This window comes from the organism of the source record quoted next, unplaced genomic scaffold (assembly GCF_019419815.1).
Source record: "Pyrus x bretschneideri cultivar Hongxiangsu unplaced genomic scaffold, Pyrus_bretschneideri_v1 Contig19, whole genome shotgun sequence".
Classification (NCBI taxonomy): Eukaryota; Viridiplantae; Streptophyta; class Magnoliopsida; order Rosales; family Rosaceae; genus Pyrus; species Pyrus x bretschneideri.
This window is the reverse complement of record NW_025999490.1, coordinates 5573622-5644118: the sequence shown is the minus strand read 5'-3', so window position 1 is coordinate 5644118 and position 70497 is coordinate 5573622. Positions and strand designations below refer to the sequence as shown.

General features: G+C 38.0%; 10 protein-coding genes and 3 pseudogenes across 10 annotated transcripts in view; 7 read left to right on the top strand and 6 right to left on the bottom strand.

The window, feature by feature from the left end:
- LOC108868334 overlaps window positions 1-1091 on the top strand; it is a 7269-nt gene extending 6178 nt beyond the window's left edge. Inside the window, exon 5 of the transcript XR_007257657.1 lies at window positions 677-1091. The gene's annotated coding sequence lies outside the window, so the exon portion shown is untranslated. The remainder of the gene's footprint in view (window positions 1-676) is intronic.
- Window positions 1092-1152: 61 nt separating this feature from the next.
- Window positions 1153-10149, bottom strand: LOC103944238. Its single transcript, XM_018650592.2, is given in 18 exon segments — window positions 1153-1666; window positions 1772-1922; window positions 2023-2260; window positions 2421-2631; window positions 2754-2950; window positions 3095-3202; window positions 3302-4477; window positions 4480-4630; window positions 4751-4879; window positions 4977-5124; window positions 6550-6842; window positions 6948-7098; window positions 7199-7436; window positions 7597-7666; window positions 7668-7808; window positions 7931-8127; window positions 8272-8379; window positions 8479-10149. Coding segments are annotated over 18 exon segments (5601 nt in total). The 5' UTR covers window positions 10070-10149; the 3' UTR covers window positions 1153-1363.
- Window positions 10150-12626: 2477 nt separating this feature from the next.
- On the bottom strand, window positions 12627-18841 carry LOC108868185 (annotated as a pseudogene).
- Window positions 18842-20074: 1233 nt separating this feature from the next.
- On the bottom strand, window positions 20075-23698 carry LOC103960240 (G-type lectin S-receptor-like serine/threonine-protein kinase At1g61550). Its single transcript, XM_009372715.3, has 7 exons — window positions 22195-23698; window positions 21981-22088; window positions 21626-21822; window positions 21303-21513; window positions 20904-21141; window positions 20654-20804; window positions 20075-20547 (listed from the first exon to the last, which is right to left on the bottom strand). Exons 1-7 carry the CDS (start codon window positions 23681-23683, stop codon window positions 20245-20247), a joined length of 2697 nt encoding a protein of 898 aa, XP_009370990.2. The 5' UTR covers window positions 23684-23698; the 3' UTR covers window positions 20075-20244.
- A 6055-nt stretch (window positions 23699-29753) lies between these two features.
- LOC125476365 lies at window positions 29754-33853 on the bottom strand (annotated as a pseudogene).
- Window positions 33854-37710: 3857 nt separating this feature from the next.
- LOC103961288 (calcium-binding protein KRP1-like) lies at window positions 37711-38265 on the top strand. The gene has a single exon (XM_009373863.2). The coding sequence runs from the start codon at window positions 37741-37743 to the stop codon at window positions 38077-38079; it is 339 nt and encodes a 112-aa protein (XP_009372138.1). The 5' UTR covers window positions 37711-37740; the 3' UTR covers window positions 38080-38265.
- A 1027-nt stretch (window positions 38266-39292) lies between these two features.
- Window positions 39293-40128, top strand: LOC125476369 (annotated as a pseudogene).
- Window positions 40129-46406: 6278 nt separating this feature from the next.
- On the top strand, window positions 46407-47115 carry LOC103961482 (calcium-binding protein PBP1-like). Its single transcript, XM_009374066.3, has one exon. The coding sequence runs from the start codon at window positions 46643-46645 to the stop codon at window positions 46979-46981; it is 339 nt and encodes a 112-aa protein (XP_009372341.2). The 5' UTR covers window positions 46407-46642; the 3' UTR covers window positions 46982-47115.
- Window positions 47116-49013: 1898 nt separating this feature from the next.
- Window positions 49014-49934, top strand: LOC103961570 (B-box domain protein 31). Its single transcript, XM_048582375.1, has one exon. It carries the CDS (start codon window positions 49328-49330, stop codon window positions 49748-49750), a length of 423 nt encoding a protein of 140 aa, XP_048438332.1. The 5' UTR covers window positions 49014-49327; the 3' UTR covers window positions 49751-49934.
- Window positions 49935-51557: 1623 nt separating this feature from the next.
- Window positions 51558-54572, bottom strand: LOC103961657 (universal stress protein PHOS32). The gene is made up of 2 exons (XM_009374268.3): window positions 53776-54572; window positions 51558-51825 (listed from the first exon to the last, which is right to left on the bottom strand). Exons 1-2 carry the CDS (start codon window positions 54461-54463, stop codon window positions 51806-51808), a joined length of 708 nt encoding a protein of 235 aa, XP_009372543.2. The 5' UTR covers window positions 54464-54572; the 3' UTR covers window positions 51558-51805.
- A 786-nt stretch (window positions 54573-55358) lies between these two features.
- Window positions 55359-58189, top strand: LOC103961749 (E3 ubiquitin-protein ligase CSU1). Its single transcript, XM_009374377.3, has 2 exons — window positions 55359-55756; window positions 57076-58189. The coding sequence occupies exons 1-2, from the start codon at window positions 55518-55520 to the stop codon at window positions 57746-57748; spliced, it is 912 nt and encodes a 303-aa protein (XP_009372652.1). The 5' UTR covers window positions 55359-55517; the 3' UTR covers window positions 57749-58189.
- A 3271-nt stretch (window positions 58190-61460) lies between these two features.
- On the top strand, window positions 61461-63866 carry LOC103961830 (protein PLANT CADMIUM RESISTANCE 12). Its single transcript, XM_048582373.1, has 5 exons — window positions 61461-61954; window positions 62265-62328; window positions 62511-62675; window positions 63063-63128; window positions 63256-63866. Exons 1-5 carry the CDS (start codon window positions 61662-61664, stop codon window positions 63412-63414), a joined length of 747 nt encoding a protein of 248 aa, XP_048438330.1. The 5' UTR covers window positions 61461-61661; the 3' UTR covers window positions 63415-63866.
- A 1544-nt stretch (window positions 63867-65410) lies between these two features.
- Window positions 65411-68980, bottom strand: LOC103962414 (G-type lectin S-receptor-like serine/threonine-protein kinase RKS1). The gene is given in 8 exon segments (XM_009375215.3): window positions 65411-65911; window positions 65994-66125; window positions 66127-66145; window positions 66240-66477; window positions 66586-66796; window positions 66919-67046; window positions 67268-67405; window positions 67517-68980. Coding segments are annotated over 8 exon segments (2499 nt in total). The 5' UTR covers window positions 68844-68980; the 3' UTR covers window positions 65411-65605.
- Between the last annotated feature and the right edge of the window lie 1517 nt (window positions 68981-70497).

The window sequence follows — 70497 nt, the reverse complement described above, 5'->3', positions numbered from 1 at the left end:
ATATATATATATATATTCTCATCCCTACCTAGCACAAGGTCTTTTGGGAGCTCACTAGCTTTGGGTTCTGTCGGAACTCCGAACTTAAGCGAGTAGCACGCGAGAGCACTCCCATGATGGGTGACCTACTAGGAAGTTCTCGTCTGAGTTCTCAGAAACAAAACCGTGAGGGCGTGGTCGGGATCCAAAGTAGATAATATCGTGTTACGGTGGAGTCGAACCCGGGTTGTGATGGGGGCTCAGACCGAGATGTGACAAAAGCAATGCGAACGAACATTGAAATACTATTTTGTGCTAAAATTGAGTATGTGGATGATTCACATTTCAAACATAGGTGTCCCTGTTTCAGGGTGCCTAATTCATGAACGATGAACGGGACAAGATATATTGTGTAGATCATTACCGGTGAGATGATGTGTTTGTACTGCTGCTTAAAGCCTTAAAGGTTGTTTTCTGAGAATTAAAATGCTTTTATTTGTGGGTTTTTTTTTTCTTAGTTCCAAATTTTACATCTTGAAAATTTTATTTTACTATCCGCCTTGATCAAAATTGTTACAAAAACAAGTCTAGGCAGTGTCATCACTTTGTTTGTCCATCCATATCATGCTATGTGTGATTTCCATGCATGATCCATTCGTAATTTTAGTAGCAAATAATGATGTAGAACAAATGGCAGACTAGATTGAAGAGGAAATGGACCATTGGAAGATAAACGTATGCAGCGGAAATTTGCAGATCGGTGTCCGAGCTTTGATTTGGGCTCGTGATACCTTTTCGGAAAGAAAGCGACGCTACAAGTCCAACTCACTTCTTTGCTATGAAGTACGGTGGCTTTTGGTGATCCGGGATTGTTTCAGCCTCCAAAACGGCGTTTAAAGTTTCGTATGAAAAATCAGACCTTGTTTCTCCATCCTATTAGTGTTTAATTAATGTTATTTTAATTTCTAGAAGTCCTTTGAGTTGCTCCAAACGTTTGTAAACTTTATTTAAGTCATCTAGATGTAATCATTTGGGCATTCAAGAATTAATCAAACACAACCTTTCGGGATTTCTCTCGATTTTTTGGTGAATTCAAAGTTTGTTCTCCAAAGTATTACGTTGGTAACCCATTCATCACGTTGTGCTGCGTCAAATAAGATTAAGAAGAAAGAATTCATTGAACAAAATGTTTCGATTATCTGTCACCTCAGTCTACCATTGAAATTGTGAAATTGTTTGAGGATAATAATCCATCGCCGTGTACTAAATAGCAGATTTTGCGGTCTACAAGCTGCAGAACTTTTACAGGTGCAATAACCCTACTTATACTTACACGTGCAATCACCAAAATCCATTGCATTGTGATGTAACAACGTTCTATTGCTTACCGACCTTCGATCACGGTTATGGTATCTTCATTTGCAGATGAAATATTGTCATATTTGGGTTGAGGATTAGAGACAGAGATTCGGAAATAAGAAAATATAGGCTGCTTAGGTAGTGGAAGATCCGTCTCACTACTTAGTGTGAAAACTACGTCCGGCATGGTTGGCCTATCTTCAGACTTGTCCTGCACGCAAAGGAGTCCGATGTGCATGCATCTCATTACTTCTGAGGACGAATATGAATCCACCAATACTTCATCTAGCAAGTCCAGTCCCCTGCCTTCATTCCATAAGTGCCAAACCTGACAAAACTCATATTGTAAATGTTGCCTACAATTGTTAGAATCTGCTATATTTAGCATCTTAAAAACACAAATCCAAATGAAGATTTTGAGTGATTAGCTTACATGAGCTAAGAATCCGTGCTGTTCCTCGTTGCAATAGAAGCTAGTATTCTTTTTGTTGGCGATAATCTCCAATAGCAAGACGCCAAAGCTATAGACATCAGATTTTTCAGAAAATATCCCACCCATGGCATACTCTGGAGACATATAACCACTGCAAAAGCAATTCGTTTGTATTAATAACTGGACAAAAATGTCTTCTCTGTTTCTGGTCTTAAGAAAAATGCCAATAATAGGAAAAGAATGATGCTTACCGTGTTCCCACAACCTTGTGAGTATTTGCTAGACTCTGTGTCGCTTCAACGATTCGTGCCAATCCAAAATCTGAAATTTTTGGGTTCATATTCTCATCCAGGAGAATGTTACTAACCTTCAAATCTCTATGGATTACCTTCAAACGGGAATCGTGGTGGAGATAAAGAAGTCCCCTAGCAACTCCCTGGATAATATTGAAGCGTGTAGCCCAATCAAGCTCTTCTCTGCGCTTAGGATCTAATCAATAAATCCATATAAATGTAAGCAATAACAGTAACAGAATCATAAGTAGTGGGGGATTACAAAGAGCTAAGGGATTGCCAATTACGGTAACAAAGGAACAATATGTAACAATGAGAAATTTCATAGAAACATGAAAAGTGGCAGTGAAACTAACCAAATAGAAGAGTATCCAAGCTTCTGTTCGGCATGAATTCATAAATCAGTAACTTTTCATCGTCTTTGATGCAGCAGCCCATGATCCTAACAAGATTCTTGTGTTGGAGTTTGGAGATCAACAGCATCTCATTCTTGAACTCCTCCATGCCTTGCCCCGAGCTACTGGATAGTCTTTTTACTGCTATTTCCTTCCCTTCTTCTAGCTTACCCTACAAATATAAATTAAACATTCAACTCATGCCTGTAACTTGTAGTTGTAGGCTTCTAGCCGGTGTTCAAAACACTATAATTTCCTTTAGAATTTGAAATGAATAAACAAGTATATAGTCACCTTGTAAACAGGGCCGAAACCTCCTTCCCCGAGTTTGTTCGTGGTGCTGAAATTATTTGTAGCAGTTAATATGCTGTCAAAGTCGTAGATGAATAGCTCCGATGGATCATGTTTTCTTATGTATTCTTGAAGATTGTCACCTGAATTATCACTTGTATGATACAACCGCATTAACTTTGTTTTTCCTTTCATGTTCCCTATTTCAAAAATATAGCAATCACAACAAGGTTATTGAGTAATGGATATCAATCAGTAAATATGTTCTTGTGATGTTATGCATGGAAGTTATATACTAATTTGAACAATGCATCAGCTGCTATCACTCTATGTTATTCTCTTACTGGTTTTAATGGAACGCAGTCTCTGCACGCTAAATGCTATGGCACTCAAGATACTGATAAAACCAACAGCAGTGACGCTGACAATTAGCTTTACTGGCTTTCCTTCATCTGAAAAAATGAATTTATGAATTGCAATGAGTAAAGTATGAGGCAGAAAATAAAAGATACTTATTATAATTCTGCAGGAAACAATTCTTGTTTGTTTACCTAATGCTCCGTGTGCTAGGCGAATATAAAGATCGTTCCCACCAGAGGAAAATTCTTGTATATCAATAAGGTCACTGGACCAGACCAAACACCCTATATTATTAACTTGCGCATAAGCCTGACAAGAACAATTATTTAGGCATCGTATCTTGCACTCGTCAGTCCCCAGTTTTTCGATAAGCTCATGGAAATCTGGTAGCCTTAATCCCGCCATCTTCCAAAACACATCTTCTTTGCCTCCCGAAGCAAATGACCTGCTTGTGTTACTCTGTTCACAAAACAATTCGGTGTGCCTAACACACCCCCCAGTCCAGTTTCCATTGCTCCATTCCTCATTTGATTTCGGTACGAACCCTTTCAAACACTCGCAATTTGGGTTTGGAGATTCAGAACCTTTGCAGACACCGTTAACTCCACATGTTCCATAAATTTCACATGGATTCACCAGTGCCTCCCAGCTTAGCCACCAGTTGCTGCCATTGTCCGAAAGCTTAAGACTCAGTACTCCGTCTGAAGAGATGCCAATATATGAAAGGGTAGTGTCAAAAAACCTATAAGAAAAATATTTTGTTCCCAGGTTCACATCATCATTTAGAGTGAATCCACTTAGATACTGACTATCCATATCCGGTACCCCGATGAACATGGATTTATCCCATGCCCCACTTCTCAAGTAGGGTTTTGATTCATTAATCCAAACGAACAGTTGTGATGGAACCTGCCGTGAAAGTCCAACCAAGAACCAGCCAGCTGATGGATCACTCTCACTTTTCCAGGCTTTCAAGAAACTACGCCTTCCGGATTTACTATCGAATCCCAGCTGCATAGTTGGTAGAAGTGTGTCACTAGGATAATCAAAACTCTGCCACAAAGGATCAGCTCCTACATCATCATCTTTTACGACAAAGTTTCCGGTGTCCAAAAGCTCTGCAGCTGAACCATTAGATGGCACCGAAATGTTTGTTGACCAAAGAGAATACTGCTTCCCATCTACAAGCTCCAGATTCCCATTGCTAATAATTGTCAAATTAGCCAAGGTATCTGAAGCTGCAATAGGATTTTCTCTGTTGGCAACCCATACAACTTTACGCGGAGATATGTTCGTGTGCCATATCCCCACGTACTTGTTAACCGAACCATTCGGAGTGAAGAACCCCAATTCGAATATGCGGCTGGGGAGACAAGGGTTTGTGTCTGTGAAAATGGTTGCGACGGAGTTATTTTATAAACTTCAGCACAATTATGCTGTGACAGAAGCAAGCTGAAGAAGATTAGGAAGAACATGGTGGAACCGAAAATACTGTTTCGTTTCCAAACACCATTTGAATTCTAATACGTTTTCTAGAAAAAGAAAGGTGAAGAGTATCTGGGAAAAAAAAACAAAAAAAAAAAAAAATGAAATCGTTGGGAGAAATTGACTTTTCAATTTTGTTACAAGGAAAAGTCTACCATTGCTCTCAAAGTCAAAGGCAGAAAACTTTGAAAAATCAGATATAGTTCGTTGTAGATGTTTGACATTTCACTGAAAACGTAGTCCACTATCTTTGCATATACAATAGTATGGGAATATGCGGGAGACTGAAAACATTCCAACGTGTCGTTCCAATGTTACAGCCACGGATTAGAGAAGTAAATAGCGTGCACTGAGCATTTGAAACATTTTGTGTGTACTTACAAATGCAATAGGTCTCAAGTGTTCCTTTGATCGAAAGCTAGTGTTCCTTCTGCCGCTTACAATCTCTGGCAGCAATACCTGAAAGCTATAAACATCCCACTTTACTGAAAACAGACCTTCTATTGCATATTCAGGTGATATATAACCCCTGCAGTATGAATATAGTGATTAGATCTATAAAGCTTTTAACATGAGATAAATACCGGAACTATTATTAGGACTGAAGAATCCCAATTCGAAAACCTGGCCGGGAGAGACAAGAGTTTGTCCCTCAGATAGTGGTTGTGCAGGACTTATCTCGTGAACTGCGGCACAATGGTGCCGTGACAGAAGAAGCAAGCTGAAGAAGAATAGGAAGATGGAGGAATTCAAAGCATTAACTCTACTTTCGGTTCTACTTTGCATCAGAATAATTAAAATTCCCTGGAAAGAAATACGAACGAACATTGAGATACTGTTTTGGGCTAAAATTGAGTATGTGGTGATTCACATTTCAAACATAGGTGTCCCTGTTTCAAGCATATCGGTAAACTTCAACCAATGCTGTCAAAGTGATGCACAAGACTTCGATATATATTTTGGCTCCTTCTGTACATATCTAACGGTTCATTGCTACGATTAGTTTCTCGCCTCACGTGGTGAACTGAGAGCAGTTGGATCTCCTGCAGACTGAAATTATCATATGCATATGTAGTCTTTTTTTTTGGTAAATATGATTGTTGGGGTGCCTAATTCATGAACGATGAACGGGACAAGATATATTGTGTAGATCATTACTGGTGAGACGATGTGTTTGTACTGCTGCTTAAGGCCTTAAAGGTTGTTTTCTGAGAATTAAAATGCTTTTATTTGTGGGGCTTTTTTTTTTCATAGTTTCAAATTTTACATCTTGAAAATTTTATTTTACCATCCGCCTTGATCAAAATTGTTACAAAAACAAGTCTAAGGCGATCTGCACCGTGGGCAGTGTCATCACTTTGTTTGTCCATCCATATCATGCTATGTGTGATTTCCATGCATGATCCATTCGAAGTTTTAGTAGAAAATAATGATGTAGAACAAATGGCAGACTAGATTGAAGAGGAAAGTGACCATTGGAAGATAAAAGGACGCAACGGAAATTTGCAGATTCGATGTTCAAGTTCCGATTTGGGCCCGTGATACCTTTTCAGAAAGGAAACGACGCTACAAGTCCAACTCACTTCTTTGCTGTGAAGTACAGTGGCTTTAGGTGATCTGGGATTGTTTCAGCCTCCAAAACGGCATTTAAAGTTTCATATTAAAAATCAGACCTTGTTTCTCCATCCTATTAGTGTTTAGTTAATGTTATTTTAATTTCTAGAAGTCCTTTGAGTTGCTCCAAACGTTTGTAAACTTTATTTGTGTCATCTAGATGTAATCATTTGGGCATTCGAGAATTAATCAAACCATTGAAATTGTGAAATTGTTTGAGGATAATAAACCGTTGCCGTGTACTAAATAGCATTTTACACGTGCAATAACCCTACTTATACGTGCACGTGCAATCACTAAAATCCATTGCATTGTGATGTAACAACGTTCTATTGCTTACCGACCTTCGATCACGGTTATGGTATCTTCATTTGCAGATGAAATATTGTAATATTTGGGTTGAGGATTAGAGACTCGGAAATAAGAAAATATAGGCTGCTTAGGTAGTGGAAGATCCGTCTCACTACCTAGTGTGAAAACTACGTCCGGCATGGTAGGCCTATCTTCAGACTTGTCCTGCACGCAAAGGAGTCCGATGTGCATGCATCTCATTACTTCTGAGGACGAATATGAATCCACCAATACTTCATCTAGCAAGTCCAGTCCCCTGCCTTCATTCCATAAGTGCCAAACCTGACAAAAGTCATATTGTAAATGTTGCCTACAATTGTTAGAATCTGCTATATTTAGCATCTTAAAAACACAAATCCAAATGAAGATTTTGAGTGATTAGCTTACATGAGCTAAGAATCCGTGCTGTTCCTCGTTGCAATAGAAGCTAGTATTCTTTTTGTTGGCGATAATCTCCAATAGCAAGACGCCAAAGCTATAGACATCAGATTTTTCAGAAAATATCCCACCCATGGCATACTCTGGAGACATATAACCACTGCAAAAGCAATTCGTTTGTATTAATAACTGGACAAAAATGTCTTCTCTGTTTCTGGTCATAAGAAAAATGCCAATAATAGGAAAAGAATGATGCTTACCGTGTTCCCACAACCTTGTGAGTATTTGCTAGACTCTGTGTCGCTTCAACAATTCGTGCCAATCCAAAATCTGAAATTTTTGGGTTCATATTCTCATCCAGGAGAATGTTACTAACCTTCAAATCTCTATGGATTACCTTCAAACGGGAATCGTGGTGGAGATAAAGAAGTCCCCTAGCAACTCCCTGGATAATATTGAAGCGTGTAGCCCAATCAAGCTCTTCTCTGCGCTTAGGATCTAATCAATAAATCAATAAAAATGTAAGCAATAACAGTAGCAAAATCATAAGTAGTGGGGGATTTCAAAGAGCTAAGGGATTGCCAATTATGGTAACAAAAGAACAAAATGTAACAATGAGAAATTTCATTGAAACATGAAAAGTGGCAGTGAAACTAACCAAATAGAAGAGTATCCAAGCTTCTGTTCGGCATGAATTCATAAATCAGTAACTTTTCATCGTCTTTGACAGCAGCAGCCCATGATCCTAACAAGATTCTTGTGTTGGAGTTTGGAGATCAACAGCATCTCATTCTTGAACTCCTCCATGCCTTGCCCCGAGCTACTGGATAGTCTTTTTACTGCTATTTCCTTCCCTTCTTCTAGCTTACCCTACAAATATAAATTAAACATTCGATTCATGTCTGTAACTTGTAGTTGTAGGCTTCTAGCCGGTATTGAAAACACTATAATTTCCTTTAGAAATTGAAATGAATAAACAAGTGTATAGTCACCTTGTAAACAGGGCCGAAACCTCCTTCCCCGAGTTTGTTCGTGGTGCTGAAATTGTCTGTAGCAGTTAATATGCTGTCAAAGTCATAGATGAATAGCTCCGACGGATCATGTTTCCTTATGTATTCTTGAAGATTGTCACCTGACTTATCACTTGTATGATTCAACTGCATTAACTTTGTTTTTCCTTTCATGTTCCCTGTTTCAAAAATATAGCAATCACAACAAGGTTATCGAGTAATGGATATCAATCAGTAAATATGTTCTTGTGAAGTTATGCATGGAAGTTATATACTAATTTGAACAACGCATCAGCTGCTATCACTCTATGTTATTCTCTTACCGGTTTTAATAGAACGCAGTCTCTGCACGCCAAATGCTATGGCACTCAAGATACTGATAAAACCAACAGCAGTGACGCTGGCAATTAGCTTTACTGGTTTTCCTTCATCTGAAAAAATGAATTTATCAATTGCAATGAGTAAAGTATGAGGCAGAAAATAAAAGATACTTATTATAATTCTGCAGGAAACAATTCTTGTTTGTTTACCTAATGCTCCGTGTGCTAGGCGAATATAAAGATCGTTCCCGCCAGAGGAAAACTCTTGTATATCAATAAGGTCACTGGACCAGACCAAACACCCTATATTATTAACTTGCGCATAAGCCTGACAAGAACAATTATTTAGGCATCGTATCTTGCACTCGTCAGCCCCCAGTTTTTCGATAAGCTCATGGAAATCTGGTAGCCTTAATCCCACCATCTTCCAAAACACATCTTCTTTGCCTCCCGAAGCAAATGACCTGCTTGTGTTACTCTGTTCACAAAACAATTCGGTGTGCCTAACACACCCTCCAGTCCAGTTTCCATTGCTCCATTCCTCATTTGATTTCGGTACAAACCCTTTCAAACACTCGCAATTTGGGTTTGGAGATTCAGAACCTTTGCAGACACCGTAAACTCCACATGTTCCATAAATTTCACATGGATTCACCAGTGCCTCCCAGCTTAGCCACCAGTTGCTGCCATTGTCCGAAACCTTAAGACTCAGTACTCCGTCTGAAGAGATGCCAATGTATGAAAGGGTATTGTCAAAAAACCTATAAGAAAAATATTTTGTTCCCTGGTTCACATCATCATTTAGAGTGAATCCACTTAGATATTGACTATCCATATCCGGCACCCCGATGAACCTGGATTTATCCCATGCCCCACTTCTCCAGTAGGGTTTTGATTCATTAATCCAAACGAACAGTTGTGATGGAACCTGCCGTGAAAGTCCAACCAAGAACCAGCCAGCTGATGGATTATTCTCACTTTTCCAGGCTTTCAAGAAACTGCGCTTTCCGGATTTACTATCGAATCCCAGCTGCATAGTTGGTAGAAGTGTGTCACTAGGATAATCAAAACTCTGCCACAATGGATCAGCTCCTACATCATCATCTTTTACGACAAAGTTTCCGCTGTCCAAAAGCTCTGCAGCTGAACCATTAGATGGCACCGAAATATTTGTTGCCCAAAGAGAATTTTGCTTCCCATCTACAAGCTCCAGATTCCCATTGCTACTAATTGTCAAATTAGCCAAGGTATCTGAAGCTGCAATCGGATTTTCTCTGTTGGCAACCCATACAACTTTACGCAGAGATATGTTCGTGTGCCATATCCCCACGTACTTGTTAACCGAACCATTCGGAGTGAAGAACCCCAATTCGAAAATGCGGCTGGGGGAGACAAGGGTTTGTGTCTGTGAAAATGGCTGCGACGGAGTTATTTTATAAACTTCAGCACAATTATGCTGTGACAGAAGCAAGCTGAAGAAGATTAGGAAGAACATGGTGGAACCGAAAATACTACCAATGGTTTCGCTTCCAAACCCCATTTGAATTCTAATACGTTTTCTAGAAATAGAAAGGTGAAGAGTATGTGGGTAAAAAAAATAAAAAAAAAAAGAAATCGTTGGGAGAAAATGACTTTTCAATTTTGTTATAAGGAAAATTTTACCATTGCTCTCAAAGTCAAAGGCAGAAAACTTTGAAACATCAGATATAGTTCGTTGTAGATGTTTGACATTTGACTGAAAACTTAGTCCACTATCTTTGCATATACAATAGTATGGGAATACGCGGGTGACTGAAAACATTCCAAAGTGTCGTTCCAATGTTACAGCTACGGATTAGAGAAGTAAATAGCGTGCACTGAGCATTTGAAACATCATGTGTGTACTTACGAATGCAATAAGGCTCAAGTATTCCTTTGATGGAAAGCTAGTGTTCCTTCTGCCGCTTACAATCTCTGGCAGCAATACCCGAAAGCTATAAACATCCCACTTTACTGAAAACAGACCTCTATTGCATATTCAGGTGATATATAACCCCTGCAGTACGAATATAGTGATTATATATATAAAGCTTTTAACATGAGATAAATACCGGAACTATTATTAGGACTGAAGAATCCCAATTCGAAAGCCTGGCGGGAGAGACAAGAGTTTGTCCCTCTGATTATGGTTGTGCAAGACTTATCTCGTAAACTGCGGCACAATGGTGCCGTGACAGAAGAAGCAAGCTGAAGAAGAATAGGAAGAACATGGAGGAATTCAAAGCATTAACACTACTTTTGTTGTGCTTTGGCTGGTCAGTGCAAAACTATATTCAGATTATCTCACCAAAATACAAACACACAGTTGAACAGTTTAAAGAACAAGAAATAAAGACACCAAGAGAATTACGAGGTTTGGCAAAATCCTGCCTACGTCTCTGAAGAGATATTGCTCTTCACTAAGAGAATAACTAGTACAAGATACACTTTATCTCCTTTGTGTTCTCCTCCGGATGCACACACACTGCATAACTATTTCCTTCACTTATGCACCAACAATTATGCCAACAACCAAGACCAAGAAAATCTCAAGTTCACATGGCATATTCAACACCCTTTTCTATACGTAGCCTATAAAGTACAACTTTTTCTCCATTTGCCATTTAATGCATAGAAAATAAAACATGCACAATTGCATGCAAGCAAACACAAAGTCAAGACTTGCTTGCTTCCATCTTTGCTTGTGGCGGTCACCATGTCATCTCTTGAAACAAGACTTCCATGCCACAACCGAAAGCCAAACACAAAATCACAATGGCTGCTGCCATTTCCTTGTAGCATTCAGAAAGTTACACTATCAAAATTGTTGCCAACTCATAAGTATATGAGTCAAACACAACAACTTTCGGTTCTAATTTGCATCTGCATGATTAAAAAATTCCCTGAAAAGCAATACGAACGAACATTGAAATACTGTTTTGGGCTAAAATTGAGTAGGTGGATGATTCACATTTCAAACATACGTGTCCCTGTTTCAAGCATATCGGTAAACTTCAACCAATGCTGTCAAAGTCATGCACAAGACTTTGATATATATTTTGGCTCCTTCTGTACATATCTAACGGTTCATTGCTACCATTAGTTTCTCGCCTCACGTGGCGAACTGAGAGCAGTTGGATCTCCTGCAGACTGAAAATATCATATGCATATATATAGTCTTTTTTTTTTTTTTTGGTAAATATGATTGTTGGGGTCCCTAATTCATAAACGATGAACGGTTGTGTAGATCATTACCGGTGAGACGATGTGTTTGTACCGCTGCTTAAAGCCTTAAAGGTTGTTTTCTGAGAATTAAAATGCTTTTATTTGTGGGGTTTTTTTTATTTTTTTTATTTTTTTAGTTCCGAATTTTACATCTTGAAAATTTTATTTTACTAGCCAGGGATAAGCATCCGCCTTGATCAAAATTGTTACAAAAGAAGTCTGAGGCGATCTGCACTGTGGGCAGTGTCATCACTTTGTTTGTCCATCCATATCATGCTATGTGTGATTTCCATGCATGATTGTAATTTTAGTAGAAAGTTGTCATATCCCAATCCAAGCTCCACCACATCCCGGACTCAACTCCGCTTTAGCATGATATTGTCCGCTTTGGGCTCCGACCACGCCCTCACGGTTTTGTTTCTGGAAACTCAGACAAGAACTTCCCAGTGAGTCACCCATCCTGGGATTGCTCTCGCACAAACTCGCTTAACTTCGGAGTTCCGATGAACTCCGAAGCCAGTGAGCTCCCAAAAGATCTCGTGTTATATGGAGATGAGCATGTACATATAAGGCATAGAGGATCCTCTCCCCTGGATGATGTGGGATCTAACAAAAATAATGATGTAGAACAAATGAAACTAGATCGAAGAGGAAATGGACCGTCGGAAGATAAAAGGACACACTAGAAATTTGCAGATTCGATGTCTGAGCACCGATTTGGGCATGTGATACCTTTTCGGAAAGGAAACGATGCTACAAGTCCAACTCACTTCTTTGCTGTGAAGACGATAGCTTATGGTCATCTGGGATTGTTTCATCCTCCAAAATGGCATTTAAAGTTTTGTATTAAAAATCAAACCTTGTTTCTCCATCCTATTAGCGTTTAGTTAATGTTGTTTTAATTTCTAGAAGTCCTTTTGAGTTGCTCCAAACGTTTGTAAACTTCATTTAAGTCATCTGGATGTAACCATTTGGGCATTCAAGAACTAATCAAACACAACCTTTCGGAATTTCTTTCAATTTTCTGGTAAATTCCAAACTTCGTTCTACAGAAGATTACGTTGGTAACCCATTCATCACTTTGTGCTGCGTCAAATAAGATTCAGAAGAAACAATTCACTAAACAAGATGTTTCGATTATCTGTCACCTCAGCCTACCATTTAAATTGTGAAATTGTTTGAGGATAATAAGACATCGCCGTGTACTAAATAACAAATTTGCGGTCTACAAGCTGCAGAACTTTTACACGTGCAATAATCCTACTTATATTTACACGTGCAATCGCCAAAATCCATTGCATTGTGATGTAACAACGCTCTATTGCTTACCGACCTTCGATCACGGTTATGGCATCTTCATTTGCGGAGAAAATATTGTCATATCGGGGTTTAGGATTAGAGACAGAGATTCGGAAATAAGAAAATATAGGTTGCTTAGGTAGTGGAAGATCCGTCTCACTACTTTGCGTGAAAACTACGTCCGGCATGGTTGGCCTATCTTCAGACTTGTCCTGCACGCAAAGGAGTCCGATGTGCATGCATCTCATTACTTCTGAGGACAAATATGAACCCACCAATACTTCATCTAGCAAGTCCAGTCCCCTGCCTTCAATCCATAAGTGCCAAACCTGACAAAAGTCATATTGTAAATGTTGCCTACAATTGTTATAATCTGCTATATTTAGCATCTTAAAAACACAAATCCAAATGAAGATTTTGAGTGATTAGCTTACATGAGCTAAAAATCCATGCTGTTCCTCGTTGTAATAGAAGCTAGTATTCTTTTTGCCGGCAATAATCTCCAATAACAAGACGCCAAAGCTATAGACATCAGATTTTTCAGAAAATATCCCACCCATGGCATACTCTGGAGACATATAACCACTGCACAAGCAATTCATTTGTATTAATAACTGGAAAAAAATGTCTTCTCTGTTTCTGGTCTTAATGAAAGTGCCAATAATAGGAAAAGAATGTGCTTACCGTGTTCCTACAACCTTGTGAGTATTTGCTAGACTCCATGGCGCTTCTAAGATTCATGCCAATCCAAAATTTGAAATTTTTGGGTTCATATTCTCATCCAAGAGAATGTTACGAACCTTCAAATCTTTATGGATTACCTTCAAACGGGAATGGTGGTGGAGATAAAGAAGTCCTCTAGCAACTCCCAGAATAATATTGAAGAGTCTAGCCCAATCAAGCTATGCTCTGCGCGTACGATCTAATCGATAAAATCCATAAAAAGTGTGACCAATGATAGTAACATAATCATAAGAATCGGGGGATTACAAAGAGCCAAGGGATTTCCAATTGTGGTAACAAAAGAACAATATGTAACAATGAGAAATTTCATCGGAACATGAAAGGTGGCAGTGAAACTAACCGAATAGAAGAGTATCCAAGCTTCTGTTCGCCATGAACTCATATATCAGTAACTTTTCATCATCTTTGACGCAGCAGCCCATGATCCTAACAAGATTCTTGTGTTGGAGTTTGGAGATCAACAGCATCTCATTCTTGAACTCCTCTATGCCTTGCCCCGAGCTACTAGATAGTCTTTTTACTGCTATTTCCTTTCCTTCTTGTAGCTTACCCTACATATTAAGCATTCGATTTATGTCCTGTGTCCTGTAGTTTTAGGCTTCTAGCCGGTGTTGAAAACACTATATTGTATTTTGGAATTGAAATAAATAAATAAATAGTCACCTTGTAAACAGGGCCGAAACCTCCTTCCCCGAGTTTGTTCATGGTGCTGAAATTGTTTGTGGCATTTAATATGCTGTCAAAATTGTAGATGAATAGCTCTGATGGATCATATTTTCTTATGTATTCTTGAAGATTGTCCCTTGAATTATCACTTGTATGATTCAACTGCATTAACTTTGTTTTTTCTTTCGTGTTCCCTGTTTCGAAAATATAACAATCACAACTTCTTCATCACAACAAGGTTATCAAGTAACGGATATGAAGCAGTAAATATGTTCTTGTGAAGTTATGCATGGAAGTTATATACTAATTTGAATACTGCATCAGCTGCTATCACTCTATGTTATTCTCCTACCCGTTTTTTTACAGCGCAGTCTCTGAACGCCGAAAGCTATGGCAGTCAAGATACTGATAAAACCAACAGCAGTGACGCTAGCAATTAGCTTTACAGGCTTTCCTTCATCTGAAAAAATGAATTTATCAATTGCAATGAGTAAAGTATGAGACAGAAAATAAAAGATACTTCTAATAATTCTGCAGGAAATAATTCTCATTTGTTTACCTAATTCTCCGTTTGCTAGGTGAATATAAAGATCCATCCCGCCAGAGGCAAACTCTTGTATATCAATAAGATCACTGGATCAGACCAAACACCCTATATTATTAACTTGCGCATAAGCCTGACAAGAACAATTATTTAGGCATCGTATCTTGCACTCGTCAGCCTCCAGATTTTTGATAAGCTCACGAAAATCTGGTAGCTTTAATCCCACCATCTTCCGAACCCATCTTCTTTTCCTTCCGAAGAAAATGACCTGCTTGTGTTACTCTGATCACAAAACAATTCGGTGTGCCTCACACACCCTCCAGTCCTGTTTCTGTTGCTCCATTCCACATTTGTTTTTGGTACAAACCCTTTCAAACACTCAGCAATTTGGATTTGGAGATTCAGAACCTTTGCAGACACCATAAACTCCACATGTTCCATAATCATAAATGTCACATGGATTCACCTGGTGCCACCCAGGGAATCGACCATTTGCTGCCATTGTCTGAAGGCTTAAAAAACTCAGTACTCCGTCTGAAGAGATGCCAAGATATGAAGGCGTATTGTTAAAAACCCTGTAAGAAAAAGATTTTGTTCCTTGGTTCAGATCATCATTTAGAGTGAATCCACTTAGATATTGATTATTCATATCCGGTACCCCGATGAACCTTGATTTATCCCATGCCCCACTTCTCCAGTAGGGTTTCGATTCATTAATCCAAATGAACACTTGTGATGGAACGTCTAGTGAAAGTTCAACCAAGAACAAGCCAGCTGATGAATCACTCTCACTTTTCCAGGCTTTCATTAAACTGGCACTTCCCGGATTTACTATCGAATCCCAGCACCATACTTGGTAGAAGTGTGTCACTAGGATAATCAAAACTCTGCCATAATGGATCAGCTCCGACATCGTCATGTTCTACGACAAGATTTCCACTGTCCAAAAGCCCTGCAGCTGAACCATTAAATGGCACTGAAATATTCGTTGACCAAAAAGAATTCTGCTTCCCATCTACAAGCTCCAGATTCCTGTTGCTGCTAATTGTCAAATTAGCCAACGTATCTGAAGCTGCAATAGGATTTTCTCTGTTGGCAACCCATACAACTTTACTGCGGAGATATGTTCGTGTGCCATATCCCCACGTACTTGTTAATCGAACCATTAGGACTGAAGAACCCCAATTCGAAAATGCAGCTGGGGGAGACAAGGGTTTGTGTCTGTGAAAATGGTTGTGACGGTGTTATTTCATAAACTTCAGCACAATGATGCTGTGACAGAAGCAAGCTGAAGAAGATCAGGAAGAACATGGTGGAACCGAAAATACTACCAATGGTTTCGGTTCTAAACCCATCGGAATTCTAATATGTTTTCTAGAAAAAGAAATGAGAAGCGTATCTGTAAATTTCCTTGTGACGAAATGACTTTTCAATTTTGTTACGAGGAAAAGTCTACCATTGCTCTCAAAATGATTGGCAGAAAACTTCGAAATGTCAGATATTTGACATTTGAACGAAAAAAGTAGTCCAATATCTTTGTATGAGAGTACGTGGGCGATTGAAAGCCTTGTGATCAATGTGAAAGCGGACATATCTCAATCAAAACCAATGGGGAACGAGATAGTGATTGACACGCCCCAACCTCGATATTTCACGAACACCTGGATAGACACGTGCTGGCCGACACCTGAGGGTGACGCAAGCCATTTAGAATGCATGACAACAAGAATAAATGACTTATTGTAACATCCCACATGAATCAACGGAGAGGAGGTGATGTGTCTTATATGTATTTGCCCGCCTCTATATGGCACGAGACCTTTTCGGAACTTACTGAATTCGGGTTCCATTGAAACTTCGAAATTAAGCAAGTTCGGACGAGACCATTCTCAAGATGGATGACCCACTAAGAAGTTCTCATGTGAGTTCCAAGAAACAAAATCATGAGGGCGTGGCTGGGACCCAAAGCAGCTACAGTATGGTGCGAGTGTGCCAATGAGGTCGTCAGACCCTAAAGGGGGTGGATTGTAACATCCTACATCGACCAACGAAGAGGGGGTAATGTTCCTTATATGTACATGCCCACCTCCATATAGCACGCGATCTTTTGAGAACTCACTGGCTTCGGGTTCCATCAGAACCCCGAAGTTAAGCGAGTTCAAGCGAGAGCATTCCCAAGATGGATGATCCACTGGAAAGTTCTCATATGAGTCCCCAGAAACAAAACCAACTAATAGCATAATAAGTGGTAGGTTTTCCGAAAACCCTAGCATACCATAAAATATCTCATAAAGCATATCTCGTATAAATAGTGGTATCAATAATAATATCTCACGGCCCACATGCCAGCTCCTAAATCTCTATGCACCCGTAGCCAAAGATCATTTGTCCAGGCCCCTTGCCAGCTCCATGTCCCTCAACTCGAAGCCAGGGATTATTTCTTCTAGTCCACATACCAGCACCAGATCCTCGCCCCTGGCGGAATAGTGACCACTAGATACGCACAAAAACATTGAACATAATCTGTCCAAAACATAGGTACATATATCTCAAAATCATCTTCATAGTATAAAGTCATACATCATCTATATATACTATAAAGAAGTGTGAAAAAATGTTCTAAATAGTATATCGTTATCCATCAGATACCCTACAAGAACATAGGTTCGATAGAAAATATGGTATTCCAAAATAAGCTCAATATAGCATGATAATCAATTTCTCATAAAACGTTCACAAAACGTATTCAGTAAATCATGTATGCATTTCTACTAATAAAACGTGCATTTTAGAAGGAGTCCACTCACAGATACTTTGCTGTCGAAAAGCCACGCAAGCTAGCGAAGACGAAAGCGCCACAATAAATGCACCTAAGCACATAAATGATCCAATTAATAAAACTACACTCAAATGATTGAGTTTGGAAAAATGGACGTCAGAAACAGGTTTAGAACATCGAAATTAGCTTAGAAGAGGTTCCAGACGAAACCCAAAAAAATCAACCCGAAAAGTCAACATTGACATTGACCGATCAAAGTCAAAGTCAACGTTGACCGTTGACCAGGTCAACGTTCAGACCAGGTCAAAGTCAACGGGTCTGAGTCGAGTTAACTGGTTTGGGTCAACCTGGTTAGGCTTGGATGGGAACCAGATTAGGCTTAAAGGGTTTGGATCCAATAGGTTTTAGGGTTTTAAGTTAATCAGGCCGAAGGCCCTAGTTGGATGGCCCAAAGGCCTTAATCCAAAGGGTTTAGGTTTTGGGCTTAAGGCCCAACCCAAGGATTTGGGTTTAAGATAATAAGTAAAATAAAAGGGTTTTGGGTTAAAGGTTCTCTGGGCTGGAGGTCCGTTTCACATGGCCCGAAGGTCTTGGTTTCTAAAGGGGTTATAGGTTGGGTTTGGTTTTTAACAGGTTGGGCTGCCCAAAAAGGTTTGGGCTTGGAGGTTTAGGCCCAAAGGCCCCAAGTTCTTTGTTCCTCGTCAGGGAAGGAGGCTGGAGCCTCCCGAGCTCCGATCGCCAGCCAAACAACACCTAAACTTAATATCTAGATACCAAAATGGACTTTACAATGAGGGGAAGAGATCTAGTACCTTCGATTAGTCGTGGGGTGGCCGGAGGTGGCCGGATTTTAGCTCGCAAGCCACGGCTCACCAGGAACTGGGTTTTCCTTCCCTAGTTATTTATGTGCTGATTCATCGATCCACAAGCATATTCTAGGTTAGAATTAGGCCACAAGGACGAAAATGAAGTGATTTCAAGTGTCCCGAGGCTTACCCAAATCGGAGGGACGAGAAACCTCGTCGGAGTTCGTGAACCGTGGCCTCTACCATAGTTAAGTTCCCAAGTCCTTGTCCAGGGTTCATGGTGACGGGGTCCATGTGGTGGTGCTGCCGTCGTGGTCGCCGTGTGGGTGTGGGTATAGCTTGGAAGAGGGAGAGCACCGAGAAAGAGAGCTCAGAGAGAGAGGGATAGTACTTTGATATAGAGAGAGAGCACTGAGAAAGGTGTAAGGTGCACCTGAAGGGGAAGAAAGAGAGGGAAAGAGACTTGGGCTCTCGGGGACAAAACTAAAACACGTGGGCCCCACGGGCACACACATTAAGAACCAAAACAATTTTTAAAAACGGGGGTGGGGTTTTACAGTGAGTGATTCTAGGGGTACCTAAATCAGTTATAAGTGGATACTTTAAGGGGATACAATACTTGTTGTGGAAGTCATCAACATGTTACAAAAATCAAAACTGCAGTGTCTTTAGAATTCTTGTACGATTATTTACTTTTTCTCCATGCTATTGTTAAACAAAAAGTAGATGGAATATCAAGTAAACATGTAGAAAAATTATGTGTCACCTTCCGTCTAGTATTGTAATCGTAACGAAGTTTGACGATATCAAATCCTGATCATCTATACTGAATTTTGTATCCACATATCTCAGAATTGAAGTAAATATAGGTTGCAGTGGCACTAGAAGACTTGCAATTTCACTCACCAGCAATACGATCGAACATTGAAATACTGTTTTGGGCTAAAATTCAGATGAAAGAAATTTCTCAATAGTATGTGGATGATTCACGTTGCAAGCATATTAGATTTTGGCTCCTTCTGGACACACCTAACGTTCATTATGAGAATGCTACCACTAGTTTTTGGCGAACTGAGAGCAGTTGGATCTCCTGCAGACCGAAAATATATATATATATACATATATATATATAAACACACACATATATATATACATACATATATATAGGCCCTTTAACAAGAGGGATTCTTATTTTTTTTTTTAAATGAGAACATCCTCTTGACCGTTGAATTGACTTTAATGAAATTATGTGGTTGAGATTAAATCACAGATCACACAATATCATTAAAGTTAAATCTAATAGTTAAGAGGGCTTCCCCATTTTAAAAAAAAAATGGGAATCCCTCTTGTTAAAGGATCCATATATATATATATATATATGAACGGTGAACGGGACGAGATACATTAAGTAGACCACTAACGGTGCTATAGTGTGTTTGTACTGCTTCTTAAACGTTGTTTTCTAAGAATTAAAGTGCTTTTGTTCGTGATTTTTTTTGGTAGTTTCGAATTTTACATCTTGACAATTTTATTTTACTAGCCGAGATAAGCATCCGCCTTGATCAAAATCGTTACAGAAACAAGTTGAACAATCTGCATTGCGGGCAGTGTCATCTCTTTGTTTGTCGATTCATATCATGCTTGCCATTGCCATGCAAGTGTGATTTCCACATGCATGATCCATTCGTATTTATAGTGAAAAATGTATAAGGTTCAGAAGAAGAATTCCTTAAAATGTTTCGATTATCTTTCAACTCAGTCTACCACTGTACTAATTAAATAGCAGATTTGCGGTCTACAAGATGCAGAAATTTTACACGTGCAGTAACCTTACTTGTCTTTACACGTTCGATCACCAAAATCCATTGCATTGTGATGTAGCAACGGTCTATTGCTTACCGACCTTCGATCACGGTTATGGTATCTTCATTTGCAGAGAAAATATTGTCATATTGAGGTTGAGGATCATAGACTGCGTTTCGGAAATTAGAAACTATAGGCTGCTTAGGTAGTGGAAGATCCGTCTCACTACTTAACGTGAAAACTACGTCCGGCATGGTTGGCCTATCTTCAGACTTGTCCTGTACGCAAAGAAGTCCGATATGCATGCATCTCCTTACTTCTGATGACGAAAATGAATCCGCCAATACTTCATCCAGCAAGTCCAGTCCCCTGCCTTCGTTCCATAAGTGCCAAACCTGACAAAATTCATATTATGAATGTTGCCTACAATTGTTAGAATCTGCTATATTTAGCATCTTAAAAAACACAAATCCACATGAAGATTTTGAGTGATTTGCTTACATAAGCTAAAAATCCGTGCTGTTCTTCGTTGTAATAGAAGCTAGTATTCTTTTTGCCAGCGATAATCTCCAATAGCAAGACACCAAAGCTATAGACATCAGATTTTTCAGAAAATATCCCGCCCATGGCGTACTCGGGAGACATATAGCCACTGCACCAGCAATTCATTTGTATTAGTAACTGAAAAAAAATGTCTTCTTTGTTTCTGGTCTTAATAAAAGTGCCAATAATAGGAAAATAATGCGCTTACAATGTTCCCACAATCTTGTGAGTATTTGCTAGACTCTGTGTCGCTTCAATGATTCGTGCCAATCCAAAATCTGAAATTTTTGGATTCATATTCTCATCCAAGAGAATGTTACTAACCTTCAAATCTCTATGGATTACCTTCAAACGGGAATCGTGGTGGAGATAAAGAAGCCCTCTAGCAACTCCCTGAATAATATTGAAGCGTCTAGCCCAATCAAGCTCTGCTCTGCGCTTTGGATCTAATCAATATATCCATAAAAAGTGTAACCAATAATAGTAACAAAATCATAAGTAGTGGGGGTTTACAAAGAGCGAAAGAATTGCCAATTATGGTAACAAAAGAACAATATGTAACAAAGAGAAATTTCATCCAAACATAAAAAGTGGCAGTGAAACTAACCGAATAGAAGAGTATCCAAGCTTCTGTTAGGCATGAACTCATAAATCAGTAACTTTTCATCGTCTTTGACGCAGCAGCCCATGATCCTAACAAGATTTTTGTGTTGGAGTTTGGAGATCAACAGCATCTCATTCTTGAACTCCTCTATGCCTTGCCCCGAGCTACTGGATAATCGTTTTACTGCTATTTCCTTTCCTTCTTGTAGCTTACCCTACAAATTAAACATTCGATTTATGCCTGTGTCTTGTAATTTTAGGCTTCTAGCCGGTGTTTAATACACTATATTTTCCTTTTGGAATTGAAATAAATAAATAAATAGTCACCTTGTAAACAGGGCCGAAACCTCCTTCCCCGAGTTTGTTCATGGTGCTGAAATTGTTTGTGGCATTTAATATGCTGTCAAAATCGTAGATGAATAGCTCCGATGGATCATGTTTTCTTATGTATTCTTGAAGATTGTCCCTTGAATTATCACTTGAATGATTCGACTGCATTAACTTTGTTTTTTCTTTCATGTTCCCTGTTTTGAAAATATAACAATCACAACAACTTCATCAGAACAAGGTTATCAAGTAATGGATATCAATCAGGAAATATGTTCTTGTGAAGTCATGCATGGAAGTTATATACTAATTTGAATAATGCATCAGCTGCTATAACTCTATGTTATTCTCTTACCTGTTTTTTTACGGTGCAGTCTCTGAAAGCCGAACGCTATGGCACTCAAGATACTAATAAAACCAACAGCAGTGACGCTGGCAATTAGCTTTACTGGCTTTCCTTCATCTGAAAAAAAAAATGAATTTATAAATTGCAATGAATAAAGTATGAAACAGAAAATAAAAGATACTTCTAATTATAATTCTGCAGGAAATAATTCTCATTTGTCTACCTAATTCTCCGTTTGCTAGGCGAACATAAAGATCCATCCCGCCAGAGGCAAACTCTTGAATATCAATAAGGTCACTGGACCAGACCAAACACCCTATATTATTAACTTGCGCATAAGCCTGACAAGAACAATTATTTAGGCATCTTATCTTGCACTCGTCAGCCTCCAGATTTTCGATAAGCTCATGAAAATCTGGTAGCTTTAATCCCACCATCTTCCTAAACCCATCTTCTTTTCCTCCTGAAGCCAATGACCTGCTTGTGTTACTTTGATCACAAAACAATTCGGTGTGCCTCACACACCCTCCAGTCCTGTTTCCGTTGCTCCATTCCTCATTTGATTTTGGTACAAACCCTTTCAAACACTCGCAATTTGGATTTGGAGATTCAGAACCTTTGCAGACACCATAAACTCCACATGTTCCATAAATGTCACATGGATTCACCGGTGCCTCCCAGTTAAGCCACCAGTTGCTGCCATTGTCCGAAAGCTTAAGACTCAGTACTCCGTCCGAAGAGATGCCAAAATATGAAGGCGTGTTGTCAAAAAACCTGTAAGAAAAAGATTTTGTTCCCCGGTTCACATCATCAGTTAGAGTGAATCCACTTAGATATTGATTATTCATATCTGGTACCCCGATGAACCTTGATTTATCCCATGCCCCACTTCTCCAGTAGGGTTTCGATTCATTAATCCAAATGAACGCTTGTGATGGAACGTCCAGTGAAAGTCCAACCAAGAACAAGCCAGCTGATGGATCACTATCACTTTTCCAGGCTTTCATTAAACTGCGCTTTCCGGATTTACTATCCAATCCCAGCACCATACTTGGAAGAAGTGTGTCACTAGGATAATCAAAACTCTGCCACAATGGATCAGCTCCGACATCATTATCTTTTACGACAAGATTTCCGCTGTCCAATAGCTCTGCAGCTGAACCATTAGAAATATTCGCTGACCAAAGAGAAATCTGCTTCCCATCTACAAGCTCCAGATTCCCATTGCTGCTAATTGTCAAATTAGCCAAGGTATCTGAAGCTGCAAGCGGATTTTCTCTGTTGGCAACCCATACAACTTTCCTCGGAGATATGTTCGTGTGCCATATCCCCACGTACTTGTTAACCGAATCATTAGGACTGAAGAACCCCAATTCGAAAACGCGGTTGGGGGAGACAAGGGTTTGCGTCTGTGAAAATGGTTGTGATGGAGTTATTTCATAAACTTCAGCACAATGATGCTGTGACAGAAGCAAGCTGAACAAAATTATGACGAACATGGTGGAATCGAAAATACTACCAATGGTTTCGTTTCCAAACCCTATTTGAATTCTAATGCGTTTTCTAGAAAAAGAAAGGTGAAGAGTATCTGTAATTTTCATTGAGAGAAAATGACTTCTCAACTTTGTTATGAGGAAAAGTCTACCATTGCTCTCAGTCATAGGCAGAAAACTTTGAAACATCAGATATAGTTCGTTGTAGATGTTTGACATTTGACTGAAAACGTAGTCCTCTTATCTTTGCATGTACAATAGTATCAGAATATGTGGGTGACTGAAACATTCCAAAGTACCGTTCCAATGTTACAGCTACGGATTAGAGAAGTAAATAGCGTGCGCTTAGCATTTGAAACTTCATGTGTGTACTTACAAATGCAATAAGGCTCAAGTGTTCCTTTGATCGAAAGCTACTTAGTGTGAAAACTACGTCCGGCATGGTTGGCCTATGTTCAGACTTGTCCTGCACGCAAAGGAGTCCGATGTGCATGCATCTCATTACTTCTGAGGACAAATATGAATCCACCAATACTTCCATCTAGCAAGTCCAGTCCCCTGCCTTCATTCCATAAGTGCCAAACCTGACAAAAGTCATATTGTAAATGTTGCCTACAATTGTTATAATCTGCTATATTTAGCATCTTAAAAACACAAATCCAAATGAAGATTTTGAGAGATTAGCTTACATGAGCTAAGAATCCGTGCTGTTCCTCGTTGCAATACAAGCCAGTATTCTTTTTGTAGGCGATAATCTCCAATAGCAAGATGCCAAAGCTATAGACATAAGATTTTTCAGAAAAATGCCAATAATAGGAAAAGAATGACGCTGACAGTGTTCCCACAACCTTGTGAGTATTTGCTAAACTTTGTGTCATTTCAACAATTCGTGCCAATCCAAAATCTGAAATTTTTGAGTTCATATTATAATAACTGGTTCCAATTTGTAATGTAAATTACAGGTTTGCCAACGGGTGGGTTTTGTTATTTAGGCCCAAACAATTGGGCTGTGCTATCACTAGCCCAAAAACCCGGCCCACACACTTTTATTCCTTGTTTTCTCTCACACGTGACCCATAACTCCCTCCCTCTCATCTCTCCCGTTGAAGCTCTCTGTACCTCACCCTCACTCACTCTAATTTCCCGAGCATCACCACTCACAACCACCATCTCTTACGGCTTGGTTCAACACAAAATTACCAGAAATAGATAATGGGTTGCCTGAGGATCTCAGCAGTGGCTCTGCATGGATCATCTGCGCATGGCAGAGTTTCGAACTCACTGAACCGTGAGCTTCGAGTCTTCCCCGTCGGTTCCACGTGAAACAGCTGCCTCATTTGGTGTTTAATCCAAGGTTTATGAGTGATGTGGGGATAATTTCGAGCTGAGAAATTGAAGGATTTACAGAATTTAATCTCTGTCTTTGCTTTTCTAGTTTTCCGCTGAACTCAAGGCGAAATTCGAAGGGAATCGTTGTCGATTTAGTTGGACTCAAACTTCTTCTGATCTCAGGTAGATATGGCGAGGAAGAAGGTGAGTGGTTGGCTACAGGAATAAAGGATGTTTGGTTGTGTTTGGGAGATTTAAATAAGGACAGGTGTCGTTGTTTTATTGAACCACACAAGTGAATGTCTATATTGGGCACTCGTACTCAAGTATTATCATTTTTTTCTCTTCTGATCCCAACTGTTTTTGTGATTTATTAATCCATTTCTCTTCTTCTTTTTTTTTTTAATTTTTTAATTTTCTTTTTTAAGACTCTTGCCGTACTTATCTTAAACTTTCACATTATCTATAAATATTGGATTACTTTTTATAAATAATGTAAATATTGTTTAATGATTATTTTATGATAATTTAAATCTATCTAGGCTCTTGTCTAGATCTCGTCTAAGTGCGTAGTTGCTAGGTCCCAGTCCGCTGTTTGATTAGCATCTAACATTTTTTAGGATCTAATTCTAGCCAATTTAAATTTTTTACATTGGCTTTAATATTATTGCTTACAACAGTTTTGGTAGAGAGACTATTTTCTGCTATGAATATTGACTCAAAACTTTGTACTTTCTAATGTGAAAACAACCGCTTCGATTGAACCTTGTTCTCTTTTGAATTTCACCCCTCCCATCGACAAATCTTGGCTTCGCCACTGCCCGCAGGCTGAAGAAACCCAGTTCGAAACTTTGTCGTCTGAGATGAGGGTATCTCCATCTTTTAAAGATTGACCCTGTGAAATTGAACTGGATGCAGAGCAAATCGGAGCAAGAGAGCAGAGAATGCAGAGGAATGAGATAATGTAAAATTTGGAACCTGGGATTTTGCTAATGATGCCCATTTCATGAACTTTGAGAATTGCATGCATTCATTAGCAGAAAAGGAAAGATATCTACAAGTAGAAGCAAGGTTGTTTTTATTTGTATTACAAAGCAATATTACTATTTGTCACTTAGTACTACAATTAGTGTTATTCTTCTTTATTTATAAGTGAGAGGTCTTATGTTCAATTCTAGGCAAAGGCGAATTTGAACCATATTATTGTTAGCCCATTGTGAGGTTTACCCATTCTTTCACCCTTAGACCATCTCTAATGGTGACTTATAACTTAAAATCTCACCCCCCCCCCCCCCAAAAAAAAAATCCACTCCAACTCATGACCCAAAATTAACCTAAAACCTAAAACTCATTTGAGGGTTAAATACCGGCCTAGTTTTAGGCTACAAAGCAAAATGGGCCTCACCAACTGAGACTGAAACCGAGGCTGTGAAGCCCAGTTCCCTTTCCCTACTCACCTAAGCGCTGTACGCGCTAGGCATTTTTAGAAAAGCAACAACCCCACGTGGGGGTGTTCCCCCGCCAGTCAGTGCAATAAGTAGCCCAACAGCTACTTTTTATAATCCAACGACTACGTTTAAATGGGCTGTTGGTTAATCCAACAGTCCAGGTTCAAATTTTATTTTTTTTTAAGTTTTATATTTATGTATTTATTGAATCCAACGACTTAGATCGAATATAATTAAATATAACAGTAAAAAAAAAAAAAAGATCTAACGGTCCAAATTTAAATCCAACGGCTAGAATAATTTTAAAAAATTATTTAACTTAAAATTCAACCAAAAACTCTATAAATACCTATGTATTTGTTCAAACATCCACACAAAACTCACTTTTCTCCTACAATTCTTCCAATTTTTCTTTATACCATTTCTTCTCTTTTCCAAAATTTTCAAGATTGCAAAAGAGCATGTTAGAGGTCATAATTGGACATTTGACGAAGATATTGCTTTATGTTTGGCATGAATTTTGGTTAGCGAATATGGTGTCGTTGGCACCAATCAAAATTTAAAGGTTTTGTGGGGCAAAATCGTTGATAAGTTCTATGAAAACTCCAACATCGGTCGAAGGGATGTTGGTGGTGTTTATGATCGGTGGAAGATTATCAACAAAGCGTGCACTTTGTGGAATGGAAGCTTGGAGAGAGCCATGGTTAACATGCCTATTGGAAGGGACACCTTAGAAATTGTGAGTTTCTTTGTTGATATTTTAGTTGTCATGTACATAATAGTATTTTGCAACTAATTGTTTTTATGTATTTGTTGCATAGGGTGACAAAGTAATGGCAATTTACAAGACAAGAAATACACCAAAAAATCAAGCTTTTAAGTTGCATCATGCTTGGAACATCCTCAAGGATTGTCCGAGGTGAGAAACCGATGCGAATCAACAATGTGGAAGACTATTTCATAATGAATCCCCACCCCCAAATGATGTCAATGAAGGTGTGAATTTTGCCGACAATAGGTGTCGACCAAATGAGCCCAACTTCTTATTTTCCAAGGCTCCCGGGTAGAGATAAGCAAAAGGAAGCAAAGAGAAAAGGGAAGTCCCAAGATCCGATACGTGCATAATTTGTTAGCGAAATGGCAAGAATGAACGAAAACCAATGCCATCGGCAAGAAAAATCGGCCTAAATGTTTTTGGTCATGAAGGAAGAACAGGATAGGGAGCAAGAAAGGTACGAAACTAATTTGATAATGGAAGACCTCGACAAATACACTCCAGAGAGGAAGAAATACTTACATGGTAAGTAAAAGGAAATTTTACGAAGGAATGCCACAAGGAGTATATTTTAAGATGATGATTCATCTCAAAACTATCACCCAAGTCCATCACTAAGTTAAGATGGTAGATATCATTATTAAGTTTATGTAGTCTATAAATTTTCGATTGTATTAAGTTTATTGGTTTATTAATTGTCTTTTCTTTTTTTCTTTTTTTTTTATTTTTTTTTATTTTTTTTATTTATTTTTTATTTTTTTTTAAGTTTATGTGATTTATCATGATTTTCATGTATTGATTTAGTGATTTTTCATAATTTATCAGAATTTAAATATTTTTAGGTTAAAATGTTCATAAAATTAATTTAGGATAGTCTACATAATTATTATTTTTTTAGGTTAATTTATAAAAAAAAGTTAGCCTTAATTCATTCTTTGATAATCTGGGGCTAAAATTTTAGGCCATAAGGGTTGGAATAGAAAAACTGTTTCTAGGCTAAAACCTAAATTTTATAGGCTAAATATTTTTAGGTTTTAGGTCACCATTGGAGATGGTCTTAGTGTAGATAATATCATTTGTTTAAAAAAAAAATTATGAGAAGTGTTATTGACACTCCAAAAATCACATTCTACACTCCTCACAAATGTATTTTTCTTTCCAAATATAGAAAGTTTGGAGTGTAGAATAATATTTTTGGAGTGCTAATAACAATTCTCAAAAATATTACTATTTTAAATCAGGCTAAGAAAATGGGAAAGAGTTTGAACTCAAAGCATACTGATCTGAAGACAAAATCTCTATTCACAAAGACAATTCACCACTTGAAAAAGTAGAAGGGCTTTAGGTGTGTAAAGTATTAGATTAAGGTAATGCAAATAGGCTTCAATGGCGGCCTCATGCTACTGGCTTAAGCGAATCTAGAAAAATATTCATGCTCATAAGTTCTTTTGTTATAAGTGCTTTTATTATGAATACGTTGAACCTTTATATAAAAACACATGTTTCTTCAACTATAATTAGTCAGAAACGCTCACAAAACACTTTAGTCTTTTTATAAGTAGTCTTAAACAATAGATGGTAGGCGAGGATCCTTTTCTTGGGAATTCTAGGAATCCCGTGATCGTGACTGTTCATCGTACGTCATGCGAACAGAAATCATTTCAAAATTTAAAATTTAAAATTAAATATAAATAGTACATAACGAAAAATTGATCGTACGATGTACGATGAATAATCACGATTGCAGGATCTCTAGAAAAAAGACCTGGTGATTATCCTTTTCACTTATATTGATCGTCCTAACGCTAGGAATGTTCACTCCGTTGTAAGTTGTATCCATGTTTTGTTGTATTATGACAAGAGGTGCCAACTATCAAATTCTTAATATATTAGGTATTCCAAAACAAAGAAACAAAATTAATTAATAAATAAGCATGTTCCAACTCATAGACACCATTGATTGCTATGTTGTTACTTCTTATATTTTATTCAGAAGATACCTACCTGGGGCCTTCCGGTGATTTACTGTAGAAGTATGTTTGCTTCTTTGCGATTGCATAGATGCCTCCTATGATTGATTGTTTCGGATATGACAAATGATTTTGGGGTTTAGAGGAGTAAACCGGCCGTCGACCCCCAGAACTGTTAATTTAGTTGAAGTTGATCTCTTGACATATGTTTTTAATAAAATAACCTCCTGAAATATTTGAAATTAGCCAATTAACTCTCACCGTCAAATTCGATAAAATCTTATTCACTTTGTTGTCAATACTGGCAAGTGATCAACATGTGATTCACTCTTGAGAGTAAAGTCGTACCAGTATTTGATGACAAAGTGGATGAAATTTCATCAAAGTTGGGGGATTAATTGACTAATTTTAAATAATTTAGGAGGTTAATTTATCAAAAAAAAAAAGTTTAAAAGTCGATTTCAACTAAAATAATAGTTCAACGTACGTCAATTTACCCATATTGGAATATGGTGAATGGAGTGATTTCCATTCTCTTTTTTAACCCCTAACACTTAATTTTTGTCTGTTGATTCTTGAAAGGCCTTTTGTTCTTCTGCTACAATTTGAGAATGCTACCATTAGTTTGCCTTCATGGGCGATTGAGAGCCGTTGCTTTCTAAGTAGGTATTTTTTTTAAAGGGGTGTTTAGGAATTGTAACAGGAAAATGTTAAGGGAATCTGCAACATTAGTTGTGTGATTTTCGCATACGATTCCGACTGGAAAGTGAAGAAAGATCGAGTATGATAGTCATTAAAATCCAAAATATCAATGTCTACTAGAACTATGGTGTCTGAGTATTTACTTTTCCGCTCACAATCGTTTAACGAAAATTACAGGCTATACAAATATTGCAAATAACCCTCATAGGAGATGGAACAGCATAGAAACATGGAGCAAGATTACCGATCATCTCCCTTCCACCATTGTCATCGTTACATCATTCGAGGGTGCTATATCCTGGCCTTCTGTACTAAATTTTGTATCCACAACCACATGTCTCTTAATTGAGGTAAATATAGGTTCTACTGGCAACTGAAGATTTGCAGCTTCACTTTCCAGCATTAACACCACGGCCGACATGGTTGGTCTACTAGCTGCATGGTCTTGCACACACAGTAACCCCACATGTATGCATCTCGATACTTCAGTTTCGTTCTGGGAACATGTTTCTGCGATGGAAGGATCAACGAGGTCCATTGCTCGATTCTCGTTCCACAGATGCCATGCCTAAAAACATTTGAAAAAATCCATATTCCATTGTTGTAGTTACTGATTGGTGAAGGAATAGCTAGCATTTAGAATTTAAAACATCATGTATGAATAACTTACATATCCAATAAGGCTCAAGTGTTCGGTTGATCGCAAGCTAGTGTTCCTTCGGCCACTCACAATCTCTAGCAGCAATACACCAAAGCTATAAACATCTGACTTTACAGAAAACAGACCTTCCATTGCATATTCAGGTGACATATAACCGCTGCATTATGAATATTATGATCAGATTGATAATTCTAACACGAGATAAATAAGTTATATTGCAATAGTGTCAACAAGTTCTTCTTACTATGTGCCAACAACTCGGGCTGTATTTTCTTCTTTTTCATTACCCCCGAATATTCTTGCCATGCCGAAGTCTGAAATTTTGGGGATCATATCTTCATCCAGCAAAATGTTGCTAGCTTTTAGGTCTCGATGAATAATTCTAAGTCTTGAATCTCGATGGAGATAAACGAGCCCTCGTGCAATCCCTTCAATAATCGTGAAGCGTTTTCTCCAATCTAGTAGTGATCGGTTGGCTGGATCTGTCATTTTACCAAAAAGGCAACTACTAAGTGAAACAAACTTCAAATATATAATGTTATCAGAAAAAAGAACACTTAATCGGCTGAAAGAGAACATACGGAAAAGAAAGAAATCCAAGCTTTTGTTTGGCATGTATTCATAAACCAGTAGCTTTTCTTCTCCTTCAATGCAGCAGCCCAATAGCCTCACGAGATTCCTGTGTTGTAACTTAGCAATCAGACTAATCTCATTCTTGAACTCCTCCAACCCTTGAGTAGACCTTCTCGAAAGTCTTTTTACAGCTATTTGTGGTAGCCCTGGAAGGCTACCCTTGTAGACAGTACCAAATCCACCCTTCCCAAGCTTGTTTTCTTCAGAGAAGTTGTTCGTAGCAGCTGCTACAGAACTGAAATTGAACAGTGGTAATTCGGATCCATTTACTTGATTCCCTTCTGCAAAAACGTTAACTGATCCTGAAGTATCTGTTGAGAATTCTCCACTCTTTCCAGCATCGAGCATTGGTGTATCACTGCCCCTTAACCGTGAAATTGAAGAACTTATGGGCAACACTAGATAACAAAAAGGAAGGAAAATAAGTCAGAAACAAAATGGAAAGGAGAATATATCATGGAACAACTACCAGTTTCCTTAACTAAAAAAATTTCCCCTCTCATTCACCAGAAGGATGGAAAATGTGCATCCTACCTTTAAGTTTTGCTTTAAACCTCCACAAAAGCAATAGGATGATGACTACGAACACTGCTGCCGCTACCGAAATTACTGCTATCACAACGGTGGATAATTTTTTCTTGTTACCTATATATAAAAGGAGATCCAATAAAAGATATTAGTGCAGTCTTCTGTGTTGCAACATTTCATGCAATTAATACTTCATAGAGCAGTTTCCTGGCGCTTTTCCGTGCTATGCTCTATATTTTCAGTACTTTGAATATACAGCACAGAAACCATGTCTGGCCTTTGATATTATTAAAGGATGGGGATTCAAAAGACAATTAACTTATTTTTCGTTTTTGGATGGATGACAAAAAAACAGATCAAGCGCTGCTAAAAGAAAAAACGCTGCAGAAGAGCTGGGCAGATAAAAATACAATTCAAACGGAATGGCAAAGAAGTAAAGGAGTATTAGATTATCTTTCACGGACTTGATGCCACGGTCTTGCCTCGAGGCGAATTTAGAATTCAATGATCGACAAAAGACAGAAGGTTTGCATTTCCTGTGAAAATGCATCAGTTCACATTTTCCTCACAGCAATTAAGTTGAACAAAATTTATGGAAAATTAAGTGACTCCGATTCACCCTTTGATTTTTCATGTATGGAAAGAAAAAGCCAAAACCATAAACCTCAACAATGACAAAGAAGCACAAATGGATTTTAGGAAAAGAAATGAAGGCAATAACACCAACAAGAAGAAGGACAATTGGATTTGAACTTTACCTAAATCCGAATGCGCAACACGAATTTGCAACGTGTTTCCTCCCAATGTAAATTGTTCGACGTCAATCAAGTCCCCGGTCCATATCATACAACCAATCCCTTCAACAAAGGCATATGCAGTACAAGAACAATTCTCAAGACATTTCTCCTCACAACTCTCCCCTGGACCTGCGTTAACCAAGTCCGCGAAATCTGGCAACTTGGCACCTCTTATCCCTACAAATCCATCTTTTTCATCACTTGCCGCCGTTCCATTAGTACTATTTCTCTGACACTGCAATAAGGTTTTCCTCAAACACCCCTCCGACCAATTTCCCTTCATCCATTGATCCGAGTCCCTAGGTTGGAATCCATGCATACAACTGCAAATCGAACCCGAATCATCGGATGCACTACACACCCCAAACTTTCCACATTTGTTGTAAAACTCACACTGGTTGGTCTTGTTAGGCTGAGATTCTATCACTTCCCACTGGTTCTTCTCTTCCACCCATGTCAGCTGCTCCTCGTACCCGTCCCACCTCATCCGAAACCTCAACTTCATCGAAGTACTTGATAGTTTGTAAGTAAAATATGAGCTCCCATTCGCGTTCTCATCACTAAGCCTAAAACCAGATTCATAATTCGTTGGCATAGTCGGAATTCCGATGAATATCTGCTTGTTCCAATGCCCGCTTCGCCACCGCCGTTCTGATCCTTCCCATACCACAAACTGCGGCGATCCTCGAGGATCAACGCCCATTGAGTAACCTCCGGCCGAAGGGTCACTTTCCGACTTCCACGAAGTCAAAAACCGACTCTCTCCGATCGCATCATTCACCTCAACTTTCATCCCGGCAAAAAAGTGTCCGCTGCATGATCAAAGCTCTCCCAGTAGACCTCGCCGCTGCCGGAAAGAACAAGACTTCCTTCGTCACTAAGTGTGGCGGTCGTGTTAGTGGCGGTTGACGTGTTAGTGGCGGTTGAAGCGTTAGTAGACCAAACTGCGGTGCCATTTCCATCCAAAACAACCAGATTTCCATCGCTTCCAATTTTAAAAACTCCAGATTCACCAGAAATTGGGTTTTCTCTGTTTGCAACCCAGACCACTGACGGGTCTGAAATGTTGTAATACCGAATTCCGACGTACCGGAACGATGAATTCCCCGGACTGAAGAAACCCAGTACGAATTTTTGCCCATCTGAGATCAGCGTTTCTCCATCTTGTATAGACTGGCCCTGCGAAATCGAACTCGACGCAGAGCAAAACAGAGGAAGATAACAGCAGAAAACGAACACGAATGAGAAAATACAAATTCTGGAACCTGGGTTTTTGCTACCGATTCCCATTTGATGAACTCAGAGAATTGCAGGCAATCATTAGCAGCGAACAAAAATCTAGAAGTAGAAGGAAGAGGCTGGGGTGCGTGGGTAAAGGCGGTAAAGTCAGCAAATGGCGGCGTCCTGCTGCTCATGTCTGATTCGGACACGCTTTTCTGACACTTAGCGAAACTATGGGACCAACTTGTATTTGAAAATTATATATATATTGTCGTTGAGCCTTTGGCATCTGGATGTCTGCAGGAAGATTGCAATTGTTTGGTCGGGGCAGAGGACTTTAAGACTTACCGATTGATCGAGGAAATATCTGTTAGTTGAGGTCCGTGTGGACACAATTCAATTTCACATTGAATTCACACGCTTTAAGAGAGAAATTTTTCAATACGTTAATAGTTTTAGGGTTAAGAACTTAATGGTGCCAAGCCAACTACCAAGTTCACATTGGATTGACAGGTTAAGTATTGGTGCCAAGCCAACTACCAATTTTTTCGAGAATTGTTAAAGAGATTTTCTCAAAAGTTGACTTTTTGTAGGCTCTTTACCATTTTATGTTTTTGACACAATGTTTTATAATATTCACATAAAAATTAATGTTAAACTGTGAGATGACAGAATGTTCATAGAAAATTTTACTTTTGAGAAAGTCCTCGTAACATTTCTTATTTCTTAATATTAGTGTAGATCCTATGTAGATATGGATTAAGATCTTATAAATCTAGGTCATTCTCTTTGTAATCCTAGTGAAATTAAACACTTGCACAGTTACACTAGAGAGTCTTATCTTCATCCATGTTAGTCATGGTGAAAGTGTTGCGTATGCCTCTGTGTTAGTCTATTAAATTTGACTTATCAAGTTTGTGACGACGGAATGAAGTTGTCCTAAGTAAATTTTAGAGCTTGACTTCCTTTTATATGAGTTACTTATCTTAGAAAGGTGATGATCGAGCTGTTTGTAAGAAAGGATTAAGAATTTTGGAGTGTGAGCTTAGCCATGGAAAACTCTCTTAAATTCAAAGGCTAAAGGCAAATGATGCACCGAAGATGTCCTTATCCTGGAATGGACTGGTGAGGCTTCAAAAGCCTAGCTAGAAGTGAAAATAAGAAAACTTATCTTCATAAGTTCCTATTTCTAAAGGAATGAAAAGTGATCTATTTTATAGCATTAAAAGCAACCACTATGTGAGGAAATTGGGGAGGGGTGGATTAAAAGCAACCACTATGGGAGGAAATTGGGGAGGGATGGCTTGGTCATCTTCAGAGTTTGATATATACTTAAAAATACGGAAAAATTAATTTATTTTTTTAAAAGATAAAAAATGCAGTTGATTAGGTCACTAACTATCTCTTACAATGAGTAATGTTTAAGATGTTGAAAGATTAGAGACTTTCCAATAAACACCTTAAATATGGGAGAGTTTACCTAGTGTTAGCAAATTACATGGTAATTAAGTCCTCATATATGTTTGGAGGACTTAACATTGAAAAACAATTACTCTCAAACGAAAATAATTTCCATGCATGAATGAGTTTTGTGGTGGACATATGGTATGATATGTCAACCAAGTCAATCCATTTTTAAAGGTTTGACTAGCGGAAACCTAACATAATTGACTGAAGATCCCAAAGTCTAGGTTCAAAAAGGACAATAAAATTATGACAACTTTGGGTTTCACTATACTCTATACCCATGTGTCCCATGATGATAACAGTGTTGTCTGCCATTGAGATTAGGTTAAGATTTGCTTTTAATGGTTCCTATAGCCTGGAATACTTAGAAGTCCAAGTGGGGTATTGTAGGATCTTAACGGGAAGCCACATATGACCTATCTTGATTGTGAATGGGGTGTTCTTATGAGAATTTTTCTAAAGGGCTTAATTAATAGGAAAACTAACGAAAAGTCCAAAAAAAAACTTTCCCTTTAATGAAAAGCCATTTTTAAAGGTATAGTGAATAGTACCAGGGAAATGTATAAATGTGGTTTTTCATTAAAAGTGAACAGTACCGGGAGTGTTTTGTTAAACCTCCCTTAATTAATTCTCTAGAGCACTCATGAGAAACCAAGAATTGTCAAAGCTGGAATGAACACAAACGAGCAACCATGAGGTGTTCGAAAATGTATTGTGTAATTACTATTGCCTTGGTTTACTCAAACAGCTGAGCAGCTTAAGACATCATGTTCACTGAAATAGCCAAGTAAATTTGATAGTAATTCACTATGGAAGGTTCAAAGCCAAAAGCTACCTATCCTGATGCTTTAGTTTTCCTATTGAATCTTTATCTAGTGTATGCATTGTCATTTGCATTGTGCTTTCCATTCACGTGGGGATTGTTGAAATTTTAGTTATTATTATATATTAAATTTATCAATTGTACGAAAATTAGAAATGGTGCCTTTTAGTAGAAATATGTGTCTCTCTAAACATGAAATTTAAATGAAGTTTTGCAGTTTTTACTATTTATGAATAGTCACATGCTTTGAAAAAAGGCATCTTTACTTCTATAAATAGGCAAGTCTTCTTGTAGTCATTTATAACTTCCCATCATTCATATAGTCATACATATAGTGCACCATTGTGAGTTTTGTGATTTGGAGATCTATTATTATAAGGACGTAGTCGTTGTATCTTGAGAGATGAGAGCCGATCAATCATAAGTACTATTGTGGGGCGTAAACTTATCTTAAAAATAAAATATCTAACATTTGCCTCGACCGATTTTTTAGATTTTTTAAATCCATTTTCACGGTATTTTGTTTTCCCTTACGAGCATGCATCAAATTTAGTATTTAATTACATGAATTATTTCTTATTTTTCTGTGTGATTAAAATATAGCAATTAAATGATATTTTTCCAACTACATAGACGATACACAATAGGTTGCTTTTGGTCATAAATCAACACCGGCAAACATAATCCAGTAACTTTGTAATCACGTTACTATCCCAATTGCTACCCTAGAAAATCCACTGCATTCACATTTGACCAAACATATAATTTCTGGCAGTTTCTAGATCAACTGCAAGCATTGATATACTTTTCAACTATTCATAAAATGAAATTCCGCACACTTCAATGACCGACCTATCTTTCATAATTGTCTTAAAGAAGGATGACATTTTGAACACAACCGATTAATCCAATCCAACTCATCCGCTAAAATTAATATTTGGATGGTTATTTAACTGGTCAGTTTATTAACAATTAGACTCGTTAATCACCTGTTACATTACAATCCCTTCAACTCTTACAGATCCTTGAGTCACAAGAGACTAAAACATACTATGCAGTGAGCAACTCCGTTAGCTTGGCGTTTGAAATGAGTACGTAAGGCATCAGCGATCTCATTGGAAAAAGACTTGGCACGTGGCACCCCCACCAGCCTTTGGACTAAAATTTGTGTCCAACGAACAACTCCATACGTGTTCCAATTTGAAAAAGAACAACTCGCTCAGACGAAGCCGACTGAGTTAATAGCCACATTTGGTCAAGGCCCAATCCAACTATGAATTCAAATTAAGTACCAAAATTTGAAGCTCCAGCTCCATATATCAACGGCCGAAGCACTTTTTCGAAACGTTAACATTTAAAAAAAAAAAATAAAAAATTTGGTTTTGGTTACATTTTAAAAACAAGAATTATATCACCACTTATTACTACAGTCTAGTTGTATTCCTCTTCACTTATAAATAAGAGGTCTTAGACTTGATTCTCGTCAAAGACAAGTTTGAACCACATTATTGTTTGCCATTATAAAGCTAAGTTCATCTTCTTTCCGTTAATGTAAATAATATCGTTTGTTTTAAAAATAAAATTAAAAACAAGATTTATATCAATCAAATGGGCTAATTGATTTGATTAGCTAACTCAACAAAAAAATGATTGGCATTTTCGTAATTAAATTGTCCTCCAATTCGAGACAAAAGTTGAGTTCAGCTTTTCATTCCAACAGTAGCACCGGTAGCTTTCCATGCAACTTCGAGGAAGGGCTAATGAACCTTCTTATATGTCAAAATCAAACACTAAAGGCTCTGATCAAATTATGGCATTAGTTCCATTCATCAAAAGCGACCCTTTTGGAATTTTCCATATATATGTTCTATAAATAGTAGGTTACTAACCTAGCCATCTAATAATTTCGATAATCACCAACAATGGCGTCACGAAGTAGCAATGGAGTTGTGTTTGAAGATTTCTTCCCGACCATGGTGCAGAGATTGGGAGCAGAAGGGTTCATGAAGGAGCTGTGTAACGGGTTCCGGTTGCTAATGGACGAAAAGAAAGGCGTGATCACTTTCGAGAGCTTGAAGAGGAACTCGGCATTGCTAGGGTTGCATGGGATGAGTGATGAGGAGTTAAGGTGCATGCTGAGAGAAGGTGACTTGGATGGAGATGGGTGTTTGAATGAGATGGAGTTTTCTACTCTCATGGTTAGGTTAAGTCCTGATTTGATGCAGACTTCTAGAGAACTAGTGGAGGAAGCTCTGTTGTAATAGTAATCTCAAATTGCTAGCAGTTTCAGTCGCATTTAGTTTCTCTGTTTCTATTCCATGGCAGCTGGTTGGACTAGCTAGCTATTCTGTACTCTCTCTCTCTCTCTCTCTGTAATTTTGTGATTGTCGACAAAATTGCTTTTCTTCACTCCGTTCCGTGAAAGCTTATTCAATTGTTTGTCTCTAGATCTTGGTACGTTAAATTAACAATGCAACTATGCAAATGAACATCATTAAGCAAGAAGAAATTTGTACATATATACCAATCTTTTTTTTTTTTGGTACAAGAAATAGGTTATAGAAAATAAAATAACTTTTACCTTTTAACCAACCAAAACAGGTCACAAATTGCAAATTAGCATCAAACTTAGTATCCATATGAGTCAAACTTGCTATGACGAGTCTATGACCTCATCCAACCAAATGGAAATCGAGTTCCCATAAATCAACTGGTCATGTGCTATATGCCAATCAATTAATTATGTGCCATGTATGTGTGTACAGAAAAAAACCTGAGTGAATATTAACACATGACGAGACATTTGTGATATGGACAAATATTTGCACATTTTTTATCTTTTTTGCACACATCAATGATTATTTATTTGTTTTGATTCTCAATTCGTTTAATTTATAGATCAGAAATAAACAAAAGTAAGCAAGAGAGAAAAAAGTGTATGTTGAAGTCATATATATCTTCATAAGGTGATGAAGGGAGAGTTTTTTTTATTTTTTTTATTTTAGTACATTGATACTTTTACACTAAAGGAGTGAGAGTTCGGCTAAGCCACACAATGAGTAGCTTAATTTGGTATTGAATTCACCTTCTACGAGATTCAAACCTAAGACTTTTACTTTCAAGTGAAGAGAAATATGAAAAGATCGCAGTACTGAGTCACGATTAAGGAGAGTTGAGAAACGTCAATTAGCTAGTAGAACTGGATATTTACATCTTCCCAAACTATAAATGAGTTGTAACTTCTTTTCTTTCTTTTTATTTTATAGTATGGACATTTTGGTAAATTGCTGTCGACCAAATATGTCGTTTAGGTACTTCAAAAGGAAAATGCTTTGCCAGTTTCCCATGACCATACCAAATTGTTGCTACTTTCTCATGCAACTTCGAGGAAGAAGTAGATATAGAAGAAGTCATGAAAGCTAGAATATATACATGCAACGACCTTTGTAGACAATCCCTGATCATTACGTACAATTGTCTTTAAAGCAGCCGACTCTTTCCTCCCAAGACCTTTCTTCTTCAATCCTTCACCCCCGCATGTATATAACACCCTCTCCCTAGGTCATCTTTCCATAAACACATTACAATCGATCGAAGAATACCATATATATTACATTTATAGCAATTAATTTATAAATTAACCAATTAATGGCTTTAGGTGGCGCGGTTGCGTTTCAGGATTTCTTTCCATGGTAGAGAGATTGGGAGCAGAAGGGTTCACGAAGGAGCTGTCCAACGGGTTTCGGTTGTTAAAGGATGGAGAGAAGGGCGTGATCACATTCGAGAGCTTGAAGAGAAACTCTGCATTGTTGGGGTTGCATGGGATGACGAGGAGTTAAGGTGCATGCTGAGAGAAGGTGATTTGGATGGTGATGGGAGTTTGAATGAGATGGGATTTTGTACTCTCATGTTTAGGTTGAGTCCTGTTTTGATGGAAACTTCTAAAGACTTCTTGGAGGAAGCTCTTGCCTGTGACCTCTAGTTAGGATCTCTTAGTTTGTTATGTTGTATTAGGGCGTGTATACTATATTTTCATGACTATTGATGAGTCCATATTATACTATATATTTTACCCTAATTTTAGTTATAATTTATTGATTATTTTGGTAGAATTTTGGATACTTTGCATTATATTTTCAATATAGGACATTCGACTTCTTCTGTAGCAAAATAGAATCAAACAGATAAATTTTGGAGTGACGTCCGTGTGTCTCTCAACTTGTTCAGTATCAAAGTTTCATAATTTTCTACCTAGTGGTTTATTTATGGCAATGAAATAAAGGAGCAGTGTGCAGTGCTGTTAAAGTTGTTAACTACATTGCAAAAGATGAAGAATTGGTACAAAGGAAGAGGAAGATGAAAGAGAGAAACAAGAGAGATTGTATTGATTGATTAGAGAAAATGTATACAACTAAACTTAAGGAAATGATAGCTATACAATCCTTTATATAGCCATATATCCTAATTACAATAATACCCTTCTAAATATATTAACAAACTCAACCACTAGAATAATGCAATGTGGCATTTCTGTTATATCAATTATTACTCTCCCCTCAAACTAAACTTGGAGTATCCAAGTGAAGTTTGAACTAGCCAGGTATTTGAGACTGATCTGGAACTACTAGGCCAAGATGTCTACAATGCTTCAAGAACATTAGACTGTGTAATCCTTTTGTAAATACATCTGCAATTATTGTTTTGAAGCTAAACACTGCAGGAAATCCCAAACCCCTGTCTTTTGCAGTTTAGAGTAGTGTATGATAGTCTGGAGTTGTTGACATTAATGAATAGGAAAACTGTATTGTATTTGGACAACCCCGCTATCTCGAAAATATAAAGTGATCCACAATTGAATGTTCAGTCCCACATTTTTTATACAAGTTTCACTTTTGATGCTGATAGTAACCATTTCAAATAAAGTTGATGATCCAACATTGTAGCACTTTTAACTACACCAACTTTCGATTAACCTGACAGTAAGCTTGCTAGAACAAATACAAGTAACTCTCTGCATTTTACTACTGTTTGAAGCTAAACCGTAGTCCCATAAGGTTGATAGTATGGTAAGAGCTGCTGCATTTGCTGCTGGGGCACGTGTTGCTTTTTCTTCGGATGCTGCATCACTTCTCAAGGCTACTCAGGTAAAGAATGCTGCCCATATCATGCCTACAGTTGGTTCTTCTACCCAATCGGTTAAACCTGATAGTATGTCTACCCACTCAGAACTTCCTCCTAATGTACATAATTGCTGACCAAAAGATTACTGAGAGTTTTTGCAGCTTCTTGAAGAGTTGAGACACAAACCAAAACCTTTGCTCACTCCATTATCATCACACAAGACTACAACTTTAGCCGATGGTGAAGCCATGATGAAAGACACAAGTACAATCCAGAAATCAAAACAAATAAATTCCTCTAGGCAGCAAGAGAATGACACTATTGACACAAATGCTAAGGCAACAAGAGAATGACACTCTTGACAAATTCTAAAGCAACTAGAAAATGACACTCTTGACACAAATGCTAAGGCAACAAGAGAATGATACTCTTGACAAATTCTAAAGTAACAAGAGAATGATACTCTTGACAAATTCTATGGAATCAAAGAAAGAATGACACTTTCTTGAAATCTTGTAATCTAACCAAATCACTGAATGAAACAGTAGTTTATCTTAGATAATTCATCCAAAAAACAACAAAACAACTTGACAAATACTGTGTCTTCACCAACTTCACAAAACAACTTGAGTTGTGCGTTTCTTTAAACATGTGGACTGCATAAAGTTGAGAAATTTTCTCCACAACAGAGAACAAAACATGGATCAAAGTGGCAAATATAGAACCCAGAAAGTTGATATGCAAACAACACCAAGAAGAGACCATAATCTGAATAACCCTTTCGTAGGAAAAAAAAAAAATCAAACCCATTAAATGTGTGCATTTTAGGATTTGACCAACCTTCACATGAAACCCATAAAACCTAGAAAAGATTCATTCTAATTGTTCAAGAATTCAGAGAAAAATGACTTAAAACATAACCTTCACATGAAACTTTTGAGTTGGGCATTTCGACAAACACCTGGACTGCACACATGTCTAATCTTTCTTCCATACCAAAGAACAGAGAGAGAATCAGAACCTGAAGAGCTCCTAAGATTTACAATCTTGAACAAACATACACCACCAAAGAATTCAGAAAGTGATTTGAGCAAACTACCAAATTTGCTCGAAAAATGTCTGCACTTCTATCAGTCTTCGCTTTCAGCTCTCTCTGCGGCTTTCAGGACTAGAACCCATCTCAAAAGCTCGTTATTCTTCTCTAAGTCGACGGGTTTCTTATGGATGGTTACCGATTGAGGAACCGCCAAAGCTTCAATGCAGCATTTAAGAAGCTCGGACATCGTTATACAAATTGGACAGAGCCTATAGAAACCCTATTTCCTATAAATCTAAACAACCCACTTCCATTCTTCAAGATTTCATCTTTGTTGTCTCCAATGACGACTTCTTTGTCTTCTTCCTCCAACCAAGATAACCAACAAATGCGAAATACTCAAAAAACAACAAGCTGATTACATACACATTTAGACACCGACTTCTTTCTGTGTCAAGCACCGACTTTAGTTCTGTATTCCTTATGCTTAGACACCGACACCTACTGCTTAGTACCTGTTGGACTCCGCCACGTACGAACCATGGCCAACGCTGGTCTCGGAACCAACGGATCATAGTTCTTTATCTGCACTGCCAAGATCAAATGGCTCGACAGCAAGCCTGTCGTCAACAAGGCACTACACAACTCCCCCAAGAATGATTACACCAACAAGAACACTCAACCAGAATAATCGCAACAATCGCAGAAAAATCAACCCAAGAACAATCGCGGAAGCACCGAAAAACTAATGGAAATTGAAGAGAAACTAAACTAGGAAAAAAAAACGTAAACTACTACAAAGAGAAACCACCAGAATCCATCGCGTGAGCCTGGTGACTCTGATACCATGTTACCTACATTGCAAAAGATGAAGAATTGGTACAAAGAAGAGGAAGATGATAAAGAGAAACAAGAAATATTGTATTGATTGATTGGAGAAAATGTATACAACTAAACTTAAGGAAATGATAGCTATACAATCCCTTATATAGCCATATATCTCAATTACAATAATACCCTTTTAACTATATTAACAAACTTAATCACTAGAATAATGCCATGTGGCATTTTTGTTATATCAGTTATTAAAAGTGACATATTAGGCTTATTTGGGCTTTTTGGCGTCCAAAATGATGTCTTTTGGGTTTGAGACCTCTACAATTATGTTCGAGGACATCTCAAGCTTTAATTCTAGTCATTTTGGGCCTGTTTTGGAGCCCTAAAGATAAAAAAACGTGGCTGTTTTGAGGCCTTTGTATTATTCTACGACCTTTTCTAGGTAGGTTTTATTTTGTAGTAGTATAAATAAGGCTTTTTAGCCATTAGGGTTGAGAGAAAAAGGAGGAGAAAGCACGCACTCCTCTCGAGAGCTTTTCAAGTTTATTTTTAAGGTGTTTTCTATCCATATTTTTAATAATATTTTATTTTATGGTTGTTAGTAACTAGTTTTGTTTGCTAGGGCGAGGCCACGAGCCTGAGCAAGAACATGTAGTTTCTTTTCAAGAATATGTAGTTTCTTTTCAATTTACTTATGATATTATGCATGCAAGTTTTGAATTATTAATCACCGTGTGGAAACTATTTAATTGTCTTGATGATTGGCCACCATTAGGATATTTAGAAAAGTAATTTGATGCAATTTCGGCGGAGGGATGTCCCTGAAATTGGCGTTGGCTTCTTGTGATTACTGTGTATAATTTCTTAGGATGAACGACACGTCTTAAGGGTTATATGGTTTTTCAAAAGGATTTCACAAAACTTAATGAGTCTTGCATGTTCACATTCGATCTGGACGCCACGAACGGGTTGCATGTTAGATATACGTTCTATGTTGGAGGTTCCAAGTAGAGCATACTTTAGGAAAACCTAACATTCAAATATGCATGGGTAATTCATAAGTAATTGGAAGAACTACGTAGAATTGTTAAGGTGACGGTGGAAACCTAATGCTCAAATTTATTTTCAAAACTATTTTCTTTTGTTCTCTTTACATTGCCAATTTATTTAATTGTTTTTAATTAAATTCGTTTTTAATATTCTAGGTCATAAAATCAACCTCTTCCAAACTTTGTTTTTCAAATAATTAATTAAAATTTGGTATTTACATAAATTATTCATTCAATTCCTGTGGAGAACGACCTTACTTGAGCTGCTATACTACAATTACCTTGTACTCTTGCAAGTATTTAAAGTGTTTTTATCCTTACTTTTGCAAGTGGTAAAAATCCTTATCAGCTATTATCTGTCATTTTCTGTAGTTTTTGAGCTTATTATTAAAATTATTCTTCTTTTACTACATATTTTAAAATTTGATATAATAATACATGGATTGACTTATATCACGTGACGGTGATTTAGTACGCCAAATTATTTATATACTCATGTAAAATTTATTGAGTGTCAATTCTCAATAAATGACAGCTCATCATTGGTTTGTTGTTAGGTTGTTAAAAAAAATTAGTTAGTCTGTTAGAAGTGTAAGAATAAAGTTTTAAGCTAGATATATGTGTGTATAAAAGCTCTGTAATTGTGAGGATACAAATCATTAAGCCTAAAATACAATTGATACATTTTACTCTTTCTCTCTTTCTCTCTCTCTCAAGTTCTTCATTTTCCTGCATTCCTTATTGCTCTTTGATTCTTTTCATTGGTTAGTTGTTAGGTTGTTAAAAAGATTAGTTAGTTTGTTAGAAGTGTAAGAATACAGTTTTAAGCTATATATATGTGTGTATACAAGTTTTGTAATTGTGAGAATCCAATTCATCAAGTCTAAAATACAATTCATACATTTTACTCTTTTTTTCTCTCTCAAATTCTTTATTTTTCTGCATTCCTTATTACTCTTTGATTCTTTCTCAATGTAGTTAGTAAAATTTAATGGACTCATAGCTGTAAGGCTGTACTCAATTTTGCAAGTGCTGCCTCTTTCTCCCTTGGAACGTACGTAACGTCGCATATCAATTTTCAAAGCAAAATTGATAGGCAATTTTGGGGAGGTACTATGTGGAATTTTGCATACTCATACTTTCTTTTTTCGGCAGGTAAAACTTCAAAGATGTTGACAAATCCCAAATTAACTACTGCTCATTAGGCATCGTCTTGTTGTTTACTTTGGTTAGGTGAATGCACATGCGTGAATGCTTTGAACTTTCGTGGTTGGTCCTGTAAATTACTTTTCGTATACGTGCATGTTTATATATGGACCCAATCCACCTACTCTTCTACCATTTCAATTTGGTTGTGGGAAAAGAATTAAAAAGGGGTGTGCTATCCACACATTTTATGTTACTTCTTACACATTCCTTGTTAATTTCTATCCGTTGATTTTCTTCAATTCATCCGATCCGACGGGCAAAAATTAGAAGGGTGTGTGAATATCACACCCCAATTAAAAAAGGTATTACTTGCAAAGAAACTAAAGAAAAAGAAAATTGAACTTAACTCCACACAATTGTTACATGATCATACTTTTAGTAAAAGGAAAACTAACGAAAAGTTCAAAAAAACTATAGTTTTAATGAAAAATGAAATAAAGGTACAGTGAATGGTTACCAGAAAAAAGGTAAAAATGTGGTTTTTTTGTTAAAAGTGAATAATACCAAAAGTGTTTTGTTAAAACTCCATTTAATAAAAGACGCTCTTACCACACGATGAGTGCTACTACACAATTCAAGAAATTATTTGGCATCTTTACGAAACAATAAAAAATAATTAAATTATAATTGGTGTCGCTATCAAACTATTGACACATGACATTACAACTCACTTATGTGACAACATATACATGTATTTATTTATCATTGTTATACCATACGTCTGTAAAATATTAGTTTTATTGTCAACTCATATTATAATACTTGACATCGGAAGATTATCACTCCCAAAATTTTTCCCTACACGACATATGTATTATCAATTTTTCATTTTAGTTTTGGCTAGATTTTTATAATATGTTTTTATCGCAATCTAAAATATGTTTTTATAATATGAGTGAACTTTTGTTGATATTATACGTTATTCTCCTTGTACTGTCGAAGTTTTCTATTAGAAAAAAAAGGTTGATATTACATGCTAAAAGTGAGAACATCAACTTTATAATTATTTACGCATATTATAACGCATGAAGTAATTATACCATTGTTATGTGATTCTAATTACCACCTAAATTAATGATATTATGTGGCAAAATTCTGTCTGCTAGCTGTCAGATGCTGATTTGGAAAGAGCTCATGCATGCCAAGTTTCATCTTTTCAGGAAAATGCTATTTAATTGCTTGCCATGCATGACTACCTGACCCTCTTTACTTTCTGGACCTTCCCATGTAATTTCGAGGAAAGAGAAGCCTCTCAGAAATGAAACATCCCACCAACTATAACGCAGAGCAAATTTCGATCATGCCGGCGTGTTATCTGTACAATTTAATTTGTTGTCATCCACGGCACTCCCTCTTTCCTCGACATCTTCCTCATTTTCTCCATTAATTCACTCAATTTCCCTGATAATATATAAACCCCACGCTAGCTCACTTTTCCACACATAAAATATTTGAAAACCGACGCACAAAAACCCCAACTTTATTTTCTCCGGCAAACTATAGGATAATCTACGCTGAATTAAACCCTAGCTTTATTCGTTTCATCAAATTTTCACCTTGGAAATTAAATCAATGGCTTTTCGAAATGGGGTTATTGTGTTTGAAGATTTCTTTCCAGCCATGGTTGAGAAATTGGGAGCAGAAGGGTTTATGGAGGAGCTGTCGAAAGGGTTTCGGTTGTTGACGGATGGAGAGAAGGGAGTGATCACATTTGAGAGCTTGAAGAAGAACTCGGGATTGCTTGGATTGCAAGGCATGAGCGATGACGAGATCATGTGCATGCTCAAGGAAGGTGATTTGGACGGTGATGACGCCTTGGATGAGATGGAGTTTTGCACCCTCATGTTCAGATTGAGCCCTGCCATGATGCAAAGTTCTCAAGAATTACTGGTGGTAGCTTTAGATATGTAATAAATTATAAAATGTAGGATCTCTCTTATGTGGGAATTTCGGTTTCTTTCATTTCTTTGTTCTTCTTGCTCATCTTAGTTTTGTAATTTCGGGTAGCTTATAATAATAAAACAGGTTACTCCTCTCTTTTCTTACTGCTGTTTTAGTTTCACTCTTCAAATTAGTTTTTTGCATGATTTGCATCCCTTGACTTCTTTGTTATATGGTTGTCATCACCTGGTTTCTCAATTAATCAATGTGATTTAAGTCAAATTTATAGGGAAAGGAACATGATGGTTGATGATTTGGCAAAAATTGAGTTTTTCTTTGTACTTGAATTGTATTATGTTGGATACCCTCCTTCTTCAATTGTTGGTTTACTTCCAGATGATATTTTCAAGATTACTAGAACTCAGGCTGTTTGTGTAAGCCCCTCAAGTTGATTTCTTTCTTTGTTTAGCGGCTTGAGCATTGAGCCCTCTTTGTAACAGCCAAAAAAAGAGAGAGATTGCTTTAGAACTTAAATGGGGTGTCCTAGGCATATAGTGGACCACAATAAGGGACTCTTCCGAAATCGGAATTAGGAGGTTACGGGGCCTGGATGGGATTAGCCCGGGCCAATAGTGCAACCACAATGTTAATCATTTGTTCCATCTTATAAGATTTTATTTATTTATTTATTTATTTGAAACTTCTAGACGTGTAGTTAGCTACCAATTAGTTTAGCTAATAGTTATGTTCTTTCAAAGGCTTAAGACATGCATGAAAGAATGAGATCAAACTCAGTTTGCATCCATTTTTGAGTTTGGGAAATGGTGGCAATAATATTAGTTGCAAATCTTTTATTGAAATTATTGAAGAGGAGATCGAACATAAGACTCACAGTCAAGACATTGCTTGTAATTACCTGAGTTACAAGTCTCATGTGATTATCCATCCACCAACAAATTCGGCAAGTTGTGTCCTCTACACATGCATATACAGGAAGCTAGTAGGTTCACCTAGCCATCCCACAGATTTCACAGAACTACTTGGTTTTCTGGGATTGAAAGGAAAGGGATCCGGATCTCTTTCATCAAATCTTATCAATCAACAAATTTGGACTTTTGAAATTTAATCCAATGATTAAAGTTATTATAACTTTTAAAGATGCTTCCTGTTTTTAGCCGTTAAATTAAATTTTAAAGACCTGAATTTGTTGATTAGTAAGATTTGATAGTAAGGATCTCGAGAGGATTCCTTTCCGGATTGAAAAACGAAAATAAGAAAAGCAATGTGTGTGACAGCAACCCTTTGAAATTTATCCACAAAATAATCCAGTTCACTGGAATTTAGACACCTGTAGTGTCTAAATAAATAAACTGAGACTTGAGAGGCTCGATCTTATCTTGCATCAATTTTGTTGTCAAAATTCAGAGCGCACTGGGTTCATGCACGACCAACCACAGATTTCTCCAATTGGACCCAGTGGGTGGACCTCTCTATGGGACCCCACCCCAATCTACATTGCATGGTTGGTGCCGTTTGATGCTGCAAAAATTTAGGTTTTAGGGTAAAAAGAGTGCTGATTGAGTGAGTGCGCATAATTCCCTCATTCATGATTAAACTCTCATTTGAAGTGTTAGGATTAGTCACACAACTGCATGGGGAAATTTGTACTTCTTGTTTGTGTGTGGGAGCGATTTTACCATTTCTCAACTAATTAGAGGTCATGAAAATTTTCTTTCATGCTATGTTTGGACAAGTCACTTTAAAGTATTAAAACAAATTTAAACTGCTTGCTAAAATGCCTCAAAATGAGAGATTTTTCAATATAATAGTAATGTGGTCCAGTACACTAGATATCATAATATAAATGATTGGATACTTGAAAAAAGAAATTCAATCATTTGTATTATGATATTTGATGTACTAAGCCGAATTTCCAGTATGGTGAAAAATTTCTCCACAAGAAGAGTACCAATAAACTACTCAAGCGTTAATTATAAAGTACTACCAAATCACTACGAACGCACTTTTATCTATTATTCTTCCGAACGCAACGTCAATGCTCTTACTTTTTTACCGGTAAAATTTCCAGTACTTTTTATCTAGTATTCTTTAGCAGTTTAGTCAATAAACTTGCCTCATAAACTTAAGGAGTGAGGATGATAGGTGCATCCTTCCCAGCTCAGAAGAAAAGAAAATAATTCTTCCCTTTTCTGTTTTTTTATTTTTTATTTTTTATTTTTAAAAAAAAGGAAAAACCAGAGCTGGTTTTTAATACAAATAGCTGCAACTTGCCCTGCATCATATGTTTTCAGCTTCTTCCCTTACATATGTATATACACGCACACAGCCACCAGGGGCTTAACAACATAGAGAGAGATGAAGAAGTGCGATCTGTGTGACTCTGCAGCACAAGTGTACTGCGATTCCGATCAAGCAAGCCTCTGCTGGGACTGCGACGTCAAAGTTCACGGTGCAAACTTTCTGGTGGCCAAGCATTCAAGAACTCTGCTCTGCCATGTCTGCCAATCTCCGACCCCCTGGATCGGCTCCGGTCTCAAGCTCTGCCCTTCTGTTTCTGTTTGCGAGAGTTGTGTCAATAATAATGAAGGAAATCATCACGAAGACGACGACGATGAAGAAGGGCAGGACGGTGCGGAAGAAGAAGAAGAAAACCAAGTTGTTCCATGGTCGTGTAAGCCTCCTCCGCCTGTGTCTTCAACTTCTTCGAGCAGTAGGGAAGAACGATTAAGTGAAAGCGTGAACATTTCCAGATCAACAGCCAGAAGGGAACCCAGGTGACCAGATTAATTAACTAACTTCATTTCCATCGGTGCACAATTTTATCTGTTTTGTGCATAAACTTCTGCAAGTAGCCAACTTCATTTCCATCGCTGCACACTGGGGAATGATTTCCGTTATTCTTACATTCCGTACTTCCATTTCAACTTTCAATACTCTCTTAAGATTTTAAGTTTATCATTGAGTTTTCTCTTAATTATTCAATTTAATGGCAGAAAAAATAACTTTCGTACATCGTATTAGGGAGAATAACTTCCGTAAGATAACGATTTCATTTGTGAGTATCTTAGGCTAATTACGAAGTGTCACGTTAAAAAGTTAATTCTCATAATAGTATGCGATGAACTTAGAACAAAGTCACAATAACATCTCTGATGCAAGAAAGTTTTTGTACATATTTGGGGTAATTGTGGGCGTGATTAGCGGTGTATTTGGTTGAGCCTTGAATAACTTTACATAATACTTGAAAAATACTACCGTATCACCAAAATATATCCATGTATAACGTAATGAGTGTGACGCTCAACTCTTAGATATAATATAAATTGCATGAACCACAAGTATTCTAATTTTGAAAACTCTGTCATAAATTTCCAGCATCCTGGAACAAGAAAAGGAAAAATATGATTTGACCTTACAAGTGGACCAGTGCTTAACTTTAGCATCCTTGACTCCAATCAAATTTTACTGATATATTTTTTAACTGGGAAGGTTTGATCTAAGCAGGTTGTTACTAGATTTGAGAGAGGCATACAAAATTGCTTCCTGTTGAGTAATTTACTACACATGGAAGATTCTCTTTTGCAATTATTTACGTTTTCAATGACGTTATTTCGACCTATCAATGTTTATGATGTATACATAAAGCGATAATATTGTCAAATAGAAGCTTCTTGCGTGATAAATTTTAACAATATAATATCTGTAAACTTAATCATGGGAGGGCGATGGGGCCAAATCATGGAACATGACCACGTGCGTACCATAAATCATGATTTAGCAATATAGTATTTTAATTGCAAGTTGATTAGTGATTATTAAGAAAGCTAATAAACAAAAATTAAGATGTAATGAAAAGAAATAAGGGATCAAGAAAGGGGCAGAGAGCGTCCTTGGGGATTTGTTTTGTGGTGAAAATCGAAATTCTTTGCTTCTACTTGCAGAGGGAGACAATGTGGTTGTGTGGTGAATCCATTTCAAAAGTTGAACACCTCGAGATGTGTGATATTTAGGGTTTATGTTGGATCGTCTCTTTTACGATTATGAGTAATTTTTTTGGTGCGACTGTTTTATGTTGGGGATGTCCACCACTCATGTTATAATACTACTTTTATATTCTAAATTATGACACATCAAGTAGGTTGTATACTTAAATTACGGGATGTTCACTCCGAACTTCTTTGTTCGGAATCCGTAGAACGAAAGATCCAGAACGTTCAAGAGAAAGAGAAGGAAATTTGGGCCGTTCAAGTTCTTAGGTTCTTGTGAAGTCGACCAGTGAGATGAGGGCTATAGAATTGAAATTGAGTGGTCCGAAACTCTCACTCTGCGAGCTCCAAACACAGAAATCCAGAATGAATCTCAATCCCTTAAATTATAAGATTTCAATTAATTAACACCACACGTCTGTCTTGACTTTACTTACATCACCAAAGTATGGGCCTAAATTCGCATTTCACCTTATGAAGCCCACAAAAGGCCCGACAATTAGATATGGGTGGCCAGCTTTTAGTTTTTTATTTTATTTTATTTTTAATCAAAACTCATGCAACAAGATGAAAGTGCAGGCTTTGTACATGCAGAATGCTGAAAGGAAGAAGAAAGACACTCATCCATTATTCATCATCCCGGAGCATCATAAACCATGCGAATGCAGTAAAAAGGTGGTTAAAACAACGATCAGTAGATTCAGTACCCACCAGACCGGAATAAAAGAAAGCAAAAACAGAGACTCAGTAGTACCGCCACACTTTTTCCATACAATGTGATTACACATGAACCGGGAGTATTTGATCAACATCATCTGAAAGCTCGTCCAGCATCTCCATCTGTTGTTCAGCGCGCCTTATCGGCATCTGCAAGGCATTAATTCGATGTCATTTTCCAACTGAATCGTTGAGAGAGAGGTAAACCATATAAAACTTACGAAAAAAGCTCTAACAAGATGAATACAAGATGAACTTATATACATAGTTCAAAACCATTGGCTCGAGAATAATTGCCAACAAATAAAGGATGGATGTCCAGATTATCATTGAACTCCAGAGTTGACTTAATCCTTCTGCACAAGACTTATGTTTGGTACTGAGCATGAAGAAACATTTGACCAGATAATTCAATACCACATGGACATTAGTATTCTGAAGAAACAACCTACTACATGGACTCATCCAGCCGAGCGACACAAGTGTGGAGTGCACGTTCAATCATGATGCCTAAAGACCCTACAGTGCAAACGACCTAGCTATCTTGGAAGGAACCTTACAAGTGTCAGCACTTACAAAACACTTATCGTTGACTATTCATAACTAATTCTAGGGTTAACAGGACTCAAATCAAAGTATCATGCAAATAGGATTGTCACAATGCAAAGCATATGGCATGCCGGGTAAGACTCAATCACTCATCAAACACCAACCTAAAACCATCATGAACCCCTTTTTGTTCAGCGTTCTTAAATCCTCAGTTTCCTCTAGAAGAAACTTCTAGTAAAGCAGGTTTCAGATAATCCAATGTATATCACCGACATAGCAGCACAAACAATTGAAGGAATGGTAGTAAAGGATCCACATTGAAAACACTAGCAAGGATATAACACATACAAGCCTACACGTAACATGACAGCACAACTAGTAGTTACAATCTGCCATTTTATTTGCCTGAATATTTTTAAAGAATGGTAGTAGGGAATTAGGGATCCATATAGAAAACATGAAGCACTAGCAAGAACGCTCCTACAAAAACCACTGATTCCTCCTATTAATCCATGTGTTTGTTTTCGAGTATTGATTATTAGGAATGTTGGTTGTAAAACATTAGTTTGTTTCAAAAGTATAAACGCCGTGAAAAATACTGTTCGTGCAACCGACATATACTAATATTTAAGATACCAACAAAAAGGGAAAACACTCGCTTATTTGATGCCATGAAACATCAATTATAACCTTATCCTAGAGACTTCTATTCCTTCTACCATTATAACTCTTTCCAATAAAGAGACTTCTATTACTATTCCTTACAAGAAACACAATCAAATGAAAACTTGAGAATCCAAATACCTAACTGTTATATTTTACTAGAAGTCAAATGCTTGTACTAATTGAAGCCCTTAAAGGTGAAATTGGTGCTAAAATTACACAATGAAGGCTGAAACAGCGTTAAACTCGATGTCTCAAAATCTAAAGGGGAATGTTAATGATGAAGCCATTATTTGCAATTTACATTTAAGAAACATAAAAGGCGACAAGCAAGTGGATCATGCCCTCGCCTCACATCCACCCACCCAGGTGTTTAGCTACTTCAACTTATCGCTCTCAGAGAATAAACTGCCTCCTACTTACGTGTATTACGTGCTAAACAAATATGTTACTTCAGAGAGAATGACGAAAAAAAGGAAACCGTCTAAATAACCCAACGCAAAGTAGAAGGCTTTTATGGCGGCTCTCATTCTTGAACGCAATGTTTTTGGCACAAGAGATAAAACGTTACAAGGGAAACACACAACTTTGCCAACGTTTGGATTTGCACTGGCTTAGATAGAGCTTAAAGAATTGGACCACTTGAGTAAAACAAAATTCGGAAAGCAAGAATTCAAAGCAGGATTAACAACTAATCAGACATTAATCCGAAGCTAATACCAAGGACAAACCTTTAATCATCTCCAAACACAGATTCCCAATCAAATGCACAATCGCAGTACTAATACTAACTATAGAATTTGATGGATTTAAAACAGGATTAACAACAAATGCACGGTAATAATCAAGAATTAAAGAAAAATGGCAGAGAAAGCTCAAAGTTCAAACCTTTATGCAAAGCGTCATGAAACTCCGGCTCCTCCTCAGGCACGACGGGGCAGTCAAAGTTACCTTGCTTTACGGCGTCGTTTTCATCATCCTTGTCATCGGAGAACCTCACGACGATGACAGGGCAAACGCAGTGTTGCACGCAGTAGTCACTGACACTGCCGAGCCTGGCCTTGGAGGTCCGCTTAGAAGCCCCGAATCCCCGGCTGCCCATCACGACGGCGCTGAGGCCAAGCCTCTCAACCTCCAAACACAACCGCTCCTTCATGTCGTGGTCCTTGACTATGTGGATCTTGTATGGCGTCTTGGCCTCCTCGAGCGGCTTGGCGAGGTCGTTGGCCTTGGTGACGGTAAAATTGTCGAAATCGTCCTCGAGCTTCTGCTGGGACTCCTGGTCCTCGGGGATGGAGACGTCGGTGGCGCCCCAGTCGGCGCCGTAGAGGACGCTGGTGGGACGGACGTGTAGGAGGATGACGGCGTCCCCGGGGCGGAGGTAGTTCTGGACGGCCCATTTAACAGCGAAGGCGCTCTCGTCGCTGAGATCGACGGCGATCCCGATCCGGCGCTGGGCTCCGGAGGTGGGGGTCCCGCTGGGAGTGTAGCGCGGGGACGACGGTTGGACTACGATTGCCGCAGCGGACTGGCGATCTCCGGGTTCCGATAACGGGCTCTTTCTGGGAGAAGCCATGGGGATATAATCGGAATATTTGAGAAGAACGATGGTAAAAGGATTCAACGAGTGTCTTTTTTTTTTTTTCAGTAGAGAGTGTCGAGGTCGCAAATATTTTAAGTGAATTTTGAGCAATTTTTGGGTACGCTTTCTGGCAAAATGGGTCGGGGCTGCCTCAACTTTTATTCTAATCTCTGAGAATAAAAATTAATAGGAGGGGTCTTTAATTTGTCTTGTTGTTTCTTTTTCGTCCAATTTTAAATTATACAACATCTTATAGGGTTTTTTTTTTTATAAATTTTATACAATGACTTACGATGTTGTACTAATTTTGTGTAATCGTCAGAAAGTTGTTAAGTTGATCATTAAATTATGAGATGTCAGTTGTATTTAGGGCCATTTGTTATTTAATGGTCTCTCAATTCATTAAAACATGTAGTTGTGATTCCTCAACTAAAAATTCATTACTATTGGTTTCTCAACTTTAATCCAACGGGAGAAACGGCCCCTCAACTTTAACCCAATTGGAGCAATGTTTCCTCAATCTTAACCAAATTGTAGCAATGATCCTTTCAACATAACTTATTTTGACAAAATTCTGACGAAGTTGACAAAAAAGACCATAACTACACGTTTTGATGAGTTGAGGGACCCCAATTGTAGCAATGGTCATTCTAACATAACTTATTTTGACACAATTCTAACGAAGTTGACGAAAATGACTATAACTAACACATTTTGATAATTTGAGAGATCAATAATAATGAATTTTTAGTTGAAAGATTATTATTATAATTTACTTTAATATAAATCGTAAACTGTTAGAAACACGTTAAATGAATTTAAAATTGTACGAAAACCTGGGATGACAAAATACGATTTTCATATAAAATAGCAATTTAAGCTAACGTGCACGACATTCGTTAAAATGGCGTTGCTAATGAAATTCCGAAATCCAAATCGGATTAAAAAGTATTTAGGGCTAGGTCCCCATCCCCAAAATTCCCAAATTGAAAATCCGAAAAATTAAAATCCACGATCAGAAGAGTAGATTTTAATCCAATTCGAAAAGATGCCGCAGAGGCACTCGAAGAACAACAACGACCTCGCTTTCTTCACCTACGACGAGAAGAAGAAGCTCGGCTATGGAACCCAGAGGGAGCGGCTTGGCAGGGACTCCATCAAGCCCTTCGACGCCTGCTGCCTCTGCCTCAAGCCCTTCATCGACCCCATGTGCTGCCAGAAAGGCCACGTCTTTTGCAAGGAATGCATTCTCGAGTGCTTGCTTTCTCAGAAGAAGGACATCCACAGGTGTGTATGCCACTTTTCTTCCTTTCTCGAACTCTCCTTTTTGCATAATTTCGATAGTTATCGTCCAATTTGGTGTCTTTTATTTCTGTGAATTTGGCTGTATTGGGTTTCTTAAGTTTTGTGTTTTAGTGGGAGTCCTGTGATAAAACGAATTTGTATGTGGGAGAGTGAGATTTGGGGAGTCAGTGAGAGCTTTTGAGCTGAAGATTTAGGTTTCAGTATGATATGAATGTCACCGTGTACTCGAGAGCTTCGAGCTGTGAGGCCCCAGACTGCACTGAATCGCAGATTCGAAAGTGGGATTTTGCTTGGTGGTCATAATTCAATGCCATTTACAATTGTTGTGTCATTGGTATTGAATCCCTTCATAAACCATCTAGCTTTATAAGACATAAGTTATATGACCGTTTTTGGAGGTAGCCATAGGAGTGTCTCATTTGAATTACATTCTGCCTCTCTGTGCGTTATGTCTCTGTACTATGTATTTTTAGGTGAAGAAGGTTTGTCCAAATATGCCTGAGTCTGTTTTGTTGTCACATCAGCACCTGATGTTCTTGTTACTATTTATTACTACTTCAATGTGGGTTTCTTCTACGGGATCAAAGAGGTTCGGAGAAATACATTCTATGTTAATTGAAATAGTGAAAATGAAGGACCTATAGTTTTAGTTCCTTGAGATCCCCTCTTGACTAACATAATCCTTAAATAGCTCTTCTTTATATGCTCGGTTAGTGGTATAGTTTTATGTTCTCATTACTGAATGACATTGCTTTTAACTGGGGAGTCTGGTTCATCGATTTAGTGGGAATTCCCTGGAGTCTAGTGGTTCTAGGATTCCTTGGGGGACTTCAGTGGACTATCAACCCAGTTATTTTTATAAGGAGCCAATTTTGGGACTGAAACTAATTTTGAACATGTAAGCTTGGTTATATCAAGCTCAACGTTCTGCTGGTTGTGAGCTTTGTAGTTTGCTGTTCTTGATTGTATTTTGGTTTCCATGAGGCATTCTATGGAAGATGTGAGCTTGGCCGAGCTTGATGCCTTTTGGTTGTATTTCCTTTCAGTAACTCTGGAGTAAAATTTCACCGAGGTGTAATCAATAGGGGTGGCAATCTGGTACCCGTTAGGTACCCATTTATTTTGTACCACCACTAACAAGGTGGTAATGGTGGTGTTGGTACTGGTGGTGGTGAAATACACCTTGTTGGTAATGGTACCTACATAAACGGGTATGCAATGGGCCTTTCGCCACCCCTAAATATATCTTCAAATTTTATCATTTATGTGGTTTGTGCTTAAGTTGTTTCTTCCAATGCCAGAAAGCTAGCTGCACATACTGCTCAGCAGAAGCAAGAAAAGAACGAGGAAGAAGATCGGTTAATGCAGCAGAAAGCTAGAGAGCTTGAGGCTTTTGATCAGCAAAACCACGGTGCAATTCCACAATACAATGATAGAAACCAGAGCCAAGATAAGACTGGTTTCCACGGGGCAAACAGTGTGAAGGTCACTTCTTATGAAGAGGAGGCTCTTCGGACAATGAAAGCCTTTTGGCTGCCTTCTGCTACACCAGCAGCTCCTGTTAAAGTAGATGCTCCCTCTATGAGCACAGTCTGTCCAGAAGGAAATGAGAAACTAAAGCTGAAGTCCCTATTCTCTGTGTATTACACAGAAGACAATAACGAGAAGAAAACTTCATCTCTGGATAAGACATTTATCTGTCCGAGCTGCAAGGTTACCTTGACCAACACGCTGTCACTCGTGGCCCTTAGTTCATGCGGGCATGTGTTTTGTAAAAAATGTGCTGATAAGTTCATGGCTGTAGATAAGGTTTGCCTTGTTTGCAGCAAGGGATGCAAAGAAAGGAACTTGGTGAACTTGGCAAAAGGAGGAACAGGCTTTGCAGGGCACGATGATAATCTTGAAGCAAGAGACTTCAAGCATTTGGGGAGTGGTTCCGGATTAGGGTTGGTGAGACCCGCCGCGAAGACTTAACCTCGAAAGGATTTGGGGAGTGGTTCCAGGTTAAGTTCATCCTCAAGAAAAGAAAAGAGAAGTTGCACCAAAGGTTCTTCCTTTTGTTGTGGCTTTGATGATTTTGTAGGCGGTATGTGTAAGTTGATTTGTGCCTATGCATTGCTTGATCATGTTTTATTCTGCGTGAAGCTATAGTTATTGAACAATTAAACATGGATTACCATAAACTAAATCCTAGATAATTGATAATTGCTAAAACAGTGGGACCACCTCACAAATGATGGGGCCGCGACATAAACTTTCTTACACCATGCTATCACTGTGATAGTATTTCGAAAGTTATTACGTGCAATTATTACAGTAACATTTTCATTGCATGGAAGTTCTTGTCGGTTGAATGTATTACATAGACCAACCCTTGTAATAGGATCCCGACATTTTATTGGTGAGCTTTTTTCATGTGGGGTGTTCTAGTAGAAATTCTCAGTGTGTCGGAAACGTAGTCTGTTATACTAAGTGTCATAATACAAGTGGTTATAATTTTTTTTATAAATATTTCGGTGTATCGGACTCTATTTTCAGTATATTGAAAAATCCCTCGTGTTTTAGAGGAATGGAGAGAACACTTTAGTTTTTTATATTTTTTTATTTTTTTGAAGCTGGAGAGAACACTTTATTGGAAACTATGGAATGGATCAAAAGCTCGTGCTTATCTAAAACAAAATCCACACAGCAATGAGCCAGCAGTATCGGTCCCCACGCACGCGATACATATCGGATCATTTAAAATATAGTCCAATCCGTTAGACCTTTAATTAAAGAATCCATAAATTAATTAACCCAATTATTAAACAAATATGATTAAGCCAAGTGGGATTTATGCATGAAACGTTGCAAATACAGCTCACGCTCCGGTGGGCGTTGTTGACGAGAAATTTTTCAATGTGATCCGAATTCGAGATGATACATCATTTGTTATTGTATAAATAGTGGAAGAGAAGTGTTAGTGGCATTCCAAAAATCTCATTCTACACTCCTCACAAGTGTATTTTTCTTTCTAAATATAAAAAGTTTGGAGTGTAGAATGAGAAATTTGGAGTGCCAATAACAACTCCTATAGTGGAATATGTGTGTTAAAAAATTAAACTTTTCACTATTTGTATAATAACATGTGATGTATCACTCTTGTTCCTATCACAATAAAAAATTTCTCGTTGTCAACAAACACTTACGGGCACCTGAGGCCTAGCCGTATTGATTGTTTTCTCACCCACCATTATCGCTCATTTAACTTATTTTTTATTCATCGTTTCAATCTATATTAATTTTATAATTTTCTTTTTGATAGAGTAAGATTGATTCGTTAATCTTAGAATATTATCCCCACTAATGACTTAACCTAATATCTTGAACCATAATTTAGCCTCATCCCTTTGTTTTTTAAATAATGTCTACCTAATTAAACGGCAACCCAATTTTATTCGGCCGCTGTCGGTTGGCGTCGCATGATTTTCTCTTTCTGTCGATCAATTAATACGTATTTTAGACCATCATAACAATATTATCGTAAAATAACCTCAAAATAATTGGAATCTTGGATATCAATATTGTCGCTGTATACATGGGCAATAGTCTGGAGTACGGTAGATTTTTCGTGTAATATGAGATGCGGGGACAAAGTCAAGAGGAAGAAGAAAGGGAAATGAGTTGTCCGTTCGAATCAACTATCTTTTAATCAATCTAATTCATAGTTTTTCGAGTGTTACATTTTGGTGCTAATCATTTGTTCCAATTGGTTGGAGAGGAAAAGTGTCTAAAAAGATTGGTGAGGATAGAATTGCACCACAGTACATATGTCACATCTCAGTCTCGACTCCGTTGTAGCACAATATTGTCTGTTTTCGGCCCTGACCATGCCCTCATTGTTTTGTTGCTGGGAACTCACACGAGAACTTCTCAGTGGGTCACCCATCCTGGGAATGCTCTCCTCCGAGCTCACTTAATTTCGGAGTTCTGATAGAACTCGAAGTTAGTGAGCTCCCAAAAGGTCACATGCTATATGGAGGTGGGCATGTACATATAAGGCACATCACCCCTCTCCATTGGTTGACGTGAGATGTTACGATCCACCTCCCCTTAAGGGCCCAACGTCCTCGTCTGCACACTTGCACCGAACAACAGAGTGGCTCTGATACCATTCTGTCACATCCTGACCCGGGCTCGACTTTGCCGTAACACAATATTGTTTGCTTTGGGCCCCGACCATGCCCTTACAGTTTTGTTTCTGGGAACTCACACGAGAACTTCCTAATGGGTTACCCATCATGAGATTGCTCTCGCCCGAAATCACTTAACTTCGGAGTTCCGATAGAATCCGAAACCAATGAATTCCCAAAAGGCCTCGTGCTGTAGGAGGTGAGCATGTACATATAAGGTATCGAGGATCCTTTCCCTTGGGTGATGTGAGTTCCCAAAAACAAAACCATGAAAGTGTGGTCAGGGCCCAAAGCAGACAATATCGTGCTACGGCAGAGTTGAGCCCGGGTGGAGATGTGACAATTATTGTTAGATCTCACATCGCCCAGGAGAGATGATCCTATATGTTTTTATATATACATGCCCACCTCTTATAGCAAGAGCTTTTTGGGAACTCACTGACTTCAGATTCTATCGGAACTCTGAAGTTAAGGGAGTTCGAGCGAGAGCAATCCCATGATGGATGCTACCCACTAGGAAGTTCTCGAGCAAGTTCCCATATCGAGATGTGACAACATAAACATTCATTACTTTTTGCTATTGCACTAAAGCGTTATCTGCCGTAATGGCATCGTTTGTTTACGAAAAAATGCGATATTAAATGGGATGAGGGTGGATTACCAAACAAAGACCAGTAAACTTGGCAGAAAAAAGGAAACAAACGGAAACAAATTAAAGAATAAAGAAGGCCGTTAATTAGGTGGATTAAGCGAGAGGTGGTTCCTAAATCTCCTCCTAATATCTCTGTTTAACATGACAACCGCAAAAGGCCGTTCATCAACCAAAAGGGTGCGGGGTCCACATCAAAATTAAAAGAAAAGGGATAATAATTATTAGACAAAATTCTAGTAATGCTCTCTTAATTTAGAGATTGTCTCTAAATGCCCTCGAAAACGCTAAAATTTGTTTTTGGACAACCAAAAATTATTTTGTGACAAAAATAGGCTTAGCAAATGTTAAGTGGCGTCTTTTGTTTCAAAGAAGGGTGACCTTTGTAGGTAGATGAGTTTGAATCAGAATGGTTGTTTAACACTCTGATCTCTGATGTAAACGTTTTATTTTGAATTTACTCAAAGCCTTTATCTATTTTGATTTGCTTTTTAGATTTTAATCTGTTTTGTCTTTTTTCAAATATTTTAGAGCATGCCATTTGACTCCAATCTTAGCCATGTCCAAAATTTTCATTAAATTAAAGGTTATTTTAATCCTTATTCAATTGATAAATAATAGAATATGTGACCAAATTTGACGATTTTGGACAAATTGACATGTTTTAAAAGATTCAGGGGTCCACAATCGAATTAAAATTTGGGGCTGAATTGAAAGAATGTGATAAGTGAGAGGGGCCGTTGGTAAATTGATGCCTAATTATTACCTTACGCGCCAACAAAATCCCCACCCGCCTCGCCAACAGACAATCGTCACTATCATCCCCACCTCCCCAATTACTCATAAATAAATAAATAATCCCCAAAAAGAAAACTTGAATATTATTTGTTTTGCTATTTAAATAAATAATTTCAGTTCATTGCTTCTTCTGAGAATCACGTTCATTGAATGCCCAAAAGCGAAGACGCATAAGGAGGAGGAGGAGGAGGAGAGAGAGAGAAAACGGAGGAGCAGCGAGGAAGAAGGAGACCCTAGAGCTTAAGCTTCTGGTTTTGGGGTTCGGAAAATGGGGGATTTGGAGAAGCAAGAGACGGTACTGCTGAAGATGGCGGAGGAAACGGCGGAAGGGGAAGAAAATGAGAGGCTTTTGGAGGGAAGTGGAATGGCGGTCGTGGATTTCGACCTGCTCTGCTCGACGGTGGCGTTGCAGACCCAGGGCAAGCTGGCGGCCAAGCTCCAGAGCTTCCCCAGAGGAGAGGAAGACGGAGACGCAGGGGACTTGGGTGGCGTCTTCAGGATGTGGGAAGGTGAAGTCCTCGATTGCTTCGATGACCGTCGTGTTGCTCTCGAATCCCTCTGGTCCGTATCCCTCTCTCCCTCTTTTCCTGTTTGGATTCCCGGAAAATTCCTTTTCCCGAGAGAAAGTTTTAATCTTTGTTGTAAAGATGATTTCTTTTGCTTTGGTTTCTATATACTTTTCGAATCATTTTCGTTTCGTATTTGGTTGCTGAGGATACGTATTTTCTGCCTGTCGTTGAATTATACAGAAGTAGTCAAAGAAATTGATTGGGTCAATGTGTTCTTTATTTTTTGTTTGTTGAAAATTTGAATTGCTTGTTTAGTTTGACTAATCTTTGACTAATTTTTGCCATGTATTTTGATGCTGCAGTTGCCCGTGCTATAGATTTGGGAAGAACATGAGACGAGCTGGTTTCGGTCCTTGTTCGTTACAGGTTTGTGATTCTATCTTTTTTGTGATTGTTTTGGTAGCTGTGGAAGTGAGAATATGAGGATGTTTTAGGTGTAACTGTTGAACAACCTGTGTGCTTTCAGCTCGTTTGGATTTGAAGATTTGGTTTTCGGGTGAATAAGGCTGGTTTAGGTAGATGCTGAATTTCGGTATGTAATTTTGCAGGGAGCTCTTCATTTGATCCTCGTTGTTCTTGTCCTTCTCAACGGCATTGCCTTCATTGTCACCAAGAAGCACTGCTTTCTATATTTGGCGGTTGCTTTCACCATTTCACTAGGAACGTATTTGGGGTACTTCCGAACACAGATAAAGAAGAAATTTAACATCAGGGTAAGTCTTCTCTCTTTGTCTATCGTGGTGTTCGGTTTCTTACCAACCGTTAATATATGCTGTTACCTGACTTGGTGTTTCTCTTTGTTATATTAGTATTTTCCTGGTAACTATCTCTTACTAATTCCAGTTAACAATGTTCATGTCTTATAACTTAAATGGTTATTCAATGGAGAAAAGCGACATTAGGTATAGAAAAATACTGAAACTGTGGGTGTGCTAGGGTAGATGGTCTGCTTTTCCCTCCTCGTGGAGAGGGTGCTGTTACTGCTATACGATCAATCATTGCAATTGTAATGAATTGTTTCGTGAATCTATGGTTATTCTAATCCATGCCTTCTAATCGTTTTCGTGGTCATCATTGCGGGCAATGCCTGTTATTTTCAGGGTAGTGATAATTCCTTGGATGATTGCATCTACCATCTCATCTGCCCGTGCTGTGCATTATGTCAGGTGATTATCCTTTGAGAACATATGCCTATAATATGATTGTCAAAAGTAAAAGTAGACAGATCTTTTAATTCTGATTAATTATCTAATTTTTTGAAACTTATGGATGCTATTCTTACAATATGAGCAGGAATCCAGAACATTGGAGATGAACAATGTCCAAGATGGCACCTGGCATGGTCGGGGTGATACGATATGTATAGGTAGCCTTGGAGAAGGCGCAAAATCGTTGTTTGAGCTACAACCGCCGCCTATTGTCTCGATCAAATCCCCTGACCCCTGCAGCTGATAGAAAAGTAAAGATTCATGTGAATATCCACGAGTTAAATAAGCCGGGCATTTGCCATTCCAGAAAGTGGCCATAGCTATGATTGGAAGTCGGACTTTCCATTTGATATCTTCCGCTAGAAGGATTGTTATGGCTTGCCATCGGGAAGGAAAACATTTTACGTTCGGGATTGCTGTGGTCGCCATCTGGAAGTAGAACTGCTTTAGATTCCTGCTCCACCTTGTAATTGCTGTGTTTTCAGCTGTGGAAGGTGTAAATTATGTGATGAAGAAGATTTCGTTGCCCAGGTGTAAAATTGTAATTGTACATATGATGTGCTGCTGGGGTTTCTTAGATTGATCCCCATTCTCTAGATTTGCTTCTTGTAATGCTGTTTAGGTTTGGAAATGTTTAATACAAGCGATATTGAGAAGAGCAAATTGAACGGTGAATGGATGAATGCTCTTTATCAACGGAGTGATGCTTCTGCTCTTAAAGGAGAGTCACGTGATGTGCACGTTATAAGAGTTAACATTAATTTAGATAAAATCTATAGAAAAGTAACGGTAGGGGGGAAATCGAAAACTAAGTAAAAGTTCATGAGAAAATCGGCAGTTTACTTCAAATTCATGAATGATTAATTAATTAACGACTTGGAGAAATCATAATAATACCAGCACGTGGTACACAACCTATTTTGTCCTTTACTAAATTCTCCCTTTTTTTGGTTTTTTTAACATTTTAATTAAAAAAAAAAAAAGACTACTGGTGGCTTCGCGACTGTAATCCATACTTTCGTGATTGAGAAGACTCACAGAGGCATTTCAACCTCTCCTTAGCTACCACCATGTGATTTATTAGGCTAAAAATCGAATTCAGAACATGTCGTGTGAAATATGGCCTACCCGTTTAAATTCTGAATTCAATCCAAATAAATTAGAAATTAGTCCTCTATCAATGGCTACTAAAGTCGTACTACAAAATTTCCAGAATCTAAAAACTGAGCTACAAAAGTGCTTCTGGTTTGGACATGAACAGACACATCGTGGACCAAATCGAAATGCTCCCAGCAGCAGAATTTCTACAACTCCGGAACTGCCGTTGATGGGGTTGTCACCGCTTTGGTTTTCTTTGTGCCTTTCTTGGTGTTTGCCTTTTGATAGGCATTCTTGTACCTGTTGGCTTCTCTGTCTTGGAATGAAGTTTCCAGTTTCCCAAAAAAACAAAAAAAAAAAAAAAAAGAAAAAAAGAAAAAAAAGGGGACCTTACATTGTTCTGATTGTGCAGGTAGTAATTAATAAGTTGGGACAATATCGGTATTGTTGGAGCTGAGACTTTAACTCATCTCTATAATAATTTGATATGGTATCTGAGCAAGCAAGCAGACCCGTATTGTCACGTGCTGAGTGGATTCCAACTAATACTGTGACATTTTGTAATAAAACCTCATACATATCAGACTATGGTAATTAAATTAAAAATAATATCTATGTTGTTAGAAGTGAGAATTTGGCCCGGCCGATCTTTATGTTTTTCTGTTGGAATTTGTACTGCTTGTTTGAAGAGTTTACCCGGCACCTGGCAAGCACGACCCGTACCAAGGAAACTTTGGATGTTGACAGTCAAATCAGTTTCATCAGAGAATAATCTGTTGGAGTTTTATGCCTCAATTGTCCCACATCGGGAACACAAGTTCTCAGATAGGTGTGATTTTAATTAGTATATTAACTGATTTTAGTTTTGGATTAAGTTTTTATTTAATATTAAAAACGTTTTGATTAGGAGACAACTGTTGGAAAGACTTGCATTATTAAATGAGTAATGTTATTCATATTATATTTTATATTATATTTCTATATTATATTTCTATACCAGTTTAGGTGACATCTGATGTGGACAACCACATTATTTGAAAAATTTGCAAAATCCAAAAAAATGAAGGAGAATGACTTCTCGTATACTACAATCATCATTTAATTAACTAGTTTTTTTTTTTAATTATTAGTTTATTAAATAATGAACTAAATTTAAAAATCTAATTAATTCAAATAATGTGATGTTACTTAAGGTAGTATGAAAATGTGGTAAAAAACATATTACGAATAACATTTGAAAATGTATAAAATACCCTACACAACTGAAGTCTCATTTCAACGTATACGATTCAGTTCCCGAAGGACCATGTTTTGTCACAGAGGACATCAGAATTTAGTTATCTACCTTCGAATTTAGTTATTGTCACGTCGTTGATAGAACACGATCCTTTGGAAACGGACGGAACAGCAGCATCGCCGGATGAATTTTTTCTCAAGGAAAATGCAGGCTGCTGAGGAGATGGAGCAGATGCTTCGCCGCTCAACATAAAAACAACAGCTGACATGGATGGTCTGTTCTTCGACTCTTCTTCGACACACAAGAGCCCGACTTGAATGCATCTCATGCCTTCGTCGGGCGCGTATGACTCCAGTGACGAATCCACAATTTCTAAGGCTCTGTCTTCACTCCACAACTGCCAAACCTGTAGTTGACAGTTCATTTTAAACACGTAAGGGATGAGTAAAGAAAAAGGGTTGGTTGTTTGCACAATTTGTGTTACTCACATGTCCTATTAAGTTTACGAAGTGATCCTCTTGATGGAAACTGTTGTTTTTCTTGCCGCTTACAATCTCCAATAATATGACCCCAAAACTAAAAACATCCGATTTGGTTGAAAATCTCCCAAACACTACATACTTCCGGTGACATATAGCCACTGTATTATGTATATGAAGAAAATAACACGTTACAGCCAAAGAATAGTAAGAGATGAAAGAGCTAATGGAAGGTGAGTTTATAGCAATTCTTACTATGTTCCGACAACTCTGTTGGTCCTATCCTGGAGTTGGTCCCCATGGAAGATTCTTGCCATGCCGAAATCTGAGATTTTAGGGTTCATCTTAGCGTCCAGAAGGACATTGCTGGTTTTTAGATCCCTGTGAATAATCCTGAGTCTTGAGTCCTGGTGAAGATACAAAACCCCACGAGCAACCCCATTGATGATTTCGAATCGCTTTTGCCAATCAAGCAAGGACTTTTTTGTGTGATCTGCATCAAGATATTTGGCTTTTGCAGATAAATGTGACATATTTGACTAAGATATGCTTCATGGTTTGAGAAATGGCGTGAACAAATGAATCTTTCCTCTAGACATACCGAAAAGAAAGCAGTCCAAGCTTTTGTTCGGCAAGTATTCCAGGACTAACATCCTTTCTTCTCCCTTTATGCAACAGCCTAGAAGTTTCACGAGATTCCTGTGTTGAAGTCTCGCTATCAGCGCAACTTCATTTTTGAATTCTTCAACTCCTTGTTCTGAAGTTCTGGATAATCTTTTTACAGCAATATTCTGATTATTTCGTAACACACCCTGAAGTTTTTATTCAGTTTTATCATTAAGCTTCCACATAATGATCACTTATTTTATCAAGCCATTATGTTGTGATTATTCTTTAATCATGAAATTTGTTACTCTTCGAAAGTGGGACTAACCTTATAAACAGTGCCAAAACCACCTTGGCCAAGTTTTTGGACGGGAGAGAAGTTGTTCGTAGCTGCAATTATCGTTCTCAGATGGAAAAATTGCAATTCGGGATGTCTCCTAGTTTCTTCAGTCTCAACTGCTAACAATAAAAGAAATCATTGTCTGCATTTTCTTCTCACTGTTCTACTTTCATTGACAAACGATATAGAAATATAAGTTTTACATCGAGCTCGCGCATATGGATTCTATCTAATTGCAGTGCTTTGATGTGATTTGCAAACTGCACAAGCATTACAAGTGGAGTGCTTTTATTTGATGAAACTGTTCGAGAATTCAAAATCGCTGACTACTTCGTACCTTTTGTCTTCCTCTTTTTCTTAATCCTCCAACAGGCCAACAAAACGATCAGCACCAATGCTAGAAGAACAGACAACATCAGAATAGCCAGCATACCCCTCCTTTTAAGAAAACCTTTCGAGTTTTGGGAATTTTCAGCTACACATAAGAGTGGGATAAAGGATTAAACAATAACAAAACCAGTAGTACAGTAAGTTCCACAAATTCCAAAAATTTATAATGCAACTTTTCCATGGCAAGAAGTGGTACCTAATTCGATTTTGTCCACACGTACATGTAGATCTCGCCCTGCCTGTGTGTACACTAAAATGTCCAGCAACTCACCATACCATGTCAAGCAATCACTGCGCCCTTCAGATTCTATGACCATATATGCAGTGCAAGAACAATTGCTTAAGCACACCTGCTTACACTCTTTGACACTAATACCTTTTTCCAGCCGTGCTGCTTTCGTTGTGTCTGGATCTTTAACTTGTGGCACTTTCCTGAACCCTTCTCCGTTCCTACACTTTGATACCGCAACTCGTTTACTCACACACCCGTCCGAACCATTTCTCATATTCCAATCATTGACAGACTTCGGTTCATACCCTGGCAGACACACACACCCAAAAAAATTGATATTGTCAGGGTTACATTTGCTGTTGGCACCGCACTCTCCATACAGGTCACACTGATATTTTGGCGCAGACCATAGTTCCTTCCATTCTCTATCCGCATTGCTCCACCCGAGGATTTGCAGTGACCCAGAATCCTTCAACACCGACCTTATTGAAGTGCTATCGTTTTTAAGAAAGAAATACATTTCGTCCTGACTACTTACAAATTTACGCGGGTCCACTGGATCAGATCGCCAATACGGAGTCAAACCTTTATAAACAAAAAATTCGGGGGTCGCAGTGTGATTGGAATAGAGCCTTTCAGTGTATTCCCCAGTTCCAGGGTCATCTTGTGACTTCCAAGATGTTAAGACCCATTCTATCCCCAATTTCCAATTCACGCCTAGTTTCATACCCGGAAGGAGAGTATCTGTGGGATAATCAAAACTCTGCCACATAAATTTTTTGGTTTTATTATCCCGGTAAATAACTAAATTTCCAGAATCTAAAAGCTGAGCCCTGCAACTAAAGCTCGCAGTTTGAACCGTCACATTTGCAGACCACACAGGAATGTTCTGCATATTGTTAGAATAAAGAAGCAGTCTCCCATACCTGTCTATAATAAGGACACCGGAGGTATCATTGATGGGGTCGTTTCTGTTTGCTACCCAAACCACTACCTTTTGATCTTTTTGATCTTTTTGAACATACCAAATTCCGACGTACCTGGAGCTGGAGTTTCTGGGGCTGAAGAACCCTAATGCGAAGATGTTTTCTTTGGACACCAGAAGATCACCATCCTTTACATGTTGGTCCATTTCTATGGTTTCAATGGATGTGCAAAATGGGAAGAGGAGGGACACAACAAGCAAAGCTTTCAGTAACATTTTCTTGGCAGAAGCATGTATCAAACCCTTGCCACAATCACAGCTACAGCGAGGGCAATAGAGAATTAGACGATCAGAGGCCCAAGCCATCAGACTACCAAAGAATCCTACCCTCCTTATCTCAAAACGAACTTGACCGCACTTGTTTTTCTGTGTACATTAATGATAGTTTTGACAGCTGCCCTGCTTCTTTGAATTTTACCCAATATGTGCTACTTTTCGTCAATCGGTATTTGGAGGACGAAAGCCACATTTATTGTCAGCATCCTGTGATCCACTCAAGTCTTGTTGAATTGTCTTGGATGATGTGACACGCTTCGATTATGATATCTCTATATATTAAGGTAGGTATGTGCTGACCGACATTTGAGGATGATGAATAATATTTGGCTATTATAATAGCACTCCTCTATCTTAAATTTCCGTTTTTACTTTGTAAAAGACGGATGCTCTGAACATGTTATGTATTTTCCTAATTTTTAATAATTAGTAGTTGAACTTTAATTTTGTGTTATTAGTCCCTATTGCATGTTTTAGCTTATTTCTCAGCATTTGCTTAAATTAGTGGCTTTCGTCACTCTTTGGGTGTCGGCCAGCACGTGACCATCCCGATGTCCTAGGGACATCGGGATCGGGACGTGTCAAAAGTTATGAAAAACTAACGGTATGAGAGAAATCGAAAACTAAGTGAAAATTAAGAAGGAAATTTGACAGTTTACTTCAAAACCATGTATGATTAATTAATTAATGACTTGGAGAAATCATAATAATACCAGCATGTGGTACACAACCCATTTTGTTCTTTACTAAATTCTCGCTTTTTTTAATTTTTCCAGATCAAAAATTCGAATTCAGGACGTGCCGTGTTAAATACAGCTTGTTTTTACATCGTTGAAATTCTGAATTCAATCCAAATAAATTAGAAATTAGTCCTCTATCAATGGCCACTAAAGTCGTACTACAAAATTTGCAGAATCTAAAAGCTGAGCTACAGAAGTGCTTCTGGTTTGGACATGGACAGACACATTCGTGGACCAAATCGAAATGTTCCCAGCAGCAGAATTTCTACGACTCCGGAACTATCGTTGATGGGGAGAAATTTTTGGTTGTGGCGGGAATATAAGTGGTACATCATGTGTTTTAATAGGAGTGGTGAAAAATTTTATTTTTTAAGTTATTAATTTTTTAGCATACATATCCCACCATTTGCATAATAACACGTGATGTTGGACTGTGCAGATGGCAACTAAATTAAAAACAATATCTGTGTTGTTAGAAGTGAGACTTTGACCCGTCTCTTTTATAATTTGACAGAAGAATTGTCGCTTATGTTTTTTTTTTTGTTGGAATTTCTGCTGCTTGTTTGAAGAGTCTACCCTGCGCCTGGCAAGCACGACTCAAACCAAGGAGACTTTGGATGTTGACAGTCAAATCACTATCGTCAAAGAATAATCTGTTGGAGTTTAATGCCTCAATTGTCCCACATCGGGAACACAAGTTCTCCGATAGGTGTGATTTTAATTAGTATATTAACTGATTTTAGTTTCGGATTAACTTTTTAATTAATATTAAAAATGTTTTGATTAGGAGACAAACAGTTGGAAAGAGTTGTATTATTAGATACATCGAAGAGGTATTTGAAAATGTATGTAATAGGTTATACGAGAAAATATGTTCGCGCGTTGCTGCGGGAACTTATTGTTTCAGGTGTAATCGGATGAATAAAACACATTAAGTTGAATAA

Excerpts from the sequence above, each read along its gene's own strand:
- LOC103961482 (XM_009374066.3), top strand. The coding sequence starts at position 46,643 with ATGGCTTTTCGAAATGGGGTTATTGTGTTTGAAGATTTCTTTCCAGCC.
- LOC103961657 (XM_009374268.3), bottom strand. The coding sequence starts at position 54,463 with ATGGCTTCTCCCAGAAAGAGCCCGTTATCGGAACCCGGAGATCGCCAG. Across the intron at positions 51,826-53,775 it reads TCATGACGCTTTGCATAAAG|ATGCCGATAAGGCGCGCTGA; the intron begins GTTTGAACTTTG and ends AATGCCTTGCAG.
- LOC103961749 (XM_009374377.3), top strand. The coding sequence starts at position 55,518 with ATGCCGCAGAGGCACTCGAAGAACAACAACGACCTCGCTTTCTTCACC. Across the intron at positions 55,757-57,075 it reads CAGAAGAAGGACATCCACAG|AAAGCTAGCTGCACATACTG; the intron begins GTGTGTATGCCA and ends TTCCAATGCCAG.
- LOC103961830 (XM_048582373.1), top strand. The coding sequence starts at position 61,662 with ATGGGGGATTTGGAGAAGCAAGAGACGGTACTGCTGAAGATGGCGGAG. Across the intron at positions 62,676-63,062 it reads AGAAGAAATTTAACATCAGG|GGTAGTGATAATTCCTTGGA; the intron begins GTAAGTCTTCTC and ends TGTTATTTTCAG. Across the intron at positions 63,129-63,255 it reads CGTGCTGTGCATTATGTCAG|GAATCCAGAACATTGGAGAT; the intron begins GTGATTATCCTT and ends CAATATGAGCAG.
- LOC103961570 (XM_048582375.1), top strand. The coding sequence starts at position 49,328 with ATGAAGAAGTGCGATCTGTGTGACTCTGCAGCACAAGTGTACTGCGAT.
- LOC103961288 (XM_009373863.2), top strand. The coding sequence starts at position 37,741 with ATGGCGTCACGAAGTAGCAATGGAGTTGTGTTTGAAGATTTCTTCCCG.
- LOC103960240 (XM_009372715.3), bottom strand. The coding sequence starts at position 23,683 with ATGTCAAACATCTACAACGAACTATATCTGATGTTTCAAAGTTTTCTG. Across the intron at positions 22,089-22,194 it reads CCTAGCAAACGGAGAATTAG|ATGAAGGAAAGCCAGTAAAG; the intron begins GTAGACAAATGA and ends TTTTTTTTTCAG. Across the intron at positions 21,142-21,302 it reads CTTGGATACTCTTCTATTCG|ATCCAAAGCGCAGAGCAGAG; the intron begins GTTAGTTTCACT and ends TATATTGATTAG.